General features: G+C 34.5%; 4 protein-coding genes and 1 pseudogene across 5 annotated transcripts in view; 3 read left to right on the forward strand and 2 right to left on the reverse strand.

The window, feature by feature from the left end:
* The first annotated feature begins 272 nt into the window (after positions 1–272).
* Positions 273–3,698, forward strand: LOC131847604 (uncharacterized). The gene has a single exon (XM_059197205.1). The coding sequence runs from the start codon at positions 273–275 to the stop codon at positions 3,696–3,698; it is 3,426 nt and encodes a 1,141-aa protein (XP_059053188.1).
* A 188-nt stretch (positions 3,699–3,886) lies between these two features.
* LOC131847742 (hemicentin-1-like) lies at positions 3,887–42,427 on the forward strand (annotated as a pseudogene).
* Positions 42,428–52,374: 9,947 nt separating this feature from the next.
* Positions 52,375–57,070, reverse strand: LOC131847713 (protein Fer3-like). The gene is made up of 4 exons (XM_059197348.1): positions 56,907–57,070; positions 55,510–55,603; positions 54,223–54,389; positions 52,375–52,873 (listed from the first exon to the last, which is right to left on the reverse strand). Exons 1-4 carry the CDS (start codon positions 56,949–56,951, stop codon positions 52,694–52,696), a joined length of 486 nt encoding a protein of 161 aa, XP_059053331.1. The 5' UTR covers positions 56,952–57,070; the 3' UTR covers positions 52,375–52,693.
* Positions 57,071–61,615: 4,545 nt separating this feature from the next.
* Positions 61,616–65,780, reverse strand: LOC131847640 (dynein axonemal assembly factor 10). 2 transcript variants are annotated; one of them, XM_059197256.1, is made up of 7 exons: positions 65,563–65,780; positions 65,166–65,461; positions 64,728–64,855; positions 64,058–64,275; positions 63,483–63,605; positions 62,448–62,560; positions 61,616–61,848 (listed from the first exon to the last, which is right to left on the reverse strand). In XM_059197256.1, the coding sequence occupies exons 2-7, from the start codon at positions 65,447–65,449 to the stop codon at positions 61,641–61,643; spliced, it is 1,074 nt and encodes a 357-aa protein (XP_059053239.1). In that variant the 5' UTR covers positions 65,450–65,461; positions 65,563–65,780; the 3' UTR covers positions 61,616–61,640. The 2 variants fall into 2 exon arrangements, with proteins under 2 accessions (XP_059053239.1, XP_059053240.1); XM_059197257.1 differs by lacking the exon at positions 65,563–65,780 and having other exon boundaries at positions 65,166–65,538.
* Positions 65,781–66,196: 416 nt separating this feature from the next.
* The window catches only part of LOC131847663 (CXXC-type zinc finger protein 1-like), a 6,621-nt gene continuing 728 nt past the window's right edge, over positions 66,197–72,089 (forward strand). Inside the window, exons 1-9 of the mRNA XM_059197284.1 lie at positions 66,197–66,382; positions 66,459–66,580; positions 67,449–67,612; positions 68,241–68,367; positions 68,680–68,787; positions 69,576–69,759; positions 70,281–70,478; positions 71,079–71,285; positions 71,863–72,089. The exon at positions 71,863–72,089 is cut by the window's right edge and continues 21 nt beyond it. Coding sequence (XP_059053267.1) covers positions 66,356–66,382; positions 66,459–66,580; positions 67,449–67,612; positions 68,241–68,367; positions 68,680–68,787; positions 69,576–69,759; positions 70,281–70,478; positions 71,079–71,285; positions 71,863–72,089 — 1,364 coding nt within the window. The 5' untranslated portion in view covers positions 66,197–66,355. The remainder of the gene's footprint in view (positions 66,383–66,458; positions 66,581–67,448; positions 67,613–68,240; positions 68,368–68,679; positions 68,788–69,575; positions 69,760–70,280; positions 70,479–71,078; positions 71,286–71,862) is intronic.

A 72,089-nucleotide genomic window follows, 5' to 3' on the forward strand; every position in this document is an offset into this window, starting at 1 on the left:
AAAAAATCCATATGAGACCGATGGGTTGAGGTTACCAAATATAAATTGTGTGCTAATTGTCTTCGCCAAGGGCACCTGTAAATAACTGCCGGTTAGGACCTTGTCGCGAATGCAAAAAAAAAAGACATAATAGTCTCCTTCACAACAATACTACTTCAGTTGGTTCTAATTGTGCTGACCAATCTGAAACTATTGTTAATTTTTCAAAACAAAATAATACCACTATATTATTGGGTACAGCAGTTATCGAAATATGCAATCCTAATACTGGTATGACACAAAAGGCACGTGCTTTACTGGACTGTGGTAGTGAGTCCTCATTTATTACAAAAACATTAAAGGACCAACTCTCATTAGATTCTAATCCTATAGACGCGCTAAATGTTATTGGTATCGGTAATGTCTGCAATGATAAAGTAAGGGAAACCTGTATTACACAAATAACATCTCTAAATAGTCAATTTACTGCTAAACTGTCGTGTTTGGTAATGAATAAATTAACAAGTGATCTTCCAAAGATCCCTATAGATGTACATAAATTTGACATTCCTCAAGACATCAATTTAGCAGATCCTACTTTTAATCAACCTGGTACAGTTGATATTTTGATAGGATCTGATTTGTTTTGGGAGATCTTGGGAAACGAAAAACGTTCTCTAGGTCCAAATAAACCTATATTAATAAAGTCTAAACTTGGCTGGTTGATAGCTGGCCCTACGCATTCTATACATAATTCATACAATAAATATACTAATTGTCATCATTCAGTATCGCATGTTGAAGTAGAATCTAATATTGATAGCATGCTCAAAATATTTTGGGAAATTGAAGAACTTCCTAAGAAAACAGTGATGAGTAAGAACGACAAAATTTGTGAACAGCACTTCATAGACAATACAGTTCGCCTAAATACTGGCAGGTTTTGTATTAAACTACCTCTAACAGATTCCACAGACTGCCTTGGAGATACCTTTTATTTAGCAAGAAAACGTTTTCTTTGTCTTGAAAGAAGGTTTAAAAGGCAGCCTAAACTAAAACTGGAGTATTCCAACTTTATTAAAGAGTATGCGAAATTAGGTCATCTCTCGGAGTGTCCTATACTAAAACCAAATCCAGCTTACTTTTTATGTCATCACGCTGTATTTAAAAACAGTAGTGAATCTACCAAGCTTCGAGTAGTGTTTGATGGGTCCGCTCCCTCTTCCTCGGGGTATTCTTTAAATGACATTCTGATGGTGGGTCCTAATGTACAGGACTCCCTCTTCTCCATTTTGGTAAGAGCAAGACAATACAAATACCTCTTAACTGGTGACATTGAGAAAATGTATCGCCAGGTTCAAGTGAAATCGGAGGATAGAAACTTGCAACTTATTCTGTGGAGAGAAGATGAGTCCCAGCCCATCAGAACATTACAATTAAATACTCTCACTTACGGTACGGCAAGTGCGAGCTATTTGAGCACAAGATGTATCAAAAAATTAGGGGAAGAGCAGGAAGAGGAATTAATTAGTAGTATTATTCAAAGAGATTTTTACATTGATGACCTTGTCACTGGATCTAATGATGCAGTTGAATTACGATATATACAAAATAGAGTTTCAGAGATATTACTATCCGGTTGTTTTAATTTAAGAAAATATAGAAGTAATTTGGAAAATCTGTTTGAAAATTCAAATATAGATACGCAACAAAATTTAACTATTAGTGAGTCTTCGAACACTCTCGGGCTTGGTTGGGACCCATCGAATGATTGTTTGCATTTCCCGATAAATTTTCACCTAGAATACGAAACAGTTACAAAACGAGTAATAATGTCAAATTCATTTAAATTATTTGATCCCTTAGGTATCTTAAGTCCATGTATAATCAAGCCTAAAATGATGTTACAAAAACTATGGTTACAAAAGATAGACTGGGATGAACCAGTCCCATATGATATTAGGGAACAGTGGATAAACTTTATCAAAAATATGCCTTGCCTTCTAAAATTACAGATTCCACGGTGGGTTATTTGCGACTCACCTGTATGTGTGGAGCTGCATTCATTCAGCGACGCTTCTCAAAGTGCTTACGGTGCATGTGTGTATGTGAGGTCAATAGACGCAAACAATGACATTACCGTAAGGTTACTTTGTGCCAAATCCAAGGTAGCTCCAGTTAAACCCATGACAATACCTCGTTTGGAGCTTTCTGCTGCACTTCTTGCTGCCAGATTATGTAGGGATATTGAGACGTCCATAAGGTACACACCAGATCGCATAATTCATTGGTGCGATTCTAGCGTAGTATTGTCATGGATCAATAATGACGTCACGAAACTAAAATCATTCGTAGCTAATCGCATTAGTGAGATTGTCGAACTCACTCATTCTTCAGCATGGCGATATGTCCCTACTACAGCTAACCCAGCAGATTTAATATCCAGGGGCTTGGATGGTAATCAAATTATTATGTCAAATTTATGGTGGACGGGACCTTCATTTTTATTTCAGAATGAGGCTGAGTGGCCAATATTAAAATCTTGTACTGAACCCTACGAAACACTACCCGAAATTAACACAAATATAGCAATGCTTCCGAATCCAATAATTCAAATCAACCGTTATTCTAATTTAACCAAGCTACAAAGAATTTTAGCATACGTAATGAGGTTTATATATAATTTAAAAAACAATAAAAATCAACGTTCAGGAAAATTAACTATAAATGAATTAAATGAAGCTTTTATAATACTCTGTGGCATTGCTCAACAAGAAATATATCCAATAGAATTAAATATACTATCAAATAATAAGATGTTAAGTTCTAAGTCGAAAATATTGCAGTTGTCTCCTTTTCTAGATGATCACAAATTAATCAGGGTTGGAGGACGAATACATGCGTCTAATTGTACATATGAACAGAAGCATCCTATACTTTTACATGCATCTCACCATTTAACCAAGCTCATTTTCGAAAGAGAACACATAAGTCATATGCATGCAGGCCCACAGTTATTATTAGCCGTAGTGAGAGAAATTGTGTGGCCTGTCAATGGAAGGCACCTAGCTAGGCGTGTTGTTAACAACTGTGTACGCTGTAGGCGTCTTCGTGGCAAAACACTTTGCCCTAAAATGGGTAATTTACCTTCCCAACGTATAACTCCCGACTTCCCATTTTTATCAGTTGGCTTGGACTTCGCTGGTCCTTTTCATATACTAAATAGAAAGGGACGTGGCAGTAGATTGATTAAAGCATACTTGTGTCTGTTTGTATGCTTGCGATACAAATGTATTCATTTAGAAGCGGTAAACGATTTGTCAAAGGAGTCTTTTATTATGACTCTCAAACGATTTGTCGCGCGCCGCGGTAAACCATTAGAGATATTTTGCGACAATGGTCGTAATTTTGTAGCCGCAGCAAAAGAATTAGGAGAATTTCTAAAATCAAACATTGACAGCGTATCTGACTTTGCAAATCATGAAGGCTTTAAGTTCATATTTACTCCTACTTACGCTCCTCACTTTGGGGGTATTTGGGAGGCAGGCGTAAAGAGCGCAAAGGGGTATTTAAAAAGAGTCATAGGGAATAGTCATTTGACATTCGAGGAAATTTCTACATTATTTTCGCAAGTGGAGGCTGTACTTAATAGTCGTCCTTTATGCCCTTTGTCGTCCCCCCTAATGATCTACTTCCATTGTCTCCTGGTCACTTCCTAATTGGCAGACCCTTGACTGCGCTGCCTTCACCATCATTACTAAATTGTAACGAAAATCAACTGAAACGCTATGCCCGCCTTGAGAAAATTCGTCAACATTTCTGGAATCGCTGGCAAAGAGAATATATATCAGAACTACAGCAAAGGACTAAATGGCGATCTAACACAGCTCAATTGAATATTGGTGATATGGTTCTCCTACAGGAAGACAACGTGCCTCCTTTAAACTGGCGTCTAGGTCGAGTAGCTCGTTTGTATCCTGGACCAGATGGCATTTCCAGAGTTGCTGACATCAATACCATAAAGGGATGTGTACGCAGACCCTTGGTCCGTATCTGTCCGTTGCCAACTATTGAAGAACTTCAACGTTGAAATTCCTTTCAACGGGCGGGAAGATGTTCAGGCCTAAAGCGCCTGATATATTTTAATAGCACCAAGAAGATGCATTATATAGTCGCGCACTTGTTTTTTGTATACCTGCATAATTTTTATTTTTTTTTCTTATATAGACGTTCGTCGATTATTGAGTTCTCTTCTTTTGTACTTACCTAATTTGTAAAACGTTGTCGAAATTAAAATACTTAAATATATAAATCTGAGTTTGATTAGAAGCTCCATTATGTTATACAAGACATATAGTTACATAATACCTACCTCTTGTATACCTACGTTTTGTAGCATATGACGTATATAACTAATTACAAAGACATTTTGGTCCAAGAAATATATATTTTTTATGGAACTGGTATGGTAATCAATAAAAAATATACTATTATAATAATATCCAAGGTCAATAGATTAAAAATAATCATCAAAACCCGTTCTATTTTGACAAAAATATACCGTAACATAGAGACGAAAAAAGAATAGAAATTTTCGTTGAATTTAGAAGTTCTCTTTCGCAGTAAGTTGACTATTGATAAACCTTCAAGTTAGATATTTTTCACAAATCATATTTTAAGTTCAATAATATCCAAGAAAGATACAATCACTTCAAAATATTTAATACTGTATTATAACTTTTATATTTTACATTTATTTCATTTACTAAAGATATAAATTCTGAATAAATTCGGAGAATCAGAAATGTTTAGTTACTTCAAAAGACTTTTACTTTGAATAAATATGCGTCTATATCGTTCAAGTCAACAAGATGATTAATAAGTAAATATAATAATATGTATAATAGTGAATTATACATATTATTGATATTTTAAGTTTTAAATGTTATGATGACTTTCGCCATCTATGGACCCTGATTAACATCTATCTATCTACACTAATCTTTGATAAGAAATCCAGATTTATTCTTAAAAACAGATTAATTGAATTGAAGTCCAAGTAACATATAATTGCTTCCATTATTAACGATTCTATTATGGAGAGAAGAGATTTCTAGGTCGCAATAGAAACCAAATATAAACGAAATAGCAATGACCGATGCCACAGTTTCTAAAAAGCAAACCTCAAAACTGTACTGAGTGAAATAATTACGTGTTTGTTACCTAGAAACATCGGGCTTTACATTTTGTACTAATCAGTGTAATACACGACTTCATTACATAGATATAGCAACATATGAAGTTTTAGTGAACTCGTGTCGTGTATTAATAATTTGACATGATATGAAATTATCACTGATCACTAGTTAAGTTACAAATTTGTTAAAGAAAACGAAATTAGGTTACCAATGTAAATGGCCCACTGTCCCCATTCTCTTAATTAGCAAAAACTCGACCCGATGAAACTTGGATACCAATCTTTGTCACTTCGTCAGAGTAGGCGGTACTCAACTAATGTCTGTTCACTTCATTCACCCTCGTCCGATTTTAAGGATATTGACCACTACTACGTGTTTGGAAAATAAAGCAAAATGTGTTAAAGAAACAAATCCCACTAGCCCATTCAGGACACCGCGCCTGTCTTTATCGGCCTGGGTGAAAAGAACACACAATTTGTATTTCAAGTACATACTTACTTACGTAGATAAAAGGATAGCTACATATATATAAATAACTAAAAATACATTACTGTACAACTTCTCCTGGGTCATTTAAAGTTTCCGGAGTGACTAACAATGTAAATATTTAACGTCCAAACATCTATAGGTATGGTATATACATAATTGTGCACAATTGTAAGCATATCAAAAGACACAAATACCTCTCGCTATTACAATAAAATTAACTTTACCGCCCGTAAATTATATCTAATGCTCCCAATATCTGATAAACCTTATCAAGGATGGGGCGCCTATCAAAGCGACATAACTATGTAAAAAAGCATATCAAAATGACAGTGGATCCTATTCCAAAATCCGATTAAGATAGGCTATATAAAAATAAACGGTAAAAAGAGATAGCTATCGGTTTTGGTTATATTGTTCAGAGATTAGAAGAGATATTAACTAACCATTACAATAAATCCTAATCTCCTACTTAGTACAGCCTATTATCAAAAGATCAATCATAATGGAATGTTTTTTTATTCACGGGATATCTTCAGTTACGTTGAAGATATAAGCTTGATTTTCACTCGATGAACTTAATATTCGTGTTTGTCCTGTATGTAATCGAAATATTTTTTTCTTTTAAAATGGAGCCTTAAATTTTATCGATATTAATTATAATTGACAGCTTCGGAGACCTAGCAGTTTAGCACATTACCTTACTTCTGATAGTTGTGAATTCGATTCCTCGCACGATGTATTTTTATTTATGACTATTATTGTTTGTATTGGTCTAGGAGTTTTCTATGAATAATATACATGTATGTAGAAAAAAATTAAGTTGTCTATTACCCATGACACAAATTTTGCTTAGAATATATGGCACTTTGTGAATAGTCCAGGGTTATTATTATTGCTATTATCTTAGAAATAAATACAACGGATGTTTACAGTTTCGACGCGCGAATAGAGACTGAATGGTCGAATGAAGTCTTCAACACGAGTGGAAGATTAAAAGCAGACGTAGTGAGCCAGCCCACAGCCCTCACAATATCGACCTTGACCCAGGACGACCAAGCTTTATATCACTGCCGTGTCGACTTCCTTATTTCGCAGACCAGGAACATTGGCGTCAATTTAACTGTCACAGGTAATATATTTATTTGTTATCTTCTGTTTTTACTTACGACTTCGTTCAAGTGACTTCAAATGAATAAATCAACTTGTTAAATAATTTTAATGATAATAGAACCACAATAACGGCCATACACGTTCGCTGCCGCTACCGCGTTCACATTACTCTCCGCGCACTTTTAGTGTTTGATAGCCCATTTATCGAGGAAGGCTATACGGACTATAGGCACAGAGGCTGCAATGAAAAATGTTGTAAAAACGGGGAAATATAACGCAAACGAAGTGTCGCGGGTCAGCTAGTTGTACATAATGGACATTAAATATAAACCTGTCCGAAGTAATTCTTCATGTAGCATTTTAATTATCCCGGATTAACTTTATCCCAGATCCATACCATTGTTCTAAAAAAGAGGGCTACAAACCCTTAAACAACCTGTCTTGTTTAATCCATAAGATAACTTAATCTTATTATCACGTATTAACTTCGTAAAGCACCTGACCATCTTTCAATGACATACATATAGTATATTACTTATTATATTAAGTAGGTAGGGTAGTACTTGAGAGACCCACTGGTTTCAAAGAGTTCAGATGTGGAAATATCTCTTAGTGCGAAGGAAGCACCGATATTAAACCAAAAATTAATAGGATATTTCATGTTTAACTATTTTATATGTAAACCGATGATATTTTATTTCCTAAAAGAAAAGTTTTTTTTACTTATATTTTAATGGCCTCGCTGGTGTAGCGGTTTCGCTCATCGACTGCCAATAGTTGCGGGTTCAGTTTCCCGCCCAGTACTAATATTTCTAATTTATGAGTACGATTATTTGTATTGTTCTTGGTATTTTCTATGTCCATATATTATGTATGGATTTACAAAAAAAGAAGTAAAGTATTTCTTTCAATTGTCTAGTATCCTTAACTCGAGCTCTGCTTAACTTGAGACTAGGGTGTTGTGTGAATAATCCTAGTTTATTATTATTATTATTCCAATAGTTTCTAGTAAGAATAAACATACGTATTAACATCAATATAATATTCTTTAATATCACTGTGATCATATTGCAATCCCAGATTGCAATTCAATTCGGTTTAATACCTCAGAAACTTTAGATAGGTACTATCATATTAGGTATGTATTTTATCCCATATCGTGTACTCCCCTACTTTGAAATGTTGTTTCTCTTGTTCTACTTTCATATACAGTCTCGTCTAACACAGGCTTTATTTTGTTTCGTTTCATATTTCCGCGAATGTAAGCATTTGTACAAATCCTAAAATCAGTTACACACAAAAGACATTACGTCTTCTTCTTTGGTTTATAGTTATCGGCATAATTGTTGTTTAAAGTCTAATAACTTTAAACAAAGTTATTCGTGATAAAATAGAACATAGCCTGTATATATATAATATATATTACCATGAAAATATTTAATATCTTCCTGCCTTTGGAGACGGCTATTTTATAAAGAGAATACTAAAATAACTTTCAAGTAGATAGGATGAAGAATGTACTAATAAATATAGTGAAAAAACTAAAATTTATAATAATCCACATAAAATATGAAATATTTCTAACAATGCTTTTACTTTTATTTTAATGGATAAATATGGAATGGTGCAGCCGACTGCGTTAACAATATACGCTGTCGCGGCATGAGTAAGATATTCTAGAACGGTGTTTTCCAATTAGTGGTACGCGTACCCCCGGGGGTACGTGAAGTTGCATCAAGGGGTACGTGCGGCTATCAGTAAAACAAACATACACACACTCACACACTTTCACATTTATCATATTAGTGTGATTGCTACAATAAGGGGTACTCAAGGTTGTTGGTGGGAACCACTGTTCTAGAATGAACATAAAGTCGGTTAGTTAGTCCATCAAGGCGAATTCACTAGGAATTAACCATGATGGTGTCTAAAAGGGACCAACCTAATAGACGCTAAGCGTAGCTAGTATGAAGCAACTAGTTCCCATTATTGAGGACCACATCCCTCCAATTCTTTTACTGTACCATCAGATTCCAGTTTATCCACTTTAGAAATGCATCCGCCGTGATTAACTTACGTTAACTTTGCTAGGATATGCTAACTGCCTCCTTATCTTCAATCCAATTCTACCAGGCTTCACTTCTGTAAAAAAATCTCTAAGTTTTCGTTTAGAGTTGCATTACTTGAATAAAGCATAATTATCATAGTTTCATGTATTCTCAATGTACAGACAACTATCGCTTACATTTTTTATATATATACATATAATTACGATTATAAACCCAATGATTATGTTCTGGAGAACAACTTGGAGGATATGGCCACATTTTCCCGAGAATATTTGAATCCAACGTGGTAAGAGGGCAAATCTACTCACCCGCCTCGTCCTCTCCTAGATTAATTTTATTCGTATTCTCTGGAAACTTTATATTTAATACTCCTGAGAAGATACTTATATCATGTAATACCTTCTGTATTTGAGAAATTATGCAGACTTTGCAAAAGAATTGTGATTTTTTCATTATTTAACTTCATGATGTGATTTATGCCTATATGTGTTTCTGATGTGTAAGCTATATTACTGTAAAGTTTCATCAGAAACTGTTCAGTAGTTTTTTCGTGAAACAGTAACAAACATACATCCATACTTATAAACTTTTTTGTTTATAATATTATTAAGATATGTAAGATGTTTTTAGTTCTCACAGATTTAAAATAATCGCAAGTACGTAATTTGCAAAATAGACTCTGCTCGCATCTGAACGATGTATTTCTCATTGTCGTAACTTTAATCTATTTATCTAAATTACATTCGTAGTGTAAACGATTTGATATGAATAAATACTATAAATTAGACACTGCTGTTGCAGTATCTAATCTATATATATGAATAAAATTGGAGTATCTGTTTGTAATATTGAATTAACCGTTTTTACTACATACATATAAATACGGTACATACACCAAAAAACATTTTTTACAAATTTTGTGTGTCTTTATGTTCTAGCTTATCTCTGAAATGGCTGGACCGATTTTGATAAACTTTTTTGGGAAGTAGCTGATGTAATAAGAAGTAACTTTTATTTTAGAAAATACATTTTATTTCAGAAAAAAATTAAGTTCCACGCGGACGAATTCGCGTGTACAGCTAGTTAAAAATAAACACAATCGGTCTTATTACAAAAAATCTGTTAAAACTCGGACGAAACGTGGTCTAAATGGTCGTGGTTTAAACCATTCCTAAAGTTAATACTTGGAATAAACCTAACATTATTACGAATCCAGATCTAACAGAGGACTACTTAGTACTACAGTTAAATCGTTCATTATGTATTCCATACAGAAAAGTCAATGTCTGTCACCGTACAATTACGTTCCATTTTGTGAAAAGATCAAAAATAATATTAGTTCAAAGAAAAATGTATAAACTAAAAATAAATTTATTTCTATTTATCTATGTCTTCATTATAACTATTTCAATAATATATAATATTTATTAATGTACTATTAGGCTGAAAATCAGTTTTAAATTACAAGTAGGAATCCTATACGGAGAAAAGGAACGGCGAGATATTTTTATTGGATCGTTCGAATGGTGACTATTTCAAAGTCAAATGAGTGAAAAAATAACAAATAACGTCTTTTATATATTTTTATTGTCGTAAAATTTGCTTTAAATATTTTTAGTTAATGTATTTTTAATTTAGTAAAAATATTTTTCCAAAAACTACAACTTACAATAGAATTTTTAAAATGGAGTTTGTATTTTTGCATTTAGACCACTGTTAAACTAGGGGCATCGCAGATCTAACTTTAGAACATAGACGAATCACGATTTAGAGATAAACTTCATTTTGTAATAAGGAATACATTGGTGAATGGTTTATTACTAGTGCTAAACCAGGTTTATCAAATTATAGCACCCAATTAATCTACAATCAATGATGGTTATTATGTGTGTAGGATTTAATTACACCTATTTTCGATAAATGTAATAATACACGGCGGAATATTGTCGTACTGAATATCCTAATGTATATTTTATAAAAATATGATAATGTGGTTATAAATATTTGGATGTTTATTAATAGATCAAATTATATTTGATTGGATTTTAATTAAATATTGCAAACAGATTATGTATACATATTTAAATAGTACATTTAACCAGTGTTAATTGGATAGCGCTGCAGTATATAGTATATAGCTAGACTAAAGCAAAAGAAGGCTAACAGAAAACCATTTAACTTAATAGAAATAACGCTTAGTAAATATTTTTCTTTGTGTCCATTGGGGAAAAGGCGAGTAGGCAGTTTCTCTAGAAAAAACTCAATGCCCTGAAATGCTAGACAGTTTTCCGAAATTATTCCGGGCCCGTCGACAAGTCTGCGCCTAGCCAATTCACATGTGACATGAACAGTCGAATTATTATTCAGATCATGTCACGTAAATATTACTTGAGTGACGTTATATTCAGGTGAAAATCATAAGGGTTAGATATCATTTTATGTTAATAATGTGTTAAGTAAAATATATATATATATATATATATATACTGATATGCCAGTTAATAGTAAAAGATAACTGTCATCTCCTGTATACATATATACCACCTATTACCGTGATACGTCTAATTAATTTTTTTTTTTATTTATATAACAAGAACTCAACACATTATGGCATTTTCCATAATCTTACAATGAAATAGGGAGGACAACTGACAATTAGAACCTAACGAAAAGATAACAGAATCAGAGAGAAACGTTTGAAATGTAATATAAAGAAGAATATATGAAATAGAGAGTCAAAAAGAAAAAGAAAAAAATATATAATTTACGATAATATATTTTTTATTTCTAATACATTATATATGATAGAAAAGTTACGAGTTAAGATAATATATCTTATTATTATTACTATTAATTTATTTATATAATATATAATTACTCACTTTTTTCATGTCTCTTCAAAATATAACTCTATGGCAATCTAGAAAATAAAACTTCGATAACAAAATTCGCCTTCATCCCTCTTTCTCACTTCATTCTGCCACCAGCAGATTACTTTGCAAGCCATATACCAGTATGATCGATGAGATACAGCAATGAAATTACTGAAGAATCTCTACCCGGTAATTTCTCTGCGAAATAAGATGAAGCGATTTGATATCGGAGGGAGTCCACAGTTATCTATGATATACAAAATAAAATTAATTATTTTTAATCGAATCATTTAAAGAATTGTTGCAATATATGACTTATCAATCCATACTAATATTCTAAATCCAAAAATGTGTCTGCCCATCTGTTACCTTTTAGCGACTAAACGAGTGGACGGATTATTTAGAAGATTTAGAGACAATTTGTCAACGAAAGATTTTGCACACGAAATCGCAGGTAACAGATAGTTTTTTATAAATTTTTAATTATTAGAAATTCATTATTGTATGTTACCAGAAATGAACAACATTTCTATGGAGACATTTACTCTGAAAATGTCGTATTTTAAGCTGTCACGAAATTTAATTGCGATAACCTATGGGGACTTGCCGAGTTCATTTGTATTGTATACATTCTAAAGTTTAGTGGCTCAGTATTCTGTTGACCTTCTAAACTTTATTCGACTAACCTCTAATTCCCTGCAATGTAAATATATATCTAATAGTTGGAAATAACGTAAACATACTTGTATTTAATAATACTTAAATGCAAGTAATTATTTAAATACATTTATCATACACTGTGTCCGGTTTCACTTCCTTTCGGGTTGTCTTTTCAAATAAAAGATTGACTATGTTCATCATAGTGATATAATAATCTTCCTTCTTATTTTTGATATGATTGATAGTTATTAGTAACGAAAAGTTAACAAACAGATCCTTGTCTTTTCAGTGTCTATCTAGACAGTCTTTCGCATTTATAATATTGATATAGATAAAAGAAAATACATCCAAATAAATATAAAGAGACATATTATGTTATTTATTATATAGTATTTATTAATAAAGTAAAATGATATTCTATAATAATTTGTCAACAAATGTATCTTATTAGTTCATATTTTATATTAATGAAGTTGTCTTAGTAAATATGACTATTTTAGAGATAAAAACATTAGTAACATGTACAAAGAATAACAGAGTCCCAAAAAGGTATCATTATACAGAAAACATTTCTATACCTAAAATAATTAATTCATTAAAGCTACTAACAAGCATGTTAATTAAGGGAGGTAAGTGAATTACTTATTAGTAAAGGCTTACCTGGGTTTTACTAACACACTGCGTAGAATTATCACAATAATGTAATCTATTTCGTGTATGAAAGCCATCCAATTCAAAGTTAATGAAGATAATGTTACCGCAATTTACGAACGAAGTAAGAAAAAATCTGCAACATTTCTTTTCACTTCAGAATTTGGTAAGAAGCAATTACGGGAACGAAGTATAAATGCGCGTTTCTCTTACATATATAATATGTAAGAGAAAGAAACTCGATGGTTACAAGAGAAATAAATAATCCAATGTTTCATCTTATCTATCTCTTACCAGAACAGAGCCGTATCCACCACACACGTGTGTCTGTATTGGTATGCTCTAATAGATCTCTTTAATTATTGGAATAGTGCCTTTTCGTAGTCAAGATATATACAGAAGATACCTGTATTTATATAGTTACCGTATCTATTATCTTTGTCTGTACTTACTGTACAAGGTTTACAAAGTCTGCATAGTATCTCTATTTTACCTATTTCAGCAGCCAAATAGGTTGATCTGTAAACTGTATATTAGTTTGATTATAGAGTGTGAAATTGCAGGATATGGATATATTACACCTTACTTTAATTTCTTATGAGGACCTCGGTGGTCTAGTGGTTTAGCACACCGCTTTTCGTCCAATGATCGCGGGTTCGATTCCTCGTACGGCACAATCTTTTGTATTCATGAGTATAATTGTTTCTGATTGATCTAGGTGTTTTCATATTTACAGAAAAAATCTATGTATTTGTATCAGTTATCTAGTACCCATAATACAACCTTTAGCTAGCTAAACATGGGTTTAGATGGTGCTGTGTGAATTGTCCTGAGATTATTATTATTATAATGATATGAGAGGTACCACATACATCACATGTAGTTGATACGTGATATTCATGATGTGATGTTCATGAACATACATATGTATCCACAGATGTACATACATTAGGTGAGCCTTCAACTTTTATTGTCATATCTGCCCTATCAAAATACAATATAGGTCTGTATGAAATTTTAATCCCTCATATTTTCATAATAATAAATAACGAAGATCTACAAACTAAAAGAAAAGACTGATCATAAACATTATTGAAACCAGACGTAGGAAAATGTTGGGACGCTCTATGCGTTACGGTGAACTTACGAACATTATTATTAAAGGAAATAGGAAAATGGGACGACCACGACATATTTATATATATTAATATGTGGTTATATCAAGCAGACGAGGAAAATTATTTCGTATCAACATTCAAATATAATGATGGAAGATCATAGCAAGTGGCAAGGGTGGCATTCTTTGTTTATAAAACAATGAGTCGTCATAAATATTAAGCAATTTGATTCTATATTACAGACCTGTAACATAGATGGTTATACGCCCGGGACTTTACGCCGACTATTATTAGGAATGTTTTAAATATTAATTATTATACTGTGAATAATAAATAAACAATTATAGCTAATAGTTACTTATAACTTCGATAAATTAACGTGGGTACGTAGATAAATATTTTCAAACATTATTATATTCCAAGATCTCTCTACCTACGTTGAGTAAATACATTTGAGTTCCTGACCAGTTCTTCTCTACTTAAATACCTAAATTCTTATTATAAATTAAGTAATAAATGACCATATTAATATATGATTAAACCTTGTAACAGAATCTGATAGCTCTTAAGTCTTGATTCTAAATTGTTGAAGAGATTATTTATATAATTATTTTATGTATATCCCAGATGACTACACATAATTAAAAAATTGACAGTGTGGGTCACTTTAAATTTTATAGTAATATGTCCCAAGATAAATATACCCTCATCTGTTATTCAATACAAACGACAAAGTGTATACACATAGTATGTTAAATAATATGTAGATTTTAAAATTACATATGGGTTATCAAGCTAATTCCTGGATCTAAAGTGTACTACACAACAAACAACTGGCTTTTAAAAAAAGTAATTCAATTGAGTTTCTTGCCATAGCAAAAAAAAATTATGCAGTAAAACTTATTATAAAATAAAATAAATTTATATTTTTAAAATATGTTATACATAATTAAAAAGTTTAGTACAGATTGTCTGTAATAACTAACAAGTCCAATTGAGTTATGCCCCCCTCACTTATAATTATATTTTTATGTCAAGTAGAGCAAGCACTTTAAATTTAAATAAAAAATAATTTAATGTAATGCTAAAACTACATCCATTATTTTTTTATTTTAATTCATGCAAATTAAAATTATGTATGATACAATATTGATTGACATATATTATGTATACTTTACAAAAGAATAATATAACCAAAAAGTAACTTTTGAGATTTAATTTAGACTTTAGGAGTTGTCTGATTTTTAATTATAATAGATTAATTCTGAAAAGTTCAATACTAACTCCTAAAACGTATTATTTATTCAGTGATATACACACATATGCCACAGTACCTACTCAGCTACATGTTTCATGAATATTATTTTTCCTTGGCGAATGAACGGCGGCCTTATATTTTCCGCTCGGGCAACGGAAATGAGTGTATTTTTCATATTTCGGGCGGACGCCATCAAGTAGCGAAGTATCCGCCAGCGTACCACAGAACATTAATTGTGCGTACACTCCAATGCTCATCGATTTAAGGTGTATCTGGTAACCTTGTGCTCATTCGTATAAATTATCTATAACACATTTTTATAAGCCACTATATGTCGCGATACACTTAGTATTGTCTTAGCGAGTTGTGAAAGGAAAACAATATTCTCCAAATGTACTCATTTATTTAATGAACCTTACAAAGTAGTAGAAATCAAAAAAAGGTACCCGCAATCGGTTAAGTCGTTCTCAATTTATGCCGTGATTATTATTTCTATATATTAGACTAGATGACTTCGAATCTAGAATATATAATATTATCAAATTTAAAACTCAAATTAACTTTGATAAATAGTAAATAAGCAACTTTTGCTATTTATCAAGTCTATTATTCCCAAGAACTACTGTTCCTTTTATTCATAGTTTTAAGAAACAAAATTTTATACAAACTAAAACTTGAGCATAATAGATACGCGAAAAATACAATTACAGATAGTGTATGCAGTAAAACTAGAACAAACCTTAATAAAAATGTTTTTCTTTATGTTTCAGTGCTCCCCAGTAAGCCGTTTTTCTTGGACGAAGTGGGCAATAAAGTGGAGGACAGAATTGGTCCTTACCACGAAGGAGACACTTTAGTACTCAGCTGTCTCGTCATAGGAGGTATTTATTTAACTACAATTTAATTAGCGGAATATTTTTTATTTACCTAACTACAATGTCAAACGAGGCAACGACCCAACTAATAGAAAGAAGCAACCGGTGTTTAAATCTTTGATGTCACATTGCTGTGTATGTTCATAATACGTCTCATGTATTGCTGTTTTTGAGGTATAAGGTTTCATGCATCCGAATCCTGTAATTTCGCTGCCATATCCAATGCTTCAAATCGAAATACTGTTTACAAAGCAAACCACTTATCGGTAGACATAGACAAGTAAATCCTACGCAGACGTCTCTGTATAATGTCTATTTCAGTTAAATGACGACCACAATAACCACCTGAACTTATCACTATGCCTATATTTACACTCTGAATTGAAATTTAAATCAAAAAGTCAATTATGCATTATACATTAAAACTTAGGATTAAAATCTTATATGAAAAGTACAAAACATCAGTCTAGATGAATATAGAGAGCTAAAAATACTCTTAAGGATTATTTTTATGTACATATGAAAATATAAGACAGCCATTACAACAATTTGATTGCTATCTTTTATACAATAATATGATGGTACAATAGATTTTATAATTACATATAAATGAAAACCCTTTCTATAAAAAGTGAAATGTCTTCATGAACTCGAAAATGAGTAAAAACCCTCTTTTTTCGTTTGGAGTTCATAAAAACTCACTTGTAAAGCCTAAGCGAAAGTGTCCTATACGAATTAATTAATATTTATATACAAGAAATGCACTATTATCCTTCAGACTACAACACATGAATGCATTCGCGACAGACATCGGGATGAAAACAGTTACATAACTCTACTACGAGTAAAATCCATATAGATAATTACCTTCCTTTTGCTATGGAGCAAAAATACTAATGTATGGAACTTAATGAATGGCGCACATACAAAATATACTCAATGCCTCAGGCATCTTGTTACTTCAATTCTGCTACTCAATTTAATTAAACTACGCAAAATCATGTCACCGTATAAACTTTTTCTTTAATAGATTCTTCTTCTTCTTTATGTGCCGTCTCCTAGCGGAGGTTGGCGATCACCCTATCGATCTTAATTTTATCCACCGCTGTTCTGAACAAGGATCTGGCGCTAATCCTAAACCACTGCCTTAGCCATGACGTGCGATACCTGCCTGGTCTTCGGCGGCTCTGGATTATTCCTTCAATAGTTATGTGTAAAAGACCGCATTTTGATAGATTATCATATGATTTGTACGTAATTACATAAATTAACCTCTAGTATTTATACCACGTGATTCCTAGAAAGTTAAGTTAATCAAGTGCGCGATTGGGAACAACTTAACACAAATTCTCGAATAATTCTATAATGATATATTCTCGAGCCTCGCATTTCGTAATTCGGAATTCGTAAACTTCGCAAACGACAAAACTTTGAATTGACATTATTGAATTAAATCAAAGTACATATACATACATAATTATACTTAGTCGTATTGCTTTTGTTTTTTTTATTTATCTAATTATACGAGATGCTTAGTCCGAGACACTCCATATATAATCACATGTAGTTTCGACAATCTTCGCATTGTGTCTTCGTGTTATTTAGAGAAACAACATGGTTTCCATTTAAAAAAAATAACCAATCGCAGGAGCTGTCAACTTCCCAAATGTCATTCGCTTTTTTCACGCTGTGTCAAGTGTTCCATCGCGTAAAAATAATTATAATTTTAAAGTTTTTTGTTACTTTAAATCATTAAAATGTCAAATAGACGTAAAGGTAATAATGAGAACGATAGAATATATCGAAAAATACGAAAATTCGAACGAAACCCGTGCAGAAGGAGACGTCAGAGAGCAAGTACTGCGCCTACGACGTCACTGGATCCGCCGGTGGATATTGAGAATAACGATTGTGATATCAATATAGTGGACTAATTAGATAGAGGTAACAAACTAAAGGTATGATGTATCATACTTATTATTTTCAGCAAACATCGGCGATATATATTTTACTTGTAACCTGTGGTACAGGTTACAATGCACTCTAGTCGAGTGCCATATACCTACATATACAAAGAGAAGTTCTTTTTTGACTAATGTTTAAACAAAATATGACCGGTGGTTGTATTTTTGTGGCCTCATTATGTGATGCGGTAGTATTACATAAATATTATAATATTCCTAGCTAAGGAATATTTTCAATTGTTTTTCATCTACAAATGATGCTATATGTTTCCCTTGTGACCTGTGGTACAGGTATCAACGCACCCCGGATGACTGACACCTACATATACAAGGAGAAGTTCTCTTTTGTCTTATATTTACACAAAATTTGACCGGTGGTCTTATTTTTTGTGATCTAAATATATAATACTGGTAGTATTACATAAATATCATGTTCCTAGTTGACGAATCAATTCATTTGTAGAAGTAAATAATATACTACAATTGCATGAAAGTATACTTTCAGCCTTGGAAACAGTTTATACAGTGAGAATATGAAAAATCATACAATTATTATATAATATTTTATATTGTGATTCAAAGAAAGACATATAAGAAGAGATTATTAGAAGATATTTAATACCTACAAATGGTAAGCATTGCATTAATAGAGCATTTAACTGCTCTGAATTTATGAAAGTAGAAATATAAAGTCTCCTAACTAGCTGCATAAAATAAACAATATCACCCTGCTTAGTGATGTAATAAGACTATTAAGTGATTTACATTGAGAATACACAATCACCCATTACAACAAATTGAGTTATGAGTAAAAAATGTAATAAGTCTCTTGAGAGTTCAGGATAGTTTCTTGCTCTGCAAAAGCTTTACTGAGAATATAAAGTCAATGTATGACATTAAGAAATCTGCTACTTTAATCTTGAAATACACCCATCATCATACATATTTAGATGAATAATATGTAGCAAAGTGCTCATAGACAGGTATCTAGAAACTACCAAGGCCCTCCTCATCAAGGTCTACATAGACAGACAAAAAGGAGGGGAGGCTGATATCAGTAGAGGACCTCGGTGAGACCTCAGCTGCATCGTTACAGACAAACCCTATTGCTCAACATAGAAGTCAACCATAAATGTAAATGTTTTTGCTGATCGACTTAGGGTTTTTTCTTCCTTGTTGGGAGAAAATAACTCAAAATAGAGTGGTGTTGTCATGATTAGTAGGTTCTAAATTCTTTTTATCAAGACTTATATTGAACACTAATATCAAGAAATTCTGAGTTCTCACATAAAGAAGACTTAGCTAGGTCATGACTCATGCGGCAGGTGAGGAGCATGGTTGCCCCGCAACCGGTGTCGGTGGACATGGATGACCAAGTCCCCGACTATGTGTACTATGTGTATGGCCCCCACTACAAAATGGGGACAAGATAGAGGCCTACCGCCAGCAGGGCAATATCAGGCCAGGGGTAGGCCCCCAACCCAGTGGGAGTAAGGCGCCGCAATCGGCGTCACGCAAGAAGGCGGGGAAAGCAGGCCAGTCACAGCCTACCTCCTCCAAAAAGACGGAGGCTACGACTGCTTCTCAGCAGTCCACGGCGGCGGTGGAATCATGGGCCACCGTCGTTAGGAAGAACGGACGCACCACCAGCGTCCCGGAGCCGAAGGCTGGCCCCTCCGGGACCCAGGGTAAAGGGAAGACAGGGTCACAAAGTCAGACCCAGTCCTCCCAAAAGAAGGGGAAAGGGGCTCCGTCCCCCTCTAAGCTGAAGGCGCCCCGCTCTGCAGCGGTTATCCTCGCCCTCCCGCAAAAAGCGGAAAAAGCTGGAGCCACTTATGCTGGCATACTTAGAGAGGCCAAGGCGAAAATAGACCTGGCTTCTCTAGGTATAGAGGAGCTCCGCTTCAAGTCGGCGGCAACGGGGGCGAGGATCCTTGAGATCCCGGGCTCCCAGAGCGGGGGAAAGGCCGACGCGTTGGCCCAAAAGCTGAGGGAGGCCCTCGGGGAAAACCCCGTACAGGTCTCCAGGCCCACCAAAACCGCAGAGATGCGGATAATGGGCCTGGATGACTCGGTCACCCCCGAGGACATCACGCACGCAGTCGCCAGGGACGGCGAGTGTGCGCCCGAGGAGGTTAAGGCTGGGGAAATCCGCCTAAACCCCTCGGGACTGGGCACTTGTTGGGTGCGGGCGCCGATCTTAGTGGTCAAGAAGATCACTACGGCAGCCCGCATCAAGTTGGGTTGGGTGTCGGCCCCGGTCGAGCTCCTGAGGCAGAGGCCGCTGAGGTGCTTTAAGTGCCTTCAGACGGGCCACGTAAGGATGCGGTGCCCGCACGAGGGGGACCGCAGTGGCCTCTGCTTCAGATGCAGCAAACCGGGCCACAAAGCCGCCGGCTGCACAGCAGCCCCGAGTTGCGTCATCTGCCGGGAGGCAGGCAAGCCGGCGGATCATTGGATGGGGAGTAAAAACTGCTCCCCAAACAGGCAAAGTAAAGCCAAGAGGGGGCCGGCACCCGCACCACCTGCGACCGCCGCCGTCCCGACTAATAATAGTTGGGCTGAGCTGGAGGAGGAAATGGACATATAATTATGGCCATTCACCTCCTCCAGGCAAATATCAACCACACCGCCGCGGCGCAGGACCTCCTACTGCAAACCGCGGCGGAGTGGCAGGCAGATGTGGTGGTAGTCGCCGAACCTTACAGAGTTCCGACCTCTGACAATTGGTTCGGCGACTACGACGGCCTCGTGGCCGTCCACCGTACAGGGGGGAGTTCTGTCTCCCCACCCTGTTCGCCCCTCTTCAGGGGCCCAGGGTACGTAGGTGTGAGTTGGGGGGAAATCGCCGTCGTCGGAGTGTACTTCTCTCCCAATAGGACTCTCGCCGAGTTCGAGGAATACTTGGACGGGCTGGGAATTGCAATCAGTGTGCACCCAGCCCGTTCCGTGCTCGTCATGGGGGACCTCAATGCCAAGTCTACGGCTTGGGGATCCCCCATCACGACGATACGAGGCGAGGTCCTAGAGGACTGGGCGGTGGCGTCCGGCCTTTCAATCCTAAACGTGGGGTCGGTCGCCACTTGTGTGCGATGGCAGGGGGAGTCTATAGTGGACATCTCCCTTGCCAGTCCAGCCATCGCGCACAGGGTGCGGGGCTGGCAGGTGATGGACGAGGTGGAGAGCCTGTCGGACCATCGCTACATAAGGTTCGACATTCTCCCCTCGTCCGGAGCTCCGCACCCGGACCGCTCAGAGAGTGACACTTCGGCGTTCCCCAAATGGGCATCGAGACGTCTTAAAAAAGACGTGCTGGTGGAAGCTTCCATAGTCCAGGCCTGGTTTCAAATACCATCCAGGCCTGTGGAGGTTGAGGAGGAGGCCAATTGGCTCGGGGGTGCCATGACCCGCATCTGTGATGCGGCCATGCCCCGGGCCCGCCCCCCCCCTCCTAGGCGTCAGGTGTACTGGTGGTCTGAAGAGATAGCGGCCTTGCGAGTGGAGAGCATGGCCGCTAGACGCCAGTATACCAGGCACCGCCGACTCAGGCGGGGCCGTGACGCCGCTATGGAAGCAGAGCTGCGGGCGCATTACAGTGAGAAGAAGAAAGCGCTGCAGCTCGCCATCAGCAGGGCCAAAGAAAGAGCCAGGGAGGAACTCCTGGAGACTCTTAAAAGAGATCCATGGGGGCGCCCATATAGGAGTGCAAGGGGCAAACTTCGCCCTTGGGCGCCTCCCGTGGCAGAGAGTCTCCAGCCCCAACAATTGGAGGGGGTGTTGACAGCTCTGTTCCCAGAGCAGTCAGAGTTCACACCCCCTCCTATGGTGCCGCGCAGCCGTCAAATTGAAGAAGACGGCGCCGGCACCCAAGGGGAAGTTGGGGTTCCGTCGATAACGACGGAAGAGTTCTCCGCGGCCGTGGACAAGCTCCGGGGCAAGAAAACTGCCCCGGGGCCTGATGGTGTTCCCGGCCGGGCTCTGTATCTGGCCCTAGGTGCCCTTGGGGACCGGCTCCTTAGCCTCTTCAATGAGTGCATGGAGTCGGGGCGATTTCCCAAGAAGTGGAAGACGGGCAGAGTAGTCCTGCTCCGCAAGGAGGGGCGCCCTGCGGATTCCGTATCTCCCTCGGCGTTCCGCCCGATTGTCCTTCTTGACGAGGTCGGCAAACTATTCGAGAGGATAATAGTACGCCGCCTCGTCAAGCACTTGGTTCAGGTAGGCCCTGATCTATCCCCGAACCAATTCGGGTTCCGAGGGGGCCGATCCACGATCGATGCGATCTCACAGGTTCGTGCCCTCTCGGATGAGGTGGTCTCCCAGAGGGGGGTGTTGTTGGCGGTGTCTCTCGACATCAAAAACGCCTTCAACACCCTCCCCTTCGACTGTGTTAGGGAGGCACTCAAATATCATCAAGTGCCTCCCTACCTTCGGGAGGTGATCGGGGCCTACTTCCAGGACAGGAAAATAGTGTGTATCGGGCGGAACGGCACCGTGATTGAGAGGGAGATGCAGCGCGGTGTTCCACAGGGATCGGTTCTGGGTCCGGTCCTGTGGAACATCGGGTATGACTGGAATCTGCGGGGCGCCTTGCTCGACGGGACCAGCGTAGTCTGCTATGCGGACGACACGCTGGTAACGTCCCGCGGGCGGGACTACAGGGAGGCTGCCCGTCTTGCTACCGCCAGTGTGGCACTTGTCGTCGGCAGAATCAGGAGGTTAGGGCTCCAGGTGGCGCTCGAGAAGTCGGAGGTCCTTTGTTTCCATGGGCCCCGACGAGCGCCGCCACCAGGAGCCCATATCGTGGTCAGCGGTCATAGGCTCGAGGTCAAGCCACATATTAGGTACTTAGGGCTTGACCTCGATAGTCGCTGGGGTTTCCGGTTCCACTTCAAGAACCTGGCTCCCCGTCTTATGGCGGCGGCTGGCGCTTTAAGCTGGCTGCTGCCTAACATCGGGGGGCCGGGGGACAATTGTCGCCGCCTCTACATGGGTGTGGTACAATCGATGGCCCTATACGGGGCCCCTATATGGCATGGGGCCCTGTCCAGGGAGAATATGGCCTTGCTCCTGCGTCCGCAGCGAGCAATGGCCATAAGGGTCATCAGAGGGTACCGCACCGTCTCGAGAGAGGCGGCGTGTCTGCTAGCGGGCTCCCCACCTTGGGACCTCGTAGCGGAATCCCGCGCGTCATTGTACCAATGGCGTGCGGACGAGAGGGCCCAAGGAAGGGAGCCCTCCGGAGTGGAACTAGGGGAACGGAGATCCCACCTTCGACGTGTCCTCAGGGAAAAGTGGGAAGAAAGGCTGGCCAACCCTACGGCCGGCCTGAGGACCGTCGAGGCTGTCCGTCCAGTTCTTAAAGAATGGATGGGCAGGCGGCGATGGCCGCTGACATATCGGCTTACGCAGGTGCTGTCCGGACATGGGTGCTTTGGACGGTACCTGTGTAACGTCGCACGGAGGGAGCCGACGACAATGTGCCATCAGTGCGGATGCGACCAAGACACGGCGCAGCACGTTCTGGAGGAGTGCCCTGCATTCGCAGAGGAGCGCCGCGTCTTGGTCGCGGAAGTGGGGGCCGACCTCTCGCTGCCGAATTTAGTTCGGGCAATGGTTAGGAGCGAGGGGTCGTGGCTGGCAGTACTCACCTTCTGCGAAGAAGTTATTTCGCAGAAGGAGGCGGCGGAGAGGGACCGGGAGTATGATCCTTCCGCCCCAATGATCCGCCGCCGGAGGACCAGGCGTAGACGTCGGGACGAGCCCAACTCCGTCCCGAGTCTACCCCCCACGGGGGCCGGGGTGCATGCCTTGAGGGAGGCATCACCCCACAACCAGGCCCCTGGAGGCGCGCGCGTGTACCCACGCGCCTCCACGAGAAGGTAGGGTGCAAGTCATAGCACCCTAACCAGACAGGCCCCCTGCCTGTCCTACAACATCTATAGGACAGGCCAAGCCGCCGAAGTCTGGGTTGAGTGCCAAGTGCGATCCCCGGACTTCGGCCCACGGCACCTCGAGGTATACCGTGTGGTTTTTTAGTGGGTACGAGTCCCACACACCACCTCGCCATCCCTCCGGCGGGGTGACGGTCTTTTGAAGATTTTTCCACACGTTAAAAAAAAAAAAAAAAAAGGTCATGTCACATAATATATATTATATAATCCATAATAAAGGATTTTTAAAATTGAAAGTTGTCTCAGAATATTAACCTGAATAAGTACAGTACATATGAAAAATATTTTCAATACTGAGACCAAATGGGAATATTATAGATTGACCTTCCATTGTTACCTTACAATGCTGAATAAATTCATTTTTTCAGAACATTTTAAAATAGATTTTCTGGGGACATTATATAGTATCAATAACTAAAAATAATGTGAGTACTTTTGGTTTAAAGAATGCCTATTTTTAATCCCCTTTGGCAGGTAAATTATATGAGTATAATTGTATGCCTTTTCAGTCTGTTTGCTATTCCCTTTATTTTTAATAAGATATTAACAACAATTATTGCTCTTATCTGTAGTAAGAGATATAAATTTGACATTTATTAGACACCATTAGTATTGGTAATGCTTATGATGGCTACTTACAAAATTGTAAAGCAACAAGGTTATTATTACTGGAATGTTTTAGGTTTGGAATTAATAAAGAAAGAAAGAAGTTGGCTTGTGCCATACCAAATTGTCTAATATTTATGTTGTTAATACACCAATTGTGTATCATTATCAAATAATAAAAGGAAATCAAACATAGCATTTGTTAGAAAGTTTTTTAAAATTGAGTAAAACTTTAATTGAAGATTCTGCTCAGGTCATTGGCATGTTTATAGTAAGCTACCCATGAATACTCTATGATTATGTTTACATGAAGGTGTTGGGACAGCACAAGTATTCAGTTTTGTATAAAAAATAATAATAATAATCATTTTAATAATATGATTATCATTAGTAGTGAGTGTAAGTATTATTTATTATGGTGGTATTTTTAATATGAACATTCTGAGAGTCTTATGGGTCAGTTAAGTTCATAGTATCTATATACTCTGATTATTCTAGTTCTGGTAGGGGAGCCAGTTGCAATGGTCAGACCGCTAGAGGTTTGATGAGAAGAAAAACCATATTAACTATTTGAAGTTTTTAGCCACTCTTATGGTTTTATATTCCCTATAAGATTGAAATTCATATTAGATCACTGCATATCAATAATTCAAATAGCAATATCTTATATCAATAAGATGGAGGAATACAAATTCTTGATCATAACATTTCTTAGACAAATTTTGCAGTATTGTGAAAAGTATGTATTTGGTTATTTGCTTCATATATCCAGGTGAAGGACAATGTAGAAACAAATTAGGAATCGAGAATTCAGAGCATAGATTCTAAATGCGAGTTATGTGATAAGGTTTTTTCAACAAATTGTTGATTTATTAGGAAGACCATTTATTAATTTTTTCAAATTAGAGACAGCACAACATGTTCTGATTATACTTACCGGCACAGAAGGTCCATGTGCAATAAATATTAATGAATTTACGATTAACTGGTTAGATTATGCATTGTTTTATGCATTTTCACCCTTTTCTTTGATTTTGAAAACTATTAACACAATTTAATATATATATGCACCTTTCAACTCATTGACTGAGTTGGGAATATCACAAATCATAATAATCAAACTACATAAATATTACCTTTCAAGGACTCACATCCCTAACACACCAGATTTTCACATGGAGCTTGCATCTTGTCAGAGAAGGTTTTTAGAAAGAGGTTGATACCAGATGCAGTTTATTAAGTTTCTGATATAGTCTTTATCAGATAACACTATTAAGTAATAAACAGTTGACATACATTTTACATTATTGCAATGTATTTTCAGTATCAAGCCTTATAGATTGTTATGTAGTTAAGAATCTTTTGTTTGTGTCCTACATAAAGATATACTAATATATGAATATTAAAATAGTGATTTTAATCCTTCAGTTAATTTGAAGTATATTTACGACTAGTTTTTTCAACAAGGAATTAGATTTAGGAAAACTAATAAAGAAATTAACAAGTGCCAGTGCTAACAAAATGAATGAATGTGCTTTTGCACAATATATTCAGATTTTATTATTAATTAGGATAAGTGGCATAAAGTTTCATGATAAGGGGTTAACTTTTTTATAACAAATTTATTGCAAACAAAGAAAAGGTCTAGCTAGTTGTTACTCAATTTTTTCACACTAAAACGAAAATTTAACCTTAAGATGTTATAAATTATAGTTACTTAAAATTTGAGGAATTTAAGTATTGATAATAAAATTTTTGATTGTTATGAAAAGCATCGTTACTATATTAGCAATGATACATTTAGTAGATGAATGACACAAGGAATGTCAGCTAGTGGTGTGGAAATCTACCCTTCATTCCACATGTCATGTCTGTAGTTCCTTTACACTTAGATAATAACTCACGTTACTATTTTTAATAATGCAGGTGAATCTAATAGTCTAGTCTTCAGGGTCGAAGGTTTTTTGCAAATTATTATAACAGACTGTTGCAAGATTACAGCGACTGTATTTTTGATAAGGCTTTATGTAACCTGGAGTCTGATTAGGTGGATGCACTTTATGTCGCCTGTTTTGAGAGAATAATCGATAGAAATTGTTTATTGTTTATTGATTTCTATAGTACATAAGTTATGTTCGTATAATAAACTTTGAGTTTTTTATGGTTGAGATTGATTAGGTACTCATTACGTTGACTCTTTAAAAAAAAAATATATATATATTTTCGAATTTTTCTAATAAATAAAATTATGGCTATATAATGAGCCTTGAGTTGTTTATTATCATAATATTATAACGCATAGGTGTACTACAACTACAACCTCTAAATATCTACATGTGATTATATATGGAGTGTCTCGGACTAAGCATCTCGTATAATTGTAAAATTAAACGAACTTACCTTAAGTGAAGTTCTATGGAAATTATACGAGATGCTTAGTCCGAGACACTAAGCGCCCACCCTCCCTGAACAATTATTTGATTGTTCTGCCCTTCTTCAGTTGGAAGTTGTAGGTACCTATATGCAATTAGAATTCACAGGTTGCTCTAAAAAGAATGACATTTGGGAAGTTGACAGCCCCTGCGATTGGTTATTTTCTTTAATTTGAAACATTGTTGTTTCTCTAAATAACACGAAGACACAATGCGAAGATTGTCGAAACTACAAGTGATTATATATGGAGTGTCTCGGACTAAGCATCTCGTATAATTTCCATAGAACTTCACTTAAGGTAAGTTCGTTTAATTTTACAATTCTATTATGTTGTTTGTTGCTAACGTTAAAATCGAAAGATGTCTTTGGCATGTCTTATTTATTTTTTCTGGTTTTATTGACTAATAAAGTATGGTACAAAAGGTGAACGAAATGTTTATAGAATTATCTATCAATCTTTGCAAAGTGCAAAGATAATCTATAGCGGCATAGCATTATATAATTTTCGGGCTCTATATCTATACAATTCTAACAAATTAAAACTTACTTTTCAACTTTAATTAAAGTGGAAATCCTATAGCAAACTTCTCAATACGACAGCAGATCGGAAATTCTAGAATAGTCACTTTAACAATTCATAATAGGATAAGCTTAAGTTTAAAATCTTTGTATAATCTAGAAATGTTATTGTGAAATTTCTAAACTAAAATTGTTTCTCAATATTGTAGTGAATCAAATCGACATGACCAACATTTACTCTCACGAAATGTCATCCAAAAGATATACGCAAAGTATAAATAATCCACACTCCCCAATTCTATAAAACAATAAAACACTGCCTCACGTTGTATCCATCACGTAACTTGATGCTTCAACGGACAAAAATATTAGAATTTTGTGCCTGTCACATGAAGGAAGAAATATAGAAGACTTTAAATAACACATTGTACTTTCTAAATAAAATGAACATAGCAGATTTTTATGTAACATTAGTTAATAGTATATTACACTATCACAAGCAGAATATTACCTAGATGAATTAAAGCAGATTTATTATGTTTAGACTAAACAGTATCTGTAATCTTTTTATTTTCAACTTGTCTACTAAGTCTCTATTCAAATAATTTAAGTGTACTAATAATCTAGTGTTATTCAATCTATGTTAATAACCTGCAAGAAGAAGAATATCCATTCGGCTATATTTCTTGTGTATACACCATACTATTTTTAAGAATTTTGCATTGCTTTTGGACTATTAAGATTTATCACTTTTAAGACTTCTTTATGATATCGAATTTGCAAACTAATTATCCCAAATTAAAATAACTAGTAATTTACTTATACTTGTATATATTTACTAATAATATACTCCTAATATGGTGTTGTTTATTTAAATCAAACCGTTAACTTATCAGAAACTAGCCTACTAACTAACTAAACTAACTACCCCTAACTAATACAACCTATTATTAGTTACTCGCTGATAATGTAACTACGTATTTATACGTGTAATTTCATTCCTTTCAAATATTTTTTGATCCCTTTTAATAAAAGCAATTTAAAAAAAATCTTATAAGTATAACTCAATTACCTATTAAGTTCCCTTTATATTTCTTCACTGAGCAAATTTGAATTGAAAAAAATAACCAAAAAATATTCAAGCATATTCGTTCTCATACAATTTGCAAAGTTCATTCTGAAAAAATAAATAAGTCAAATTTGTTAACTTTATTTTAACATCACAACCATATAAATTTGTTAGATCTCTTTGTTTTGATATAACCCAGTTGTTGCCTTATTTGCAATTTAATGAGCAGTCTTTTGTTAGTAAACAATATAATTTAGCGATGTTCATGTGTTTATTCTTCAAGAAGTTAAGTTGTAGCTTTTTAAATACAGCGGGGGGAGGGATTGGAGCCAAGGCTAGGTAGTAGTAGCCCTGGCTCAAACACACATCTATATATATAAAAATGTATTTAAATATTTTATCAGTTTTTTAATACCAATGTAGGCTACCAACCTTCTAATATTCACGATAGTCATTTGACACGATACATTTACTGAAAAGTATATAGATTATAAAGCGTCAATTATTCGCCTACTTATTATTGATCTGAAAAGACTCTTTATGTAATTTTTCACACACACAATTTTTCACACACACAATTTTTCACACTCCTTCTGTTATCAACACATCAAACAACCACACCTATAAAAGAAGCTCTATTTAGCTTGGAACCAGATGGCGCTGCTTGCTTTTCTTTTCTAAGTCCTCGCTTCTTATTATTACCACTGTTTTATCCGGTCGATCAGCGTATTTTCCTCATTAAACGAGTGCCCAAGATGAGCTAACTGATTGATGATCTAATGATTTGGCTGAAGTCATCTTTGTACTTTCGAGTGCAGTGCAGGCCATCCTGCGAGAGCCCTGCGAGCATCATAAATTAAAGCATATTATTAAAAATAAATTGCTTTTACGATACCTACGTTATTATCTGTTAAATTTTAAACTAGCTGCATATTCTTGTTTGTTCTGAAAAAGAATTTAAATTACAAATATGTAAAATTTGTTAACTTTACTTAATCAGCCCTACATTATTGTATGAGTAAATTTTTTAGCCGAGGCAAGAAGGAAGTAAATATCAGCAGCCACATGATGGGATTTTACCTGAGATAGATTGTGTAGTCTCAAACAAAATCTACTGTGGTATTCCAGTATGATTTGTAAAATATGGATTAGAAAATATGGATAGACATTACAATGTACAAAGATAAAATAAATTATTCATCAGAAACTACTGTGACACGAGCATGTTGGCGATAGTTACCGCATTCCGTCAATGGACTCAATTTGTTTGCCATTCCAATTTCATAAAAAAACAACATCCAACAAGTATAGAATATAATTCATTATTAAACATAACCATTATTGTCCCTATAGAACTACTGTTGTCGGCTATGTGTATACTAAAATCGAACAAGTGCGTGTTTATCACTCATTTATGATTTGACAGTGGTACAATTCATCATTCATCAGTACCACTACGAGTATGTACCATCAAATCACTATTCACGTAAAATTGTTTTAACGTATTAACGTAGAATTGTTTTACCTTAAACCTTGACAAATTTGTTTGCTTTCACTACAAACAGTGTAATTACGTTATTTCTGTTTACTTATTCGAAAAAAAATGTAATATCCTACTTATTTTCATGTATGTAATCAGCAGTTGGAATATATAACAATTACTAACGATTAACATTAGATACAGACAGAAAAAAATGTTTTTATATATTATCATTATTTTCAGTTTTATTTACAAACATTATACAAAAAACTTACGCAAATGCTAAAATAAATAGTGCACAAACATTATTTTTCTCATAAGTAGCTATACGACCAGGATCGGATTAACCGAGAGTTACAATGCCTAGAATCTGGCCTAGTATATAACAGACATTCTCTCTCCTCCTTACCTTCTTTTATACAAGTATTTATTTCTTAACTTGAAATTATGTATAAAGATTCCAGTCTTGACAATATAAAAAAATGTCTCTTTTGTTTCTACACAAGGGTAATATACTCGTATATGGAGACATCTTTATTCATCGTATAGATAAATCTACTTTACTCATTATAAAGATGACATACGAGCACAGTTTAAAATAGAAAATTTTTTTTTTTTTTGGATAATCTAATAAACCTCATGATAGTTTTCATAAAAAAATTGTAGGTATTAGCAATTTATATACCAACCTATTTATGAATAAAATAATACTATGTTTTTATTCAGAATAAGATTTATCTAAACATTTCAAAATTTATCCAATCCAATTTTTATTTTGCCATGTTGTAATATATTATGTATTCGTTTTCTAATGATGAAATCACATTACAATGGAGCTGCGAACTATAGTACTGAAATGTATTAAAAAACATGTCTTCAAAAGAGGTATTCGAAAAATATAAAGTTAAAAATATCATACATACATATATCTATACAACGTCATTTTACAATTTACACATTTTCTTAAAAGTAACATCTAAGAAATATGTTTAATTTTAATTATACAATTTTGATAAAACAAAAACGTCGCATGGCGACCAAAATTAAAAACTTTACGCTTAAAAAATACAAGAATTTACTTCAAATTACCAAGTGAAATGTATACGAAAAAGGCATAATAATATTTTTACAACAGCCAAAATAGCTTACACGTGTAGGCTGTGGTCGTGAGAAACTTTGTAAACTTCGGCTCCGTCAAGGGGAAACAAAATCTAATTCCCAAAAATCTTAAGGCCACGTAATAATGTAAAATTACACAATACTTGTCCCTACCAAGATTAATTTATTTTCAATTTCTCATTTAGAAATTCCTCTCCTTGCATTCCCCGGTCGCAAACCGCCAAAAGCTTTTATCGACCAGTCAGTTCACTTGTGTGTGACAAAGGGCGAGGAAATGGCTTACAATCAGTTACTATAAATTTTTATAGGCTGAGGAAATGACAAGCCTGTAACATATTGTACCAATGGAATGAGTAGTGTCCAGATACTACTATTTAGATTCTATTGTATAACCAACCCTTGTAAAAGGTAATCTACGTGTAAACACGCATCTTATCCTGTAATTGAAAATAAAATTACAGTAAAAGGCATGATATATTAGTCTTTTGGAATTACAAAGCATGAATGGATATTACGAGTGTCACATGATAAAGTGATATTCTTAGCTCTGTACATGTATGGTGACCGTTACCCCTTACCTCCACGTGAGCCATTAGCTTGTTTGATTACTTATTTATTATAAAAAAGCCTTATCACGACTAAAAGAATCTTAATGAAATTTAACATAAATATATGTATATCGCTAATTAGACAACGTAGACTATTTTTGGAAATAGATCTTTTATCTCAATGAGAGCAGGTAAATTCATAGGTAAAAACTAGTGTACTATAGACCAGCCATATAAACAACATCACCGCAAGTTATTCCAACATACCTATTTAATGGCGAAGGATTTTTGTTGCTATGTAGGTAACATTTCTATAACTAGCTACCCCGGAAGGCACATGTAATTAAACATAACTCAATGTCAAAAACCGTGTATAATAAGAAACAACAAAATATGCTATACTTTATTTAAAGTTTTAATTGTCCTTTATTAAGGCCTACGCTACACAATGACAGGTAGCTTTTAAATTTATTACACATTCTACTATACGCTATAATTTTCATATAAAGACATACCGAAAATATTTACTTAATAACTTCATTTTTATAAGAATTATCACAGCTGTGTTGTCATACAAAAAACCGAAATATGTTATTAAACACTGACTAACAACTACACTTTTCTCTACACTTAAAACTGTGTAAACTATACGTGCCGTGCGTATATGTATACGTCCCAGGCAACTTTTCTGAAATGCGCTAATACATTACTGCTGCTTAACAATAAATGTGCATATTATTTACAATAAAATACATAAATAATGTATGTATTTACGTACAGTAATAAAATAAACCTACTGTTTAATATTATAATCATATTAATCATACATATTATATACGAGTTATATAAACTATACGAGCTTTATAAATAAGTGTTACCATAAGGTGGGCCGTCAACATGTTTGTTATTCCAATTACATGAAAAATAACGATTTATTATATGTTTGTTGGTATGGAAGGCAGAAGGATGGATATTTGTTAATGGTTCATGCAAAAACTACTGAACGGATTTTAGTAAGTGTGGTGCAGAAGAAGTCAGTTAGTTAGCTTGTATTATATACCACATATTAAACCAAAAACCAAGTTATATAATAAATTGTATTATATATACTGTTACTAATATTATAAACGCGCATATTTGTGAGTATGGATGAATAGATGAATAGAGGGATATTTGTTACTCTTTCACGCAAAAATTACTGAATGGATATTCATTGAACTTTACAATAATACAACTTGTGCATCAGACTAACACATAGGCTGTAAATTTTACGCGGACACACAGCTACTGGCACAGCTAGCTTATTATATATCATAACTCGATACGTAAGTTATGTTGAACGTCGACGTCGGTGTCAATAGCCGGCAGTATAAGTAAATGTGTCAATCAATATAGAAATAAACGGACAAATGCGCAAATAGGACTCACCCCTCGAGAGTTAAGCATAAAAACAAATAATACATTATTATATTTCTAGATTTAGTATATTATATGATATATAAACATAGGGATAAACCCATGTTTATCCTTACGATAAGGTTTTGTATGCACATATACCAATTAATAATATACCTACATGAATAAAGATATTTTGATTTTTTTTTTAATTCACCAATCTTCCTATTTCGATTTCGACAAGTCTCAGAGCGAAGTTGGAGCTGATTCTTTACATCTTTTACCACAGTTCACTTTGGAAAAAGTCGTCATGATGGGTACCTAACCCATAAGTATTTTAACCATCAGGCTGCTTGCTTTTTAAGCTGTTTGGGTTGAACGGTGACATAAGGTAGTGAAATGACAGCATGTGGAAACATGATAGCCCAGTCCTCGAATAATATAGCAATGAGCGGTATCACAGGCGTCACATGATAATTCATTATATCCTTAGTACTGTTTAAATATATACGCGACAGTTGCCACTTACCATTAAGTGGGCAGTATGTTTTCCATTGTAATGACAGTAAATAAACCGAAATTGTAGTCAATTATAAATAGTAATTATTCGAACTCAAGACCTTATCTATCGATAATAACTACATATTGCCAGGTCGTTCATTTTTCTTATTAAGAGATTTTTTTTATTTACAAAGGTGGAATGATACCAGTACTCCGAATAGGAATGGTAATGCATTTTTGATATCACACCCGAGATACCAACCATGCATTGATAATGTGATGTCCATAGTGCTGTTCATGTACATTGGCAATGGTTACAGCTTACCATCTTGTAGCCCGTTAATTCCTTCCTTCCCTTTGTTTGTCAATCCAATTGCTTAAAAATAAATCTTGTCCACAGGCAGTCCGCCACCACGAATCAGCTGGTACTCTGGCAACACCCTGGTTGATGCTTCCGACGGTGCTAGCGATATACCCAGTGTAAAAGAGAACGTGCTCTACCTCCCTCTCAATAGAGACACACCCGCCGATCTGTTCTGCAAAGCATCTAACACTGAACTGGCGCCACCGTCAGAGGCATCTGTACACATTGAGATATATGGTAAATATGATAATTCTAAGAATTTATATTTGTAGCATACTACTTTACACAGAAGGGTACTGAATTGAAATCAGGCGAACCCCCAAAATAATTGTGCTAAATTAAATATTGGCTGATTCTCCGCTGAAATAAATAACGATCAAAATGTAATCCGATGGCCTTAACGGATATAATGTTATTTAATTCGGTAATATTTTTGTTATATTTGTCTTCAACCGACTACGGCAAGGAAGATGTGTTCAATTCGACTGTATTCACATTTTTTTCTCCGAGAACTAATTTTGATTAACTTTTGTGTGATCCCATATTAATTTATTTAAAATCTGACCAGTAGTTTTTGAGTTATAAGGATAATAACACAATGAGATTGAAGTCGGTTATTTCGTGGCCTGTATAATTGGTTTATCTCAAGCAATAAATTAATCTCATTAATTAAATTTATATCTCTTGTACAGCTTATAATAATATATATATTGGAATATTGAGTGTAATTGTTATAGAATGTGTACAATTAGATATAAAAAACCGTGATACTTTAAATTTCTACCTACTCGGACGAGCTGGAACATGTAGGAATTAATCGAATAGAATCAATCTTCATTGAAATAAATTTAATGTAAGCACCTTTAAATATTTAAAATGAAAATAATTCATTTATAGTGTATCGTCAAAAGGATTTCCACTCATAATGCAGCGTTGGTATCACCGCATCGTTGAATTTCAGTAGGAATCTCGTTAGTTCACGGGTGCATGCATAGGAGCTTAATAAATTAAAGCCGGCAATACTTTTATAATGATTTTTAAATACTGTATTATTTTTATTATTTATTTCTATTTACTAGTAAATCGCCCTATTCACCAGTTTGTCGCCTTTATTTCACAGTTACTATAGGGATCTCATTTTTGTAGAACATAAAACCCTACTTACAATAAATGTAACATACTAGTTTTTTTTTTCATTTATTCTTGAAATATTACTAATTTGAAAGTATATCTGTGTGTCGCTTTGTAATATTTTAAATACTGAACGGATCTTAATGAAAAACGAAATTTACCATGAGGACTTAGTCTTAGTCTATCATTTATCTAAAAAATACAGTACATTCTAAAAGAAAAATCAAAACCTTCCTTTATATCGTTTACATTACGACAGTCATATACGGTTATGTATGTAGCTGTTATTAAGTTAATAAAAACAGAACGTTCTGTTGAGTTGTTACGGAACTTCGGTATTAAAGCTCTTTCCTCTGCATTTAGGGATTCTAATTAAAATTATACACCGGAGAAATGATGTTGTAAAAAGGAATTGAAAAATTAATATCCCAAAAAAACGGTTTATGGCAGACATTGGTATGTTTATGCTTGAATAAATTAAATGCTATTATTTTTAAATATTAAATTTTTACTACAAATTAGAGAATTTAGAACAAATGTTGAGTTTCATGACAGTTTGTCATATCGATCGATATTTCAATTAAACAAATTTCTTTTTCTCTCTCAGGTTCATATTAAAGGTACTTAAGTACACTAACTGGAGTAGGTATCTATAAACTATAAACTATCGACTTCCATTAATGATAGTCTCATTATCTCAATACCCTATATATATATACTAGAGATACAGGTACACATTTTGCTTAATATACAAACAAAAAATAAAGCACTTGAATTGAAAATTTACTGTTGAAAGTATATGTATTTTATATAGGTAGACTTTGTAAAAAATCAATTAAATGGGTGCCTCAGACTCGCCTAAATGAATGAACAAATCAATATTTATATGTGTGATGTGTTTTATTAAAAGGTGAGATAAAGCAGTGAAATATCCATCCGAATAGTAAGGCATGAATGACATCGTGTTACATAAGGCATGTAACAATGTTATGTCCTATTATTGTATATAGGCGACTGTTACCACATCAGTCATCTTGTTTTGCCATTCCAATTATAAAGAAGGTACACTTAATCTCCATGGTCCTGTTACTACGATTATCATTTGCCTTGAAATGCATCTTATAATAGAACACGCTTAAGACTCCACAAGGGGTTTCATTCAGTTTCAGCTCAGAACGTGTCGATTCAGTGGGTGCATGGAGCAGTAAAGCACACGCTCCGATCCGGCAAGCCGGCTGTAGCGCAGTGCACCGTCCAAGGTTCCTATCCGCAGCCAGTCCTGGAGTGGTGGTTGGACCATCAGCATCTCACCAAACATAGTAATCAGGTACTTACTAAAGCCATCTTTTGTCTAGAAGTCTATGATTCATATCCATTATGTTTAGTTAAATTATGTTTAAAGTAGGACTATAAAGAAAAAGATATATCATTTTTTATAATGAAAATTAAAACGTAAATGTACTTTTATAAAACAGGTAAAATCCTATTTAAAAATTCTTTCATTCATAGAAACCTACATTATCAGTGAGTAACATGGGCGAAATTTAATTTTTAAAAATGATAAGAGAACCGATAATAATCTCAGCCGTGCGTCGCGTCGCCAGAAAAGCAATTATTTTTTTAGAAATTATACTAATTTAATTCATTCTTTGCTATAAAGTACCAAATAAATCGACGACTCACTGTGTTTTACCGAATAAAATAAAGTCTTAATCACTTACTTTATAGTTCTATTCGTGATACAATTCATAGGTGATGATTATAGACATGAACAGCAAGCACCACAGACTTCACGTATGATGTTACTAGCCTCATAGGACACCTCACGTTTAAAGGACCATCTATTATTAATTTCTTTTGTATTCTATAATTTTGCAAACATTACTAATACCACTACTAATTTCTTGTTAATAGAGTTGGAACAATTTGACCCGTACATCAATTTCTTATTTGGAGCTGATACCGTCTGTGGCCGAGAATGGTGCGACTCTCGCGTGCGTAGCCACTAACGCCGCCATGGCGCCCAGCCGGGGCTCCAAAGCTGACGTCATCAAACTTAACGTTACCTGTAAGTTGAATTATTTAAGTCTGTTTAATTCCCTACAGACATTCAAACTGCAACAAAATTGACTAAAGTCTCAGTGCTGTATCAAATTGTGGTATTGGCCTAAACTCAACTCATTAATCTATTGGACTTAAATAATCCCAATGAAGAACAATTATTATTATAAAAATAATTATTATTTAAGTAATAATATCTATATTTTGTTACACTGATATTATTGATAACTCTAATATTATTATACGATTAGAAAAATATAAAAAGAAATATGAAAAAAAATCAACGGGACCAAAAAGAAAAAGCATTAATGATTGAGATACTCTCTTAGATCGACAATTCTTAGTATATTTAATTGAACTTTATTTTTTTCAGATAGCCCCATAGTAGAAATTGCCAAATTAGGTGATGGGGACCTAAGTGATGTAGCTGAATTGGACCCTTTAAATTTAGAATGTGAAGTCCAAGCGAACCCACCTGTTAATAAATTTATATGGTATCATAATGTAAGTAACCTGCTATATTTATTAAAATTCTCTTATTTATTAGACATGTTTGAGTTTGTAAATAATAACGGGAAGACGTAACGACTAAGGGAAAGGGAAGTTCTTTATTGCTACACACAATAATAGTTTAGCGGCAAAACTAAATTCTAGTATTGACTGTTCAAAAGGTAAATAACACTATTTCAGTAAGAAACAGTTTTAAAAATTCTAAAAGAAAGTGTGAAGTGATATAGTATAATCGCTGATCTGAGAAAAACTTAGAATTCTGATTAAAAATAATAATTGTTAGTACTAGTTACATGATCCAGTATTTTAAAATATAAGTACAGAAATGTTTTAATATCAACTGTCTACAAACATTAAATATTCAATATATATTATGCTTTTGATCTGTTTTAATTTGAATGATAATAGATTCACAAAGTTGCGTCTAAAATATTCTTACTCTTATAACTTACTATTAACATAAATAATTACAGGATAGTGAAATAACTCCTGGTTATATATGGGGCAGTAATGTACATTCTCACAAGTTACTGGTAGAAGAGGTGTCCAGAAAACATTCTGGGATGTACACCTGCGGCGCCAGCAACACGGTCGGCGAGACGAGAGCTGAACCACTTAGCATCACTGTCTACTGTAAATATCTTAATTCATTTATCATTATGTAGTTGATATTATATTTCAATAAATCTTTTGTTTATTTACGTATTTTTATTTTATTGACAAAAAATACATTGTACAAAAGGTGAACAAGAAGCATTGTCTACCAGTTAACCAATGAAATAAAAAATGCAGTTAAAAAAAGTAATCCTTTAATCTATTGTATGCCGGTTATCATTAGCACAATTATTGGTTATACGAGAACTTCAGAAATAGTGTGCGTCAGTATTACTTTATTAAAAATACTAAATTATTTGTGTAGTTGCAGGTTCAGTGTTGTATATCAACAATCATATCAACAACATCTATTAAATCAACGATCAATAAATTTTCAGATCCACCTGAATGCATAGGATCAGGCATCAGCCTCGTCAAGGAGAGCATAAAATGCAACGTACATGGCCTACCTTCGCCGGACACCTATTTCTGGCACGTGCAACCAGCCGGCATGGATGTACAGCATCTCACCACCGGATCGCCTATACTCCCTCTCTCTCAGATCAACGAACCCCTCTCTGGTATCTACTTTTTTAATTATTTATTTGACACAATCAAGAAGGAATTTAGATTTCAATAAAATTATTTAAGTGGTAGTATCGGTCTGTGTATTTACAATACCATGAAGTTTCGAATTAAGTAAAAATTATAGACCACCAGGACCATAATTATAACTTCTATAAGAAAATAAGCATAACCAAATAACGAAACTTAACGAAATAATAATATCTTCCGAAATGTTGAAGATACTTCTAGAGAATAAACTAAAATGGCGTAAATTTATACTTTCTTTAGGTTTCATAGTTTCAAGCAAACTAACACCACTGACTGCTATATGGAATATATGCATGATTTACCTTTTTAAATTTATGTAAAGTTTAAATACCGGAAGGATACAGCAGTGTTCTTATTTCTGAATATTATTTTTTTTAATCATAACTGCGTAAATCTGCTATAATACATTTAATATCAAACTAAGTACGTATTAGGATACGAAATGAAGTTGTCTATTGAATTACAATACCCATTTCGATTTTCTGTTATGGTATTTATTATTATAATATTGTTGTTCAAATAAATAAATAATCAATATTTATAGGAACAGTGAAAGCGAGTTGCGAGGCGGGTAATGGTATAGCTTCCCAATACGAGGTTTGCGAGAGAATCTTCAGCCTGGAATCACTTCGGCCACCACAACCCAACCAGTGCGACTTAGCTTATGAGTATGGCGAGTTTCAAATGAGGTGTATTCCTGGTAAGTTTGGTTTAAACATTAAATTTGTTCACGTTTTCTTATAGGGTAGATTAAGTTATTCAACTCAATGATTATACTTATACAATTATAAAATCAAGTAGGTAACATTTAGCAAGGTCAACTTCTATGTACTTTCCAGAAATCTTTGGTATAAAAATGAAAAGTGACATGTTATACATATTATATGTATATTTAGGATGTATTTATAAAAAATAACTAGTAAGTAGATCAGTTGCCTAAAAGTACAAGTACTTAGATTTGGACGAGATGGCGCTGTGTGAAAAATCCTGGCTACTTACCACCTTTACCTACTCCTTTTTTACTTTTACTAATTTTCGCATTCTTTATATTTTCAGTGGAGAATGCTACGTACTACGAAATATCTGTATGGCGCATGTCTACATCCAATTCCTCGCTATATCTCGAGCGACGTGGTTCCATTGGTTTTGGGACACGGCAGGCATTAGCTCAAGGAGGTATAGACGGCGCTCCTGGAAGCATAGCGCCAACGTGGTTGGTTCGGGGAGCCCTAGGCGCCCTACGGCCCGCAGACGAAGCTGGAGCCGCAGCATGCAACAGATACGGATGTTCAGCCCCTCTGCTGCTGAGACCTACGGAGAATATTGCTAGCAGCCGAACCACCATGGTGGCATTGTAAGTATTCAATTAATAATGAATTTGTAGTAAAGGCAAACATAATGCCAATCTTGAATCTCTGTACTAAAACTCTATAAACGTTTTCAAAATTATTTTAAACTGGCTGCTAACCATGACTTTCACAATTTCAATCACAATCTTCAACCTCCATATCTTTCATTAAGGTCCCTTCAGCCGTTTAGATGTGAAAAACTAACAAACAGTCAGTCAAACGGACACATTTTCGCATTTATAATCTTTGTATGGATTTTTAATATTCTAACTAGCTTTCAGTTTTCTTTTTACTTTATGACTAGTTCTGAATACTATTTTTAACTTACTTTAGTACGTTAAAAACCACCAAGGGCGTCAAAGTCTGTTATTACTACTATCTGTATAACATACCCGTTGTATGCTTTTCAGTTATACTAGATAAAGATGTGGGCATATCTCTGGGTGCGGTGGTATTGGTAGTCGTGTTCGTGGTGTCGACGGTGCTGGTGGTGAGGCTGGCCAGGAGGCCGCGGGGCAAGCCGCCACCCGTCATACAAGTGCTGCAATTAGACGACCTCACCAGGAACTACCTCGACACTATGGCAGGTTTGTATTTAATTTTTCGTTATAATTTATCATATGACACCCGGGATACCACTCATGCGTTACTATTCTAGAGGACTAAGGTGTCAGGCCTCTTATCTTGTGGTTGCACTGCCTAATCTCAGCCTATAACCGAAATATAGCTTAAAAATAACTTAATTATTACCGGCATTTGTTTTTTTTTTAGTGTAACATTTAACTCTTATTTTTCACATTTATCACGTATGAATCAAAACAAAACCTATTCGAAAGTGATTTCCTATTACTAATTAATCATGTACCAAACTAGTCGTTCCTAACTACTTTGACAATCTTCTAAACAGCTCTAACTAAGAGTTCATTGATATTTAATTCTTTTACAGAGAACAAAGTACGCGCATCATGCAGTCTTCGTTCTTGCAGTAGCGGCTACTCGGACGGGTCAGCTTTAGACGAGGCAGCGCCATCTGTGGACCGCCGCCGGAAACCTCCAGCCATTTGGGAACAGTGGGATGCCCCTCCTCCTGACGTCACGCTCACCCTACATAGGGAAAGTGCCGTGTGAACAGTTGTTTGTGACTAGAGAACGCAATCGAAATCAGAGATTGCGAATTCGAGTTCTAGTGGTATTAGAAATATCTATCAAAAGAGATCTCGTTATTTTAAACATCTCAAATTAAAGAAAACTAGAAATGAAAACAATAATATTAATTATTGTTTTCATTTGGAAATGTAAAACGCAATGTAAACGAATCTCGATTCTGGTTTGCGTTCTCTATGACTCACTCACATATCGCTATTTAGATTCATCCAACTGATGATGATGTAAGAACGATGACAGCATCCATTCAAGTAGATATGTATCAGTATTGAAAAACAGTTCCAGTTATGTAGTCTTAAATGGGAAATTATATGAAATTCTAAATTGTTTCCTTTGCATGAATACTGTCGTGCTATTTTTAAATTATAAAAGAGATCTAGGTACCCACCTAAAATATACGAGTATAGATAATAAATTATTGGCGGGAAACACTGCGAAATTAAAAGATATTGTATATTTTTTATAACTTTTTTTTAATATAATTTATGGCATTGATACACTGAAATACAGCAGGCAGAGATTTCAAAATTTTTATAAATATTTTTCATTAATCAAGTTATAATATTATAATAGGAATATTACAGTTTCACATACAATTAAGTATATTTTTTCAATATATATTATGTCTATAGCATTTTGTGGTCCATATAGAATATTTTTTTTTCTTTTCAAAATATATCGACTATAGTTGATACGATAAATTAATGTTAGCTAGAAGAAATTACCAATTACGGATATAGAAAACAAAATTAGAGAAGGGTGACATCTATCGTTACTAGTTGAATACTTTGCTATATCTTATAGAATGCGAACTGCTAGAGTAATACATTAGAACATTAAAGCGACATCTACATATTCTAATCAGAACTACTGAATTTCGAAAATGGCTTCCACAGGTGGGCATTAAAAGCAAATATTTTCCATTGTTCAAGTTGGAAAAGTAATGAAACTAAAACTAAAGTATCAGTGTGAGGATTATAAGTTTATACTTGGTTTATCGGTTCTCTCAATCTATCCCAGAAAGGACTTGGCATGAAGATAAATTGACCTAAATACCTTTGTAATATTTTCTGTAATTCTTACACAATTCTGCCGTTATATATTGTTGTTAATTTTATAAGCAGGTATAACAAATAGATAAACTCAATAATATTTTATAATTGTTCGAAATTGTGTACTGTAACTCATTTGTTACAATAAAAAAGCATTCGGCATGTTTCAATTATTCTAATTATCTTATATGTATAAAATTTTTAATGTACATATTGTACATAAGGGAAATATGTACATACATTAAGCTACCGAATGCCAATTATCAAAACAATTACTATCAATGGTAAGGAATATGTGAAACGTTTCTATTGTGCTATGTGAATTTGTAATACCTAGTAAATAGAATAAAAGTTAAATTATTTTGCCATACTAATAAGACGTTAATAGGTATTTAGAAATACCTACCTATATAGAGAATGAATGAATATGTTAAACGTTGAAATACTCATATATTCTTCTGTCTACTGTTGGGTGCTGTTGTTCAAAGAAATATTTGCCAATTTATGTTTTAAATGAAGAGACTTAAATAATAATATACATGTTTATTAATATATAAGATATTGTTTAGTTTCTACATAAGTTAATTACTACAATTTAACAATAAATACTTAAAATTATTTTTCTGTACACTTATTTAATACCAACATAATATCCCAATTAAGTGATAAGCTAAGATAATATAAGTTTTGTTCAGTTCGAAGCTTCTGGTATATCGCCTCTGTTATGATGAACATGATTGACGCCTAGTTTTGCTACTTTATTGTTTACATCCACTTTATTTTTCTTTTGTACATAACTAAATGAAGAACTGTCAGATATTTTTTTTGTATAAGAATATTTTACAGGGTCATCAAGTACTACAATTGGATTTTTACTCCAAGAATTGTCTTCAGCTTCTGTAGGTGGTGATATTTCTGGTTTGAATTCAGCTACACCGTCACTGTTAACGTATAATCCATTGTTTGTTATCTTTTTATACAAATAACTACTTTTATCTGTGCTAGGAATATAATACTCTGTGGGAAGGGGCAATTTTGATGACGATGATGACGTTAAAATAAATTTATTCGGTATTAAATCAACGTACTCTGTTGAGGATATTCCAAAAGGAATTTTTTCATCCATGTTTATATTAACTTTTAATTCACTTTCAGCATTTCCAGTAATCTTATCATGATTTACTTGCTTATACATGTATCTGGAATCTACAGGTTTAGCAAATAAAACAGAACTTTGAGCTATACTTTCATCCGACCTAATAGCACCTGCAGCAACCTCTTGATTTAAGATGGTAGGCAACCTTTGTGACTTTGCAGACACCGTTTTTGTTACAAATTGGCCCCTGTTATGTGTTATAGGTACGACTGGTGCTATGTTTATTCGATCGCAGTTAATTTCACCTGTAACTCCGTTTATACCTATCTGACGATTAGGCTCTTTACTTATCATAGACGATATTTTGTCTATATTATTAGTTATATCTCCCTTATTAGAATAACTAGTTATTAAACCATTATTATGCACAGTTTTATACGAAAATCTTCCAGCGGCTTCTTTATTTATAACATCAATTAGCGGATTGTTATTTACGTGATTTGTGTTTGTTTTTTTCAGTGCTTCAAAAGACACATCTGTCTTTTTATTGAGATTTGAGTCTATTGCTATCTCATTTCTTACATCTTTAATAATATTATGTCCAGTATATGTGGTTGCCGAACCGTCATTATGTACAGATTTATAAGAAAAATCACTGTTTCCTGATTGGATCCGTGTATTTATTTCTGGATTGCTATTCACTCCAATATCTTTTAACACCGCAGTTTCTATTAAACCTCCATTTACATATTTATTATTTACAGTATTCGTGATCGGCGTCGTGCCTTTTTTTTTATTACTTACTTCAGTCATAGAACTATCATCATGAGCAATTTTATAAGAAAAGGTACTTCCTTTCAAATTATTTTCAAATCTTGAGTTTCCAGGGTGACTGATCGTATTAAATAAAAGTGAGGAGTTGTGTTTTTCCTTTGTATTAGGCTCGGAATAGCTTGTTACGGTACCATCACTATGAATTGTCTTATAAGAAAATGCATCAGATCCCATTGAAGAATTTATATTCGACTGTAAATTTAGATAACCATTAGCTATAAATTGTCCCGTTGCATTTCTTGATTTGGTATTTATTGATGGTAAGCTTATGCGTGTATTTTCTGTCACTGAACCAATGTCTTCATTATTTTCTTGTATATTTGATGGAATATTTTCTGTAAGACGATATTTTTCATGTGACTGCAATGGTATTCGGTTGCTATTCTTTTCTGCTACTTCGGGATAATATGGCAAAGAAGCATTGGTATGCACTGTTCTATATGAATAGAATCCACTTGCATTTGTATTACTGTTTAATCTTTGACTTAATGATTTCTGATCTGAAATATTACCTGAACTGGTAGTATTTGAAATCTGGGTTACACGATTTGTTTTTTCTACTTCTCCATTTTTTAAATAATTTAATGCAGATCCATCTTTCTGAATGCTTTTATATGAATACGAGTTTGAATTTATATTGTTGTTTACATTGGTATGCAAATACTGATTATTTTCATTATCCGTGTTAGGGCGACTTAACATGTTATACATAAGTAAAGGACCTTTTCTTTCTTCTGTTATTTGGGATCCAGAATGGCTGGTCACTGAACCATCATTATGAACTGTCTTATAAGAAAATGTTCCGGAACCCATAGAACCAATCACATTTGACTGAGAACTTTCATGAACGTTCTGTTTATATGGGAAACTTTGTTCAACACGACTAACTTCGTCTAATAGTTGTGGTGTAACGGAATTTCCTCCGGCAAGAATAACATTATCCGGTATTTTTCCAATCATAGTAGAAGTTGCTACATGTTGTATTCTATCTGTAATTAGTTCAGGAATAATAGGTCTCGCCTTTGTTTCAGATATTACGCCAGATTCACCCATATAAGTCGTAGTTCCATCTTTGTGAATTTGTCTATAAGAATAGTTATCTTCACCAGTTACAGGTGGTACTGTATTAGATAGTTGTACCGTTAATGGTGTATTTTGAATAGCAGGTATAGAAGGTATATATTTAACATCAGGTGTTACTTGAACTTCAGGTACCACTATTCCAGATTCGTCTATATGAGTTGTTATACCTTTGGAAACATGTTTGTAAGAGTAGTTATCTTGATTAGTAGCAGGCGATACTATATGAGGTTGCAGTATGGATAATGGTACGTCTTGAATGACTGGTACCAAATGCTCTACTTTAACAACAGGTGCCGTTGCTACTTCTGATATCACTGCTCCGGATTCGCCCTCATAAGTCGTTGTAGAACCATCTTTGTGAACTTGTTTATAGGAGTAGTTATCTTGATTAGTTACAGGCGATACTATATGAGGTTGTTGTACGTTTATTGCTATATCTTGAATGACAGGTGCCAAATGTCCAACTTTAACAACAGGTGTTGTTTCAACTTCCGATATCGCTACTCCAGAATTACCCATATAATTCGTCGTAGAACCATCTTTGTGAACTTGTTTGTAAGAGTAGTTATCTTTATTAGTTGCAGGCGAAACTATATGAGGTTGATGAATAACAGGTGCCAAATGTTCAATTTTAACAACAGGTGCCGTTTCAACTTCCGTTATCGCTACTCCAGATTCGCCCATATATGTCATTGTAGAACCATCTTTGTGAACTTGTTTGTAAGAGTAGTTATCTTGATTAGTTGCAGGCGAAACTATATGAGGTTGATGAATGATAGGTGCCAAAAGTCCAACTTTAACAACAGGTGCTGTTTCAACTTCCGATATCGCTACTCCAGAATCACCCATATAATTCGTCGTAGAACCATCTTTGTGAACTTGTTTATAAAAATAGTTGTCTTGATTAGTTGCAGGTGAAACTATATGAGGTTGGTGTACGCTTAATGCCACATCTTGAATGACAGGTACCAAATGTCCAACTTTAACAACAGGTGCCGTTTCAACTTCCGATATTGCTACTCCGGATTCGCCCATATATGTCGTCGTAGAACCATCTTTGTGAACTTGTTTATAAGAGTAGTTGTCTTTATTAGTTGCAGGCGAAACGCTATGAGGTTGATGTATGACAGATGCCAAATGTCCAACTTTAACAACAGGTGCCGTTTCAACTTCCGTTATCGCTACTCCAGATTCGCCCATATATGTCGTCGTAGAACCATCTTTGTGAACTTGTTTGTAAGAGTAGTTATCTTGATTAGTTGCAGGCGAAACTATATGAGGTTGATGAATGACAGGTGCCAAGTGTCCAACTTTAACAACAGGTGCCGTTTCAACTTCCGACATCGCTACTCCGGAATCGCCCATATAAGTCGTTATAGATCCATCTCTGTGAATTTGTTTATAAGAATAGTCTTTTTGATTAGTCACAGGAGATACAATTTGAGGTTGCTGTATCGTTGATGGTATATGGTGAATGCCAGTTAGAAGATTCTCAACTTTTAAAACAGGATTAATTTGAATTTCTGATATCGCTATTCCGGAACCACCCATATAAGTTGTTATCGATCCATCTTTGTGTATTTGTTTATAAGAGATATCTGTTTGGCCAGTTACAGGAGATACTATATGAGGTAATAATTTGTCTTGAATGACAGTTGGAACATGTTTAATAGGAAGTAATGGTACAGATGCGGATACTTTTTTATTTTCATTTGCTTGTGCTTTAGAGACTATAGCCGGTAATGTATGCGTCGGCGAATAAGAATTTTTAACACTTACATTCTGATCATCGTGCGCTGTATACGTTGTTACTTGCCCATCGTTATGAAATTTGTTGTAGGAATACTGAAGGGGTTTTGACAACTGCGGAGCAGGTACAGAATGCAAGTTATTACAAGGAATATGCGGTAATAACCTTTTGATAGGTGGCCACACACCTGTTGGCATTATATTCTGTACAACTTCTCCATTGGCCTCGAGTAGTCCGGATTGCACTAAATTTCTGATACCTTGCAAGGCATGTAATGTCTCATTTGCAGATTTAGTACCTAAGTAGGACCCAACAATATTGGATGTTGCATCTTCTTCGAGCATGGGTTTTCTGTCGTCAGCGTTACCATTTGCTGGATCTAAAGTTACTGTTTTTTTCCGTATGGCTTTAACTAGAATCTTTTTAAATCCGGGTACTCTAAAAATTTTATAATCTTCTCCTTCTTCTAAAAGTTCTAAGGGTGAAATGTTCTTCGGAGCCTCAACTGCTGGTTTGAATAATTGTTTTAGAAAGGTGAAATCTCTTTTTGGTCTGATACTATCGTGTTTCGCCAGCGTGACGGCTGTGCATCCTAGCATAATACACTGAAACAAATTAAGCAATAAGTATCTATTGTCATCTTTCTTGAATATTATCACTATAGTATAACTTTATAACTTAATTACACAGAAGCTTCTTAGAAAATATTAAAATAAACTAAATTAAAATTATACTTCAATTCAATTTGAAGTACTCAGTACTATTAAAGTAATTTTAACTGCGACGACAGTAACACAAATATGTTTTTCTTAAACAAATATATGTTATACTGTTACAATACCAGATATGATAAAAAAACATTATTATTAAAATATGTATGGACCTATTTTTATGATGTTTGATTTAGTAACAATATACTATTTATTCAGCTTACATAGCATAGCATAATACAATGTAGGAAGAATAAAATAACTTCTTTTTTAGAACTATCCGTACAAAACGTGCTACTATAAAATTTTTCTACAATTACTAATTCCACTCGATGAAATTTTGTCCACATGATAGAGCAAGCAAACGTTGATACGTTTCACACTAGTTAGATTTTATTTAAACGAGTTTATTTTATTATTACACGTATATGAAAAACTAGATTTTCATACAAAAAGGAACCTATCTTTAGCTTATTCGTGTGAACAATCCAAGACGGTATAAAAATTTTCGTAAGTATAATGAATTTTCAAAATAACAAAACTTTTATGGTAGAGCTGAACGTAAATAATTACGTCAAAATTTCGATTGAAAGTATTGCTATCGTGCGTCTCTGAATAGATATATAATAATGAAGAATACAGTCCTTTAAAAAACTAATATTCCCCTATAGACTAAACGGACCTTCAGTCAACTAGTGCTGCAGTCTACTGTAGCACTGACTTTCAGTTAAGCCACCACTCGTTATTGCAGCTCAGCTCTAGTATCTATATATTTATCTAGATTTAGTATAGATTACAGTTATATTAAATGCAAAATTAATACTTACGTGAAATATGAACCACCGCATCTTGCAACGTCACACTGTACACTTATTTCTCAATATCATAAAGATAACTATTTATTAAGTGACCGTCAAATATTTCCTTGTATGTCACTCTTTCCCATTTCTCCCGCAAAACTGAATGAAATTTATCAAATCACCATCATTTATAATAGAATCATTAATGGAGAAATCATTAAAATGTCGAATGACGCATGCCTAGGAACTGTGTGTCTATGATACTTATGTGCTCATTACTTAATTAAATAATAAGTTATTTTACCAAGAAAATGTTGGTTCGAAATCCGGGTCAACATTCATATACTTATCTAGTATTTATTTAATTTTTTCATCCCTTTATTTATATTAACAAAATTTATTTTTTAATATTATTATTCAAGTATTCGCGGACTCATTTTTTTTATTGCGCCAAAACTGATCACATCCTGTTTAATTTAAAATTTTACTGCACTATATGTCTATTACAGCTACTTATTATGATAAGTCAAATCTACCGTTAGTTCTGAATGTAGTTCGCTTCAAAAAGAACTAACTATAAACCCTGTCCTCACTCTTTAAATGGCATTGTACATCATTAAAATAATCCATACTTTATAAATATTCTATATTATCTATACTACCGCACAGAGTTAGTCGTAAAGAGTTAGATAGTCGTACGGGGGGATTGTTAGTACTGTGAATTAATAACCCCATTGCTAGCGATGTCATGTCAGTTTGAACTCCACGCGGTCTCCCTGGGAACATACCGGTTAATTCTGACTGACTGATTCACTGAATTCTGATTCATCCTCCAGTGTATTGTACCTCAGAGTATTTTGTTAGCGCTGGCGGATTCTCTATACCGAATTCATCCATTAGAAAAAACTATATAATGTATGTATAATAACTGACTTGACCGCCAATAATAGTATTAATGAGACTTTAACATTTCTACTTTGCATCAAAGTGGAACTATGAAAATATTTTTTTTAAATCTTCATACAAACTCATCAGTCACGTTATTAATTTTAGTTTTTCACATTTTTATTAGTTCAGTTTGATTAGTAGTCTACCTGAATTTCAGATTTATATACTCTTTATGACTAATCTATATAAAGCTAGAGTTTCTTTGTAGATACAAAAATAAAAAAGTATGAATAATATTGCATTTTATAAGGTATTCAAAGTTAGACCTGGACCTTTTTTGAATCTCGATCTTATTTTATTTATTATTATAATATCATATTGACTATGACTGGTGTTAGAGTCTTAAATTAGGTTTACATGCAGATTATATATTTATCAAAATAGTCATAACGCTGTTCTAGAATTATAACCGTAGCGATTTTAACCGAGGTAGGTATTTAACTAAGTGGGTATTTCAAACTCATATATGTATTTTTACCGATAACCAGCTTGCTTACGACGGTTACCACTTACCATCAGTTAGGTTAGCAGCTTGTTTGTCATTCCAATTATTTAAAAATACCACCATCAAAACGCCTACAGATAATGCTCAATTTACCTGCTCTCTAATATATGCAGACACCAGTACTATATAAATCCTGACAAGTCCCAAGCTAAGCAAAGCTTGTGGTATTGGTACTAGACAACTGATATTACACATAAATAAATTTATTTCTTACATTTTTTGTAAATACATACATATTATACATAAAAACCGCCCAAACCAACACAAACAATCATATTCATGAATACATATGTTTGTACTATGCGAGAAATTGAAGTCGCGATCATAGGAGGCAAGCCGCTATCCTAAGCCGCTGGAATACTGAGGCTTTCATATACCAGAGTATGGTAAAAGACCATTCACCAAAAATTTAACATGATGGCTTCCAGAAAGATCTGCATGGAGATTGACCTAATAGGAAATTTTGCTGTCAATGAAACCTACCTTCTATCTTTGTTCTTAGATCAATATTACAACTGATATAACGGTGTCGCAATCTTGTCACGCATATTCCATTAAGATAACTTCAAATTAACAAAAGTATAATTTTAGGTAATTAATAATAGGTTTATATAACAACAATATATTGTTAGTTAATAAATACCTGTGGTTTATCAGTAAATTATTAGTCATTTATTAATTTCATTTATTAACACCGTCATGTATGTATCATTACTAATTTACATTATAATTGGGCGGGCAAATAATTATTGCACTAAAACAACTGTAATTTCATTTTACAATATAGGTAGGTATGCTTAAACATTCTTCTTAAAGTATGTACATAACATTATTCATTTTCTTACTTTAAATATTATTATCATACTTACACTCTTACCTTATTCTTACTTTCAATCTATTTACTGATTTTTTATTATATATATGAGGGAGCAAATAGGCATATCCTTGGATATAATCAAAAAAATATCCGCATCAACTGTCCGAATACTGAATAACTGGCCTAGAAAGCAAAGTGAACAGTTAAAGATATTTCCTAATAATGTTTACATAGATGTAATTTCTTTTTAATGGTACAGATTTTTGTATAAATGCTACACACTTCGCAGTCTCGTGAGCCATTTAGCATGAACAGATAAAAATAAATAATCTAAGCATATCATATTCATTTTGCCGCCAAGCATATTGATTGGTTGCTGGTTCATTTTTAAGGATAAGACGGTTATGTCAGTGAAATTACTGAACAGATATATTGTAGGTATCCCAAACCTTTGTTTCATAAGTGTCGGCCACAAATAATGCCTTTAGTTCGTATCGTGTTCAGTACATTCATATGCAAGATTGTTTTCCCTGATTATATAAAAAAATTGTAAAGACAAATATATAGAGATTATCCGTTAAACTAATGGAAGACATTTTCTATGTACACACTACATTCTTTTACAAAATAATTTCTTAATTACTTTATTGCTAATGGAAACCGCAACTTTATATAACATTTACTAAATACTACTTAATTACTTTAGTGACCAGCAAATAAACTGTACATTTATCACTATCTCAATATGGATAAAAATATCTTAAATATCAGCTTGTTATGTGACTAACTGTAAGTAATAATGTTGATATACAACATCATCTACGGTGCAATATTATTTGTGGTCTTATTTAATCTGTTAGACTGTATTGTAATCAAGAAACATTATAAACGACTGCATTTTAGCAAGATTTAATGTCTTGAACATCATACAATTCGATAAAGTTGGAGTGACCTTCTTCCAATCTCATCACAATATAAATGGTATCGATCATTGAAATTGTCATCAAATTGTCTGTGACCCAAGTACTACTTTCAATGTGGCGTTTTGGACCATGGTCCTAAATACAGTTGTATTTGGAATAAGATTTTGTTAAAAATACAAATACAGCTAGGCATTACATTACAATATTATCAAAATATTAAATCTAATATGTTAATCTAAAGTGCAAAATTTTTCGATGGATAGAAACCTGAACAATGCAAAAATAGGAGCATACTCGAATATAATATCTGGCGATATGATTATATATTATGTCCCTAACTACAATACACATATATGTCTAATCTTTGGCAAAATGTGTAGTTTAGCAGTTAATAAATACAAATAGAGCACTTAATTTCAGCAAAAGGTAAATATGACGGCCTTAATCTGTGAAAAATTATATACAGTAAGTTCTAGTCACTTATTTCCTTTACATTTAAGAAACTTTTCCATTGATGTTGATTCAAGCACACCAAGGCACTTCAGCATCGAACACGTGCCGCGGCGGATGCAACGCGTGGTGTGGATTGTGATGCGGTTGTGGTGATCCGTGGAGAAGCTCACACATGAAGCTGATGTAAGTGATCGCCAGCCGAAGCGTCTCGATACGAGACAGTCGTTTCTCGTACGCAAATGTAGGCACCTGAAGAGCGATACCAAAGGATACCAATATAAATAAACTATATTTTAATATTAATGTAACAAGATGTCACGGGTTCGCAATGCTTATTCTTTTTAACCGTTTTTTACAACATGTATATGAAAAAAAAATACGGTACATACAGCAAAATAACATTTTTACAATTTTTGTAAGTCTATCTGTTTGTTCCGGTTAATCTCTGAAATGGCTGGACCGATTTTGACGGGACTTTTATTGACAGGTAGCTGATGTAATAAGGAGCAGCTTAGGCTACTTTTATTTTAGAAAAATAAAGCTAAATTCCACGCGGACGAAGTCGCTGGTACAGCTAGTTTGAAATAACTCTGTTGATAAATAAAAATCGGTTCTGTAGTTTTTAAATTATCGAGTACATACAGACAAACGCGGCGGAAGACTGGTTTATAATATGTATAGATTTAATATGCACAATAATATCCTTATAAAAGTGAATATTATTATAGAAACACTAACGTAAAATTATTTTGCATAACATCTTTCACTTTCGGAACCCTTTAATCGAATTCCAATTTAGAAGCAAAATGCTATACATTTTGCTTGTACATGACTGAAAAGACTGCGCCGGGTATAAGTAATTAAAAATATAATAAGAATACCCAGAAATCTTATTTAACTAACGATATAACTAATTTATTGTTAATAGAATTCATTAGATTTCATTATCACGACTGCGAAGTATGAATATTTTATAGAACAATTTAGGTCACACCGTGAGTACAATCTTTTTATTTTATTTTTTTAAGAAAATAATGTTTTATATAAGAAGAAATTATTTAAATAAATTTATTTAAACACATTTACATTGTAATGGCATATTGTTTGTTTTAGATTCGAAAGACACTATTGGTCATATAATCCTCTTTAGAAAACAAAAGGAAAAATTTAAGAAAAATATAAAATGAAATATGTTATTGTAGTTCCTACAACAATATTTATTTTATACTAGCTATACACGCGACTTCGTCCGAGTGGAATTTAACTTTATATTTCTAAAATAAAATTAGCCTAAGTTACTCCTTATTACATCAGCTACCTACCAATAAAAGTCCCGTCAAAAACGGTCCAGCCATTTCTGAGATTAGCCGGAACAAACAGACAGACAGACAAAAATCGTAAAAAATGTTATTATGGTGTATATACCGTATTTATATTCATATGCACGTAGTAAAAAACGGTTATTTCAATATTACAACAGACACTTCAATTTTATTTATATGTATAGATTATTTTGAAGAAACGGCTGTTTGTATAGTTTTAGCAGAATGATATTGTATATACCATACAATAATAGTAAAAAATATTTTTACAAATACCTTTCGGCGTAACTTATCAAATGCCTCGTTCAAATTGAACATGCGTCTTCTCTCCCGAATATTGGCGGCGCGGCGTTGAGCGACGGAGGCAACACGACGCCGCGGCTTCTTTCCGACGGGCGTCGCTCGGGAGCCGGCCCGACCGCCACAACCAGCCGCCGACCATACTATATGTCGATTCAAATCATACAAATATGAGCACAGTAAATATAAAGTAATTATTTTTACTAAAGGTTAATCCGATCGATCCCCCGTCCAATTCAAACGGGGATCGAAATTACGACGGCCTGAGCCGAGGTTCGAACCCCTAGTGGTGCCCCCAGACCGTCGTATCCGTCGGGCAGGAGTTGGCCTTCAGCCGCTCCATAAGTCCTTCCGCGGGTTTGGAGTGCCATCTGCACTCGAAACGTCCGGTGAATTTATTATCCAAAAAAAAAAAAAACTAAAGGTTAAATGGTTAATGCAGAAAGTATTTATTATCTTTGTTTTTAATTAGTTGCTACCCTGTCTGCACTTTATACTAATTATTATTTTCCTATTTCACCCATATCAAATTATATTTTTAAACAAAAGATAGCCTATGTCCGTCCTTGTTATACAATGTATCTTCACGTCAAAATTGAATAAAACCTGTTCAGCAGTTTAGTCATGAAAATGTAACAGACTAACAGAAATATTTTCATCGATACAAATAAATTTTGAAGTCTATTTGTAAATGCATAAGGAAACATATACACATCTTACATCAAAGAATTAATTTTAAAAAATATCTGTCTACTCATTTGTTGCTAATCTCTGAAATGGCTGGACCGAATTTGACGGGAGTTTCACTCGCAGTTTACTAATGTTATAAGGAAGTTACTCCTCCTCCTTATTAGGCTACTATTGTTTTAGAAAAATTATTTATTTTAACAAAAAAAATAAACGGACAAAGTCGCGGTTAATAGTTACTTTAATATTAGTTCTATATTTTTGTTGATGGATGATAAAGGAATGATGCACCCGCCTGCGCTATCGGCTTACGCGGGGTACCAGTGGAGGGTGATAAGATGTCAGGTGGACAGGTCAGGTCAGTCAGCCTATCGTGGCAAATTCATCAGGAAATTAATATATATATGATATGTATAATGTATATATTATATATATAATGGTTTCCAACCGTCATGTTAATTTCCTTGAGGTTTCCAGAGGGGACCGCATGGAAGTCGACCTCACATTACATTGCTAGATTTCCTTTTATTCGAAGTTTAAAACAAATTTCAATAGTATCTCTATATAATATTTTACCTAGGTCGGCGGGCGGAAACGCCAGGATGTCGGGATAGGGCACCGGCGCTGGTGGCGCGTCCCACAGCGGCCCGTATGGAGACACCTCGCTGCCCTGCACCACACATTATCTTCTTTATTATGTTAATAGAATTATATCTATTTCAAATAATTAATTCGTAGAAAGTCGTAACGTACTCTGTCTCACACATTACAGGATGCCGCTATACACCTTCTTTATAATTTTGAGTCGGCAACGCGGACTGAACATCCCTGGTGTATCAGATGTCTACAGCAGTATGCTTGTTTTCCACTATCGTTATATATATAACATCGTTTTGGTTGGAGAAAATTACAGTGTACAGATTACAGCGACATAATAGCTTGAGCCTACGAAGCAGTATGGCTTGAAAGGTACTACGGGCGTCACATGATGAAGTGATGTCATAATGGTTTCAGTGATCTAGCGGTTTGGCATACCGCCATAAATCCGATGGTTGCGGGATCGATTATTCGCACAGTGCAAATATATGTATTAAAAAGTACGATTGTCTGTATTTATTTCGGTGTATTCTAATATGTATGTACCTATTTACAAAAAAACGTATTTAAGTATGTCTATTACTTGTTTACCCATAACACTAGCTTTGCTTAAAGCTAAGCACTATATGTAGATATATACAGGTACTATTGTACTTGGTAAATAATGGTATGTGAATCGTAAAAGTATTCATTATTCCAGAGAATTTTATACTTTTACCAGGTACTAACTGTTTTTTGGTCTATATTTTAATGGTATAAATAATTATATACTTCCATTTATTACAATCAATTGGAATTTTAATTATTATATTGGAAATTTGGTTAGATATGATGGAAAACACTAGTCTTTTCAAATTGATACTACTAATTTCATAATTTACATGAAGCCCAATATAATATCTACATTTTTGTAACTATTTACGACAGCACGCATGAAACCATTGTGGTATACTGAATTAGTAACATTGTACAGGAATATGCCCCAGGAGCCTTCTCGTTCAAGATCAACAAAATTTAGAAAAAAACAGGATGTTGTCAACTGGCATGGAAGACACTGAAATACATATATATATAGGTATATGATGTAGATAGTACTGAAGAGTGAAGGGTATTTAATGTATCAAATGAGTATGAATTTTTAGAGGATTTTAAGAGACTTTAAGAGAGCGCTGTAAATATTGAATTAAAAATTGCTGTAAAAATTGAGATATTTAAAAATATTTGACTGACACGACAGCGCCATAACAAAAAACGTAACAAAAAGGAATATATAAAAAAAAATTTAAATAGAATATAAAAATGTGTCAAGGAACTACACAGGCAAGCTGCAAGTAGGCAGAAGTAAATACGAGTAGATAATACATAAAACAACGTACTGCTGAACTGCTCCAGACGTGCGGCGTCTCGCTACCGTATGACATTAGAGGGAAATGAATCTTGATATTTTACAACACACCACAAAATGAAACTGTCTACACTATACGCTGATCACTAGCGAACAGAAATTGACGAAATATTTTCAACAAGACTGGAAGACCGACCGAAATCTTCCACTTATGAAATGAAACTACATTAAATGCTACCAGCATATTATACCAAAACGTAGTCAGGAAATTTTTATTAATTTCTTAAATCAAACAAAAATTTAGCTTCTTGTTACGAACGTAAGGTCTAGAATGTCATGATACAGTGAAAAGCCACCCTTAACCATAACAACGCCAGATTTTCCAATTGTGATTGGCCAGTGTAAGGGTGAAATAGGATACTTGATTGTAATTGGATGCAGCAGTTGCAAAGGGCGGAGCTACATTATTTCTGAATTCTAGCCGAGATATTGACATAAATATATTTCATCCAAACTCTTCAGTATCTACCGTAAATATTTTTGTTTACTTGATTCATGTACCACTGCTGGGCTAAGCCCTTACTTTGGGTATAGTAATTAAATGTATAAATTATATAAAAAAATATTGAAAATAATTCACATATTTATAGAAGAATTATATTTCCCTATCTAACACAGAGTTATTCATAATTGTAGATACGTATTCAAACCTTCACAATGTTAAAGGCATGTTATTTATTCTCTCTCAATAGAAATTTGGATACATATACCTATATAAATTTGGAGTAATTGAATAAAATCTAGAACGCAATAAGCAAGGTTGTTAGGCAATGTAGAGTTGAAACTAAAATCATTTAGCTTTATCACGATAAGCTTACGAAAACATACTTAGAATAAAAATAGTTATTAAATGTATTTATAATCTGTCTTACCGACGGAATATTATATAGAAATGTTGTAGGAATATGTTGTACTTAGTGTAGTGTTACCTTCGGAGCCTTATATTCACATTGCGAACTAGGCAAGCAATAACAAATCAGGTACTCTATAGATATCAACTAAGAAATTAAGATACTCAAGCTGATTCAGGTAAAAAAGTGGTTTCAAGATAAGATCATTCCATTTTATAAACCGTTTAAGCCGCTAAACTATTTATTATGAAACTACAGTAAACTAGCTGCTACTTGCGACTCCGTCTATTTTTATAGCACAATAACTGCAGTGATACCTACTCTATTTTTTTACATCAAATTTAGTATGATCTTTTAAGCCATGGAAACGGTAACAAACTGATAGGCACACACTTTCACATTGATACTATTAGTATGGATAGTTTGCATTTATACTCTAAACATATAAATCATTCCACAAAGATGCACCTGCATTGCACAATGCGTAATTCCATACGAATTAATCTGTTATTGATCACATTATCGCGTCAAAACCGAGGCGTGACCAGAGACAGATGGCGGATTCGTTTCACTCTGCAACTCGCATATTATCCCCGGCACAAAACCCAACAATGGCACACTTGTCATATTGACGCAAAATTAGGGCTGATGGGGTAAATCCGATCACGTTTATTGAAAATGTAGATCAACAAGGGTAGTGTAGAAATAAGATGTCTAAAAAGAGCTAGCAGTCAAAACTTAAGAGGTGAGTTCATCGTCATTACTACTGACTCGGTCGGTCGGCTGCCCCTTCAGCTGGCAAACTTTGAGAGATATGTTCCTTATATAAGCCGAGCATACCTTGGGGCTTGCCGCTATGTTTAAAAATCGCGCATGGGACAATAAAATTAGGAAGTCCTAGATAGACCTGCAATCACCAGGTAGATTCAGAATCAGGAGTATATGTAATGTAACTACACAAAAGTACATAAATTGCAATGCACAACTGGGTTTTCCCTTTTTTTGGACTACTCTAATACCATATGCCGCCGCTGACCTTTACAGCTTCACCGAACGGTATGGGGCCAGTGCAGATGGTACTCCAAACCCGCAATAGGACTTACGGATCGGCCAAGTCGCGCCTGACGAATACAAAAGAGATAGAGATTCTCCCTGTGGGATAGAGAGGTAGTAGCAGTCAGGTAATAGATAAAGGACATGGTTCAAAAAAAATAAAGGAATAATAAAAATGGATGATTTTATTTGGTAATTTCAACTCTTAGTTTTAATTATATTTATCATTTGTTATTGTTATATGATATAGAAATATAAATAAAGTTTTTAATGATTAATATCAGGAATAAATTATAATATATTAAGAGTCCACATACTAATATTTAAATATGCACAATGAATTACTATCATGTTGCGTTTTACAGACACAAGAGTCTCTGCAAAAAAAGACTACAATTTAGAATCAAAAATCAACTTGACTTCTGAAAGGGTGTTTAGCTGTGTCAAATTATGAGATTTAGCAAAACATGTCAACTGAATTACACGCATCAATTACAGAAGGGATGCGTTATTAAATCGGGGGAGAAACGCTCGCCGCCGCACGTGGTACAACTTTGGGGGAATGACAAAATATGTTTTGATATGATAACTAATTCAGTATAGACGATACATTATTGTTTTCTAATTGGTTAGGGTTCTACTTTTAACTTTAAAACGGACCATTTTAGAAAATAGTTTGTTACTATTTATCGGTCGGGGTGGAAGGATATTGGTAGTAGGTAATGTGGACAAATAATACCAACCAATCGTTAGGAATTAACCATGATGGTTCAAATATATTCTCGTAGAGATAAAACTGGCATAATATATTGCTAGCAATGTATTATTACCATGCATGTCCACATTACTAGCCATCCCCTTCTCCCAAAAATGTTTAGAGTCTGCTACACACTACTATCAGCGCTGTATTTTGTTTTCAAAGAACTCAAAAACCTGCAATTAATTGCATCCGTAGGTATACGATGCCAAGGCAGATCGTTAGATAGTACGTCCATAAGTACTAGGTAGGTATATATCTATCAAATAATACGTATTAATAATTAATTTATTACATCATTTAGTAAAGATACTGCTTATTAAAATGTACCTAATATTATATCATATCATATCATAAAATCTGTTTGTGATTAGACAATTAGCTATGGAATGTCTGTTATTAATAATATTACGTAATTAGAATTAAAACCAACACATGTAGGTACCTACTTGGTAATTGACCGCTAGATTCTTATGAGAATATTTGAGTTTATTTAACAATTGATTCAAAAGAGGCGCTGAGGAGACGTAATGACCTAAAAGAAGCACAGCAGTAAATTTGAAGTTTACATACACAAAGGAGTTAGTTCATCAGATAACAATTTTTTTTAATTTACTGCTACGATATTCCTTGTTAAATCTGTCACCATTTTATTTTAGGAAATTGATTGATTTCCTTCAGTCAACAGTCCAGTGGCGAACTTAGGCTAAATCGATCCCTAGAAAACATTGTAATTCCGGGCAGGACATTATCAATCAATGATTCGACATAAGCTGGATACGTTTCAGCAATAATTATGAATATGACGTCTTTGTTAAATAAAAACAAAGTAAATACCTAATTTATGGGCACGTGCCTAGCTTGCCTAGGCCTTAGTCCGCTCATGCATCAGTCCTACTAGTATGTACTAAGGAACCATTACGAGATAGCTGTCATTATAAAACGCATTGGTACATATGTGTAGCTACAGGCTAGGCCCCGTAAGCATACAATGCTTAAAGTATTATAATTTCTTTCAATGATTATCTGCACGAGCGTTAAATCGTATCTAATACGTTAATATGACTTTAATTAAACGGAACCGTAGAAAATCGAAGCAGTTTGGGCACCCTTCGGTTGGAGCGAGGGCGCATAGAGTTTGGGTAACAAAGGGATCGTATCATGCAGAATTATTTTTGTCTTTTTAACAATCGGCATTCAAAAGTGAATGATGTATTTATTTACACTCATGTATTATCTAATCTCTAATAGAATAAATCTCCAAATAATTATTGTTCTACAAAATATTTCAATGCGTCTTAATATCGTTTAAATATTCTAAGAAAATTGTACGTACGTATGTGTGTATCTAATACCTACTATACAATACAATCTATACATATAAATAAAATTGCAGTGTCTGTTTGTAATATTGAAATAACCGTTTTTTAGTACATGCATATGAATATAAATACGGTACATACTCCAAAGCACCACTTTTTCAAATTTTTGTCTGTCTGTCTGTTTATTCCGCCTAATCTCTGAAATGGCTAGACCGATTTTAAAGGGGCTTTTTTTGACGGGGAACTGATGTAATAAGGAGTAACCTAAGCTACTTTTATTTTAGAAAAATAAAATTAAATTCCACGTGCACGTTGTCGCGGTGCACCCGCTACTATAATATAAAAATATTAGTAGGGAATAGATGGTATAGGTACTTTCATTTGCACTTAGTTTATGGAATGTTCTATGAGCTTTTATAATAAGGGTGTAATAAGGCTTCTTAAGGCTACAGTTACGGTTTACCATCAGATGGGACATATGCTTGTTTACAACCACCGTGGTACATTGCCTTCATGTATATCTGGTAACCCGCCAGTATTTTCTGTTTGCGCAGGCGTAAAAATTATTTCAGTTTCATCCAATTAAATATGTACCTATACGGGATCGAAACAAACAATATTTAAAAATATGCTAATATTATTGAACATCAACAAAACTTAAAATAAAAATACATTGGTGTAATAATCATTATATATATTAAAATCATTATAACTTAAATTGACTAGTGCAAATTCAACTTGGTGGTGACGAGGACTCTGATACACTGGTCGTAAGCGGTGGCGACCGCAAGGCCTGTGTGATCGCGGTTCCAGTCCAGCGCGTTGATTGGCTGCGAACTGATCACCATCCTCTGGAGACGCTGCAGCTTACCTGGTACTCCGCACGCAACGCCCTTATCATCCGTTCGCACTCTTTGCTCTGGGTATTGACTGAGAAAAAACGGTTTGAGTTCAAAAATTAGAATAATAATAATGACCCCAAGACAATTGAGCTTGTGTTATAGGCACTAGACAATTGATATAATACATAGTTTTTTTTTTAAATACATACATAATAAATTTATTGAATATTTATCAATTTAACATAGATAACACCATGGGCGTAGCCTCAATGGGGCAGGATGAGGCACTTGCCCCACCCTGGCTCTGACCTGTAAGGTAACCTAACCAAATCTAAAAAGATAAATTATCGAAGTATCTACCCACTACGATACCTAATATACTGAAGAAAATTCATACTCAACAATCGACTCACAAAATAACATACATATCAGGATCCTATCATGAATAGATAGCATGAATAATTTTGTATGAAAAAAACAATCGGGGTATAGTATAGTATAGTTTGCTAGTTACATAATATTTTAGACTTCTGCCCCACCCTGAGCCCCTGGCTGGCTAAGACCATGGATAATACACTTACTCATAAACACAAATGTTTGCATTGTGCAAGGAATCGATCCCGTTACCATAGGAAGTAAAGCGATGTAATAAATCGCTAGAACATCGACGCTGCAAATAATACTTACTATTTCCAAAGCGTTACTTGTCCATTACCAGCGCAAGTTATGAATAAATCACGGTTCTGTGGCACGTGGCGAGCCACCCAAATTGTGCCGCTTTTCGTAGAATTATCTAGAACCTGAAATCAAAACTCTTTAATATATAAATACGAATGTGGCTCTATATGTCAATCTGTTTATTTTCAAGCTAGTTTGTTTTTAGGCGTTACCTGACGTTAATATATTTTAACGTCTCAAAGCATGCAGTTTAGTGCAACATTTGTTGCACTAAACTGACTTGTCACCAAGCCACTAAATATAAGTTCCTTAAGAATAAAAATGATATAACATTACAGAACAAGAGTTTTAGTCCCCTGTAATGACGCATTGATATCACGGGTATCACATGCTAACATGATGTCCATAGTGCTGTTCATGTATACAGGATTGACACATTCAAAAGCTCTAATATCAGGCTACTCGAACAAATACTCCAATAGACTATTGCTATTCAGTAAAAACAACACATGCATGATGACTAGGGCCCTCACAGGACGCAAGTTGAACAAGCATATGGCTTACCTAGGCCTATGCACGACAAAAATCTGCAGATTCTGCCAAACTAATGAGTAAATGCCACAGTGTAGTGGCGTTTACTCTTGGTCCTATGTGGTTATGGCCCACTCATGCATAAACGAAATATCTCCCTTGGAAAGTTTACACTCTTTCCCGAGGAGATAAAAACCATCCAGAATATCCTTCAATTCTTGTCCCTGACGGGTCTAGGTAGCGAACTTTGAAAAAGGGCGAGCACAATACATCTATGTAGGTCGCAGTGCTACAGGTTCAAGTATCTGACTGAATAGCCGAAACAACCCAATAAAAAAAAATTAAAAAATATAGAAGACGGTTACCGACGACGGTTATTTACCATCAGATGGGCCGTCAGCTTGCTTGTCATTCTCATTGTATAAAATTGTATTTCTTGCACCATTGCTCCGCACCACAAAGATACTACATGTACGTTGTCCGAATCCCTAAATACATGTTCTGTCAGCGTACCTGAGCAAATCCTTTCACAGGGTTTTGTGTTCTGACATCGAACACGTGGAACTTGCCCTCTAAAGTAGTTGCTACTATCTTGTTCATTGGAATGTCTTTACGATCAAATTCAGCGGAACATACCTGTAAATGGTCAAAAACATTTTCAGCTTAATACTCCATTTATCATTTATTTTTTAAGACTTTATTTTGTTCTCCCGGAGGAATTGTCGTAGATAAATGGGAATTCACCTATGAGAATTTCTAGGGACCTTTTTTCAACAGATAAATTTAAGTTTCGACTATTGTACATGTATTTTATTTAGTGTAGACAAACACAGCGTAACAAGAAACTACCTCGGTACAATCGCTCTATTTCCACATAAAAATATGGTGATGTATGAGGTTCAGTGTCAAATTGTGAGAATACACAAAATTTTTGCCTTTATCAAACGAAGCAAAAAGCCAACCTTAGATGTTTAGCAATCCTGGATAATAGACATTATTTGTACTAACTTCATCACACAAAAAAAATATAATAGAACCGAGAATTTTATTAAAATAGGTTGAAATATCCATTTACATAAATTTCTTACCCCATTCTTCAAGTTGCACTCCCATCTAAGTGACATTGTTCTGAGGTCAAACATTTTCAAATCGCCATTGTCATAACCGGCGACAACGATTCTCTCCGCATCATTAAAGGAGTTACCAAATGCAACCGTCCAGCAATCACGTTTAGTTTCACCTTTCATAGGCTGCATGTTCGCAACTGGTTTTCCTCTCTGACGTGGGTCCCATACCTTCACAGTACCTAAGAATTGAAAGGTAATCATAACTCTAATTTCAATTGGAGTAGTCATAAGTGTTGAACCAATTATAGTTTATTGAGCTATTTAATAATAACTTTTGGGGAGAGGGAGTGATGTCCAAGTAACTCATCTTATTTGGAGAAGTCCATTGGAGTAACTAGCTGAACTGAAAAACTATGATGTGCATAAGTGGTTGAAAGTATCTTATAAGATTTTTCTGATTCATAGTTATGGCACCTTTCTGTCTCATTCACCTCACAATAAAAAATTTCCAATGAAACTTACTTGTAAAAAACCTTACTTGTAAAAACAATATAGTGTGATCTGAATTTTATTACTGATCACCAATTGTCATTTTACTTAAATAGGCCTATATACATATTAACTGCTTAAAGAAATGCTTTATCATAAATTATTCATAGAACAATAGATTTTATTGTTTTAGGATTATTACCATCACGACTTCCGGTAACGATTTCTGGTGCTCCACAGTTCATTGTATTCCCACCCATACCATCTATTGAGTTAATTATATCTGTATGCTCTTTGGTGATATAAACTTGACAACTCTTCTCTAAATCCCTGCAAAAAAAGAAATACTGGAACATTATAGAGCAGTATGATTTTGTTAATGCACACCAACTTTTATATAGTTCATCCATCAGTCATCTTTTCACATTCATATTAAATTAAATAATATCTAGAAGTCATAGTTTTTCTTCCTCAGCATGATATAAATATATGGTAAAGTATACTAAATTTATAAAAAAAAAATTTTTGCCCAGCAGTGCGCCAAATTGCAAAAAAAAATCTTTTTAATTGTATATTATATTGTATTGTACAATATTTATTTGTCATTTGTATTGTAGCAATAATATGCATTATTACAAACCATATTTCTAAAGTTCCTTTGAAGTCCCCTGTTGAAAGACGTCTTTCCACGTCGTTACTGGCCCCAAAAGTGGCACATTTGAATGAATTAGGTCTTTCTATTTCTTTTATTTTCTTAGCTTCACCAGCCGTAATCTCGAAAACTTCAATAGTTCCACTGCCCCTCGGTAGTGAACCAACAACAACAAATTTTGCAGAACATGGTATCCACTTGCAGTCAAATAGCGAATGATTTAAATTATTTTCAATATGAGTAATTATTTGCGGAGTGTCTACATCTTCCATTGTAATCTTAAACTAAATTAAAGCGGTAAGATTGAGAATTAAACAATTATTTTTAAAATATTTTTAGTAATTAAATTAAATTGTTTATATATTAAGATATGTAATAGACCTACATGAATAAATTACACAATTTTATAAATATCTATAACCTAAATTCACCATTAGACAGCTCGAATAATAAACAGAAACAACTGTTGCTATGGTAACAGAAACGTCATCATATCATGCCCTTTGTTATATTTATGATTTTGTGAAAGAACTAAAAATTTCAGAATAGTCGTCATAATTTGCATTTGGTATCTAGTTTATGTTTATCTCTGTTAGTAAAAAAATTTGCTTGACAAAACAAGTAAATATGACAAACCAACATTGCATGTCAGAATTAGTGAATAGCATTAATAATTATTTATTATATAATTTAGTAACATAATTTTCATTAAATTAACACACAAAAAAAATATGTAAAAACTAATTTAAAAATTTAGTTTTTACATATTTTTTTTCATTTTCTGGCTTGACATTTTTTACGTATGTTAAAAATTGAAAATAGGTTACTTATCATTTTCAAGATAAATTACTAATAATATATTAATTTTATTTTTGTTATTAATATTATAAACATTATACTTGCTACTTTAGTACTAAGCTGAGTTCATCATTGATTTCTTATGCTGTCCAACGTCAGTGTTGCCGTCACCCGTCACCAGAAACTACTCTGTGTTTTTCGTTCTCTGTTTCTGTGTATGATCTGTGATTTTTCACATTTTCAATCATTTTGTTTTTCTCTTATTATTCTTCACATACCGACTAATTTCTATTTGTAAATATGAAATAAAACACATTCGTGCATAATTCCTATTTATCAACACTGCTATTGAACAAACAATTTTAATCGATTTATTTAAAATGGGTGACAAAAAATATAAGCAAAGTGTAAGTATACTTATTTGAGTTCAAATTTATTTTCCTTAGCACTGCAATACGTGATTATTTGACTATTCATTTGCAGAAAGCTGATATAGCTAAACAATTTGACCTGCCAGAGAGGCAATCAAAGATTACCACGCTACTGAACCAGGCAGGCCAAGCTTACTGCATATGCAGATCATCAGACAGTTCACGGTTTATGATGTAAGTACTTGTTTATTATAAATTTCTACTCAAACATATAGACCAGCCGATCTGATCAACAAACTAATTAGCCATCCAATTAATCCATCAATGACAATATCCAATGACATTGGTTTGCACTGTTTCTCCCCTTTTTATTCTTTTCATTTATACATTAGCAACATAATAATTTCATATTTCGTGGTTAATGAGTAGTTTCATTAACCACGAAATATGAAATTATAGGCATTGTTTATAATAATAATAGTTATTATATATTTGCTGTTACATGGACCAAATTTGGATTGTACAAAATGTATGAATGTATATGACATGCTGCACACTATAAGGATCACATATTCAAACATTGAAAATGAGATCGTAATAAATTTAATGTTATGTTATGTTGTTACATTTCTTTTAATTAAAATATTTTATTAGTAGAAGTCACAATATTCTACCAATGTCAAACAAAATATTATTCTACAAATATATGAACTCAAAGTTTATATGTCAAATAATCCCTAACACATGTAACTTTATCCTGTAACTGTACAAATGTAAAATATTTACAATCAACCATTGATGTAACTTTGCTTTGACCTGTATTATATTATTTAAAAAATGTAATTTCAGGAATTTTGTTATATATTTATTTATCTACTAACTATCAATTTATTCAATTCACTCTTGATTGTAAAACTACATAAATGGCTTGTTTAAAAAGTTTTCTTTTGATTGTGAATGTTTATACCATTTATGTAATATATGAATGTCACAGAACAGTCCCATGTGTTATGTATTGTACTCACACCTTACACAATCAAACAAAACTATAAAAGAAATATGGTAATTTTTTCCAAAATAATATGTGTATGTATTCCTACAGAGCTTGTGATGCTTGCGAGGAATGGTACCATGGTGACTGCATCAACATATCAGAGAGGGAGGCAAAATACATAAAGACCTACTTCTGTGAACGATGCAGAGAAGAGGACCCCAGTCTCAAGACAAGATTTAGACCACAGAAAAGAGAAAATGAAGCAGATTCAAGTAAAAGCATAAGACTTGTTAAAATCATGAAATCACTAAGAATATAAGCAATTTATATTATGTACTGTGCCTGCGGTTTCATCTGCATGAAATTTATAGCCTATGTGTTATTCTGAGCTTCTAGCTATATTACTGTAAAGATTCATCAAAATCTGTAAACAATAAGCATATCATTATGGACTTTTTTAGTGATCTTTTTAATACATCCAATTCCATAGTACATTAATTTAATATCATGTGCTTTTTAAGCAAATAAATGTTTGTTATAAGTTCATATTACAAATCTTTGAATTTCTTACCTTTTATGTTTGTGTATATATATAATATACTTGCATAAATATGAAGCTTCCTCTTGATTCAGTCTATCTGTTGCAAAAAACCACATTACAATCTGTTCCATAATTTAATAGATCTAAATGTACACACAGTGAGAATGACTATGTTTTATACTATGTAAAGAAGATAACAAGTATAACAATGAAAAATAATCTATTTCTTTCTACATATATAAGACTATACATATGCCGTATCTATCCAAGATTTGCTGAACCAAAAAAACATTAGGAGCTAAAGTCAATGGCTTTCATATTAGAGTGGACTTAAGTTAGGTAACATCAATTTTTATCAGGCCGAGATGACAGGAAAAAGAAACGCAAGGAGAAGGACCACTCTGAAAACAAATCGTCGAAAAGAACCAGCACCAAGGATGGATGTGGAGAGTGTGAAGGCTGCCGACAAACACACGACTGTGGACAGTAAGTAACAAATAAAAACATTCACTGGGATAAAAACATTTAATATTATTTTTTTTAATCAAAATAGACAATATGCATTGAAATTGCTATCTTATCTGTAACGTTTTTAAAGTAGATTTTTGTGAGTACTGTCTTTTCTGATGCATAGGATGCATTCAATTATATATAAAATTAAATTTATTTAATATAATTATAAAATTAACATACAGTTGCTTTGGACTTGATTAGGTGAATGCGGAATCACAATATTATTATTTTACTCCTATTAATTTATACTGTCGATGTAATTAACAATATTTTAATTGTCTGTAGCTGTGACGCTTGCGAAGACATGTACAAATATGGCGGCAGTAATAAGTTGAGACTGAAGTGCAAACAGCGTACATGTGCCAAGACCAAGAAAGCTTCTAGACAATCCAGGTAAATAAAAAAAACTGTAAATGTGACAATAGTTAGTTGGATTATAAACCTTCATAACACTTGCTGAAGGTATTAATCAAATGGAACAAATTGTACTTGATTTAATATGATGCATATTAAACATGGTTCTTATAAAACAGTATGTACCCTGGACAGAAATATTAACACACAAACAACTAACAGAAATATATTACTGCCTATGCTTTCATCACTTAGTGCAAATATGAATACATGTTTTACAGATAATAACTGATAGAAATACTTAAATAGTGTTTTTTATGTAAATAAATACATAATAATAATAATCTCAGGATAATTCACACAGCGTCATCTAGACTAGACCCAAGTTACCCAAGTTAGACCAAGCTATTTATAGCTATAGCTTGTGTTATGGGTACTAGATAACTGATAAAATATATAGATTTTTTTTCCTAAATACATACATATTATACTTAGAAAACACCCAGACCGATACAAACAATCATACTCATTTATACAAATGTTTGTGCCGTGCAAGGAATCAAACTTGCGACGATCGGAAGTAAGGCGGTGTGCTAAATCGTTAGACCACCGAGACCATCAAATATCACATAGAAAACTTCCAAATAATCATACTCATGAACAATCATCCAAATAATTGAACCCGCAAGCAACGAAGGTAAGACAATGAGCTAAAACTGCTAGACTACTGAGGCTAAATGAGTACTAAACATATCTCTCTTCCTGTTCATATTATAATATGATCATCAGTTTGTACGCCTTTAAAATATCAAATTTACCCTTAACAGCACAAGAATGAAGAAGAAACACCACGAGCGCGAAACATACGAGCCGGAGGAGTCGATATCGCACCTGCAGACGTCGGAGGCGCGGCAGTGCTACGGGCCACAGTGCACCCGCGCTGCCAACTACGGCTCCAAGTATTGCTCCACGCAGTGCGGCATGAGGCTCGCTACTGCCAGGATATATCAGGTTTCCTATTTATATCAGTTCTTTATTCTCTATATTTCTTCCTATGATCAAGGGTTGTATTCTGCGCAAGATGCAATTATTTGTATTCATTCATGAATACAAATATTTGTATTGTTGTGGGTAGTAAACACCCACTCCACATGTATATGATGTATGTTTTTAAAAAATGTATCTATATATACTTATACGCTTTAAGAGATATGTTGAAGCGTATGTTTGTACATTTAGATCTATTAAATTATGGAACAGATTGTAATGTGGTTTTTTGTAGTATGTGGTGTAGTATTCTACTAGTTGCAAGATATTTTTGCAAATCATAAATAGCAAATTTAAATTACGAATTACAGTTTTCAATACAATCAGCAATCGGTAGAATGACATTTCAACTACATATTTAGTTTTCAATATTATGTCGAACGGTCGTAAACGTAGAGAGCCTACAGATTCCATATTTCGTGATCGACGAAAGAGCTACTGTCAGTAAACTAGGCGCAAATATAGTTATTCTAATCCGTCGTCAGGTACTGCCTCAACGTATCCAAGAGTGGTCGCTGTCGAGTTGCGAGGCGGAGCAGAAGAACCGCAAGGCGCTGGAGGTGGTGCGGTCGGGCATGGCGCGGGGGCAGGCCGCGCTGCGCGCCCTCGACCGCCGCCACCGCGACCTCGACGCGCTCGTCGCCCGCGCGCGCGGCGCCACCATCGCGCACGCAGACGACAAGGTGCCGCCCACCACCGCCCGCCACCCACACTCTCATCTACCACCGCCCACACTATCAGCCGGGGGGGAAAGGCCTATTGCTAGCAATATATTACGTTAGGTTGACCTCCACGCGATTTCCCCTGGAAACCAAATTGATAAATTCTTAGTGAATTTGTCACGATGGGCTAACTGACCTGACCTCATGTTCATCTTATCATCCTCCAGTGGTGCCCCGCCAGCGTAAACCGTTAGCGCAGGCGGTTGCACCATTCCATTATCATACATAAGAAAACACTATCACCTGCCACCGCCCACTCTATTACGTTATCAATTCCGTTATTTTTGTGTATTGTAATGTTCTTATAAATGTTGAATAGATTTTTTCAAATCAATCTCTGTAGCTTACTATTTTCTTGGTCTCTTAATTTATTGATTAAATCTATCTTTTTTGTGGAAATGAATATGTATTTTATCGTTAGCACTTCTTGAGTCTTAAACACAAAATAGAAACGAAAATTTGACTATAAAAAGAAATTGAAAATGTACCAGCATCAATAATTTTATTCAGGAGTAATTAGGTTTATTAGATCACCCTCTTAACTGATAGTTGTACAAACAGGAAGCCGACGATGAAACATCCATGTACTGCATAACGTGTGGACACGAGATCCACTCCCGTACAGCGGTGAAGCACATGGAGAAGTGTTTCATGAAGTATGAGGCACAGGCGTCGTTCGGCAGCCGACACAGGACCCGCATCGACGGCCAGAGCACCTTCTGTGACTATTACAACTCTGTTAATGGAACATACTGCAAGCGGCTTAGAGTAAGTTGCATTCTGTTTAATTTCATTTTAGAGCTATCACAAGTCGTGTTTATTTGGAGGTTTGTTTTATTCGACAACATTCTGATTGGTGCATTTCCAAACAGGACAGGGCGTAACAACCAATACACCAAACGAACGGGAACCGACTATTGTCTGAACGAACTGAATAATATGTGAGCGCGCTTAACGTGTTGATAGGGTTATTGAGACACAAAAACCCAGACCACATTTCATTCATTCATGTTGGTCCTTAGTACAATTAAAGCTTCTTTTAAACCGCTATTAATGTTTGTTGCCAATCATAAAATTTGAAGCTATTAGTTGTCTATAAGTATAGGAATCTTTCAGATATCTATAGTCTTCATCTTCGAAACTGGCGCTTCAAAAGATGTTTTGACATCATTAAAAGTCATTATTTCCCCTTCTGCTAACTCTTTTTTACCACACCACAGTGAATAGGCGACTTGTTGTAGGATATTATTATAACATTTCCTTGTCTTTACAGTATAAGTAATGTTAATTATACTTATTATTGTCTTCATTCCTTCTTGACTCAAATACATTACTATATTTTTAGGTAATGTGTCCAGAACACTTCAAAGATCCAAAAGTAAATGACACAGACGTTTGCGGGTGTCCCTTGGTCCGAAATGTTTTCGAGCCTACAGGGGAATTCTGTCGCGCCCCCAAGAAGTCGTGTTTGAAACATTATCAATGGGAGAAGTTGCGTCGCGCCGAGATTGACATGGAGCGCGTCAGACAGTGGCTACGTTTGGAAGAGCTTGTGGAACAGGAGAGAAGCAT

Source organism: Achroia grisella, unplaced genomic scaffold (assembly GCF_030625045.1).
Source record: "Achroia grisella isolate CSIRO2021 unplaced genomic scaffold, CSIRO_AGI_Agris_v1 utg540, whole genome shotgun sequence".
In the NCBI taxonomy this organism is placed as follows: Eukaryota; Metazoa; Arthropoda; class Insecta; order Lepidoptera; family Pyralidae; genus Achroia; species Achroia grisella.

What these genes read in the sequence shown, in the direction of transcription:
- LOC131847713 (XM_059197348.1), bottom strand. Translation starts at nt 56,951, where the DNA reads ATGTCATACGGTAGCGAGACGCCGCACGTCTGGAGCAGTTCAGCA. An exon ending in ACGTCTGGAGCAGTTCAGCA is followed by an intron (nt 55,604 to 56,906) that starts GTACGTTGTTTT and finishes TGTGTGGTGCAG; the next exon opens with GGCAGCGAGGTGTCTCCATA. An exon ending in GTTTCCGCCCGCCGACCTAG is followed by an intron (nt 54,390 to 55,509) that starts GTAAAATATTAT and finishes ATCGACATATAG; the next exon opens with TATGGTCGGCGGCTGGTTGT.
- LOC131847640 (XM_059197256.1), bottom strand. Translation starts at nt 65,449, where the DNA reads ATGGAAGATGTAGACACTCCGCAAATAATTACTCATATTGAAAATAAT. An exon ending in AAAGGAACTTTAGAAATATG is followed by an intron (nt 64,856 to 65,165) that starts GTTTGTAATAAT and finishes CTTTTTTTGCAG; the next exon opens with GGATTTAGAGAAGAGTTGTC. An exon ending in AGTGCAACTTGAAGAATGGG is followed by an intron (nt 63,606 to 64,057) that starts GTAAGAAATTTA and finishes GACCATTTACAG; the next exon opens with GTATGTTCCGCTGAATTTGA.
- LOC131847604 (XM_059197205.1), top strand. Translation starts at nt 273, where the DNA reads ATGACACAAAAGGCACGTGCTTTACTGGACTGTGGTAGTGAGTCCTCA.